At 43.7% G+C, this 72,089-nt stretch overlaps 3 protein-coding genes across 5 annotated transcripts in view; 2 read left to right on the top strand and 1 right to left on the bottom strand.

The window, feature by feature from the left end:
- LOC139383529 (mitogen-activated protein kinase kinase kinase 7-like) overlaps positions 1 to 6,672 on the top strand; it is a 17,187-nt gene extending 10,515 nt beyond the window's left edge. For both annotated transcript variants that reach the window (XM_071128098.1, XM_071128099.1), the window contains 6 exons: positions 1,583 to 1,670; positions 1,861 to 1,988; positions 3,472 to 3,622; positions 3,780 to 3,841; positions 4,073 to 4,188; positions 4,508 to 6,672. In XM_071128098.1, coding sequence (XP_070984199.1) covers positions 1,583 to 1,670; positions 1,861 to 1,988; positions 3,472 to 3,622; positions 3,780 to 3,841; positions 4,073 to 4,188; positions 4,508 to 4,679 — 717 coding nt within the window. In that variant the 3' untranslated portion in view covers positions 4,680 to 6,672. The remainder of the gene's footprint in view (positions 1 to 1,582; positions 1,671 to 1,860; positions 1,989 to 3,471; positions 3,623 to 3,779; positions 3,842 to 4,072; positions 4,189 to 4,507) is intronic.
- A 7,694-nt stretch (positions 6,673 to 14,366) lies between these two features.
- On the top strand, positions 14,367 to 64,603 carry LOC139383902 (transcription regulator protein BACH2-like). 2 transcript variants are annotated; one of them, XM_071128506.1, is made up of 5 exons: positions 14,367 to 14,615; positions 42,680 to 42,961; positions 54,941 to 56,491; positions 60,033 to 60,239; positions 60,478 to 64,603. In XM_071128506.1, exons 2-5 carry the CDS (start codon positions 42,692 to 42,694, stop codon positions 60,970 to 60,972), a joined length of 2,523 nt encoding a protein of 840 aa, XP_070984607.1. In that variant the 5' UTR covers positions 14,367 to 14,615; positions 42,680 to 42,691; the 3' UTR covers positions 60,973 to 64,603. The 2 variants fall into 2 exon arrangements, with proteins under 2 accessions (XP_070984607.1, XP_070984608.1); XM_071128507.1 differs by lacking the exon at positions 14,367 to 14,615 and adding an exon at positions 32,764 to 33,115 and having other exon boundaries at positions 60,478 to 62,029.
- Positions 64,604 to 66,953: 2,350 nt separating this feature from the next.
- Positions 66,954 to 70,159, bottom strand: LOC139383437 (gap junction alpha-4 protein-like). The gene is made up of 3 exons (XM_071127985.1): positions 70,087 to 70,159; positions 67,295 to 68,841; positions 66,954 to 66,992 (listed from the first exon to the last, which is right to left on the bottom strand). Exons 2-3 carry the CDS (start codon positions 68,792 to 68,794, stop codon positions 66,954 to 66,956), a joined length of 1,539 nt encoding a protein of 512 aa, XP_070984086.1. The 5' UTR covers positions 68,795 to 68,841; positions 70,087 to 70,159.
- Positions 70,160 to 72,089: the final 1,930 nt, after the last annotated feature.

Below are 72,089 nucleotides of genomic sequence, written 5' to 3'. Positions count from 1 at the left end.
AAAGCGTGTGCGAGCAAGGAGGCCTACAAACCTGACTCATTTACACCAGCTCTGTCAGGTGGAATGGGCCAAAATTCACCCCACTTATTGTGGGAAGCCTGTGGAAGGCTACCCGAAACATTTGACCCAAGTTAAACAATTTAAAGGCAATGCTACCAAATACTAATTGAGTGTATGTAAACTTCTGACCCACTGGGAATGTGATGAAAGAAATCAAATATGAATAAATCATTCTCTCTACTATTAATCTGACATTTCACATTCTTAAAATAAAGTGGTGATCCTAACTGACCTAAGACAGGGACTTTTTACTAGGATTAAATGTCATGAATTGTGAAACTGAGTTTAAATGTATTTGGCTATGGTGTATGTAAACTTCCGACTTCAATTGTAAATGCAACATTGAAGGAGTTGGTCCCATATTTTATGAGCTGAAATAAAAGATCCCAGAAATATTCCATATGCACCAAAAGCTTCTTTCTCTTAAATTTTGTGCACACATTTGTTTACATCCCTGTTGGTGAGCAGTTCACCTTTGCCAATCCATCCACCTGACAGGTGTGGCATATAAAGAAGCTGATTAAACAGCATGATCATTAAACATGTGCACCTTGTGATGGGGACAATAAAAGGCCTCTAAAATATGCAATTTTGTCACACAACACAATCCAACAGATGTCTCAAGTTTTGAGGGAGTGTGCAATTGGCATGCTAACTGCAGTAATGTACACCAGAGCTTTTGCCAGATAATTGAATGTTCATTTCTCTACAATAAGCCGCCTCCAACATTGTTTTGAATAATTTGGCAGTACATCCAACTGGCCTCACAACCGCAGACCAAGTGTAACCATGCCAGCCCAGGATCTCCACATCCAGCTTATTCACCTGTGGGATTGTCTGGGACCGGCATAAGCTATGGATAATGAACACAATTGCATTTTATCGATGGCAATTTGAATGCACAGAGATACCATGACGAGATCCTGAGGCCCATTGTTGTGCCATATCACCTCATGTCTCAGCATGATAATGCACGGCCCCATGTCGCTAGGATCTGTACACAATTCCTGGAAGATGAAAATGTCCCAGTTCTTCCATGGCCTGCATACTCACCAGACATGTCGCCCATTGAGCATGTTTGGGATGCTCTGGATCGACGTCTATGACAGCGTGTTCCAGTTCCCGTCAATATCCAGCATCTTCGCACAGCCATGGAAGAGGAATGTGACAACATTCCACAGGCCACAATCAACAGCCTGAACAACTCTATGCGAAGGAGACGTGTCGCACTGCATGAGGAAACTGGTGGTCACACCAGATAGACTGGTTTTCTGATCCACACCCCTACTTTATTTATTTTTTATAAAGGTATCTGTGACTAACAGATGCATATCTGTATTCCCAGTCAAGTTAAACCCATAGATTAGGGCCAAATTAATTCATTTAAATTGTCTGATTTCCTTATATGAACTGTAACTTAGTAAAATCTTAGAAATTGTTGCATGTTAAGTTTTTATATTTTGTACAGTATACATTTCCTGTAAGTATTGTTCATTGCACTCTTCCTCCCATGTGTCTGCAGTACTTCCCAGGGTCTGATGAGCCTCTTCAGTACCCCCACCAGTGTCCAAGCAACAGCAGGAGTGGCTCCTCATCAGCCACAAGCACAGGTGAGTTCCATAGATTTAGATAGGCTTTGAAAGTTTATGGATTATATAAACATTTGGAGACAAGTAACACTATATCTTGTATTAAAATTGAGTCAAAACTTTGGAAATGCATATTAATGAAGTTCAGAAGTTGCTGTTATTACAGAAGTTTCTGGAAAAACATTTTAAAAAGCCATCTTCTCTTCTGTAGGTTCCAATGCAGACAACACTATCAACAGCTACAGATCCGAAGGCAACATGGAGCATGGAACAAACTGTCAAGAGAGAGATGACACCCTGAAAAACGAAAAATTTCCACTTCAGTTCAAACCTTTAAAGGTGATGCATTTGTCAACTGCGTTTATTTTCAGCAAACGTAACGTGTAAATATTTGAATGAACATAAGATTCAACAACTGAGACATAAACTGAACAAGTTCCACAGACATGTGACAAACAGAAATGGAATAATGTGTCCCTGAACAAAGGGGGGTCAAAATCAAAAGTAACAGTCAGTATCTGGTGTGGCCACCAGCTGCATTAAGTACTGCAATGTGAGATGTTTCCCCAATCTTTCACCAAGGCACTCGCAAGTTCCCGGACATTTGGCCCTAGCCCTCACCCTCCGATCCAACAGGTCCCAGACGTGCTCAATGGGATTGAGATCTGGGCTCTTCGCTGGCCATGGCAGAACACTGACATTCCTGTCTTGCAGGAAATCACGCACAGAACGAGCAGTATGGCTGGTGGCATTGTCATGCTGGAGGGTCATGTCAGGATGAGCCTGCAGGAAGGGTATCACATGAGGGAGGAGGATGTCTTCCCTGTAACGCATAGCGTTGAGATTGCCTGCAATGACAACAAGCTCAGTCCGATGATGCTGTGACACACCGCCCCAGACCATGATGGACCCTCCACCTCCAAATCAATCCCGCTCCAGAGTACAGGCTTCGGTGTAACACATTTTTTTTTTGACAATAAACGCGAAGCCAACCATCACCCCTGGTGAGACCAAACCGTGACTCGTCAGTGAAGAGCACTTTTTGCCAGTCCTGTCTGGTCCAGCGACGGTGGATTTGTCCCCATGGGCGACGTTGTTGCCGGTGATGTCTGGTGAGGACCTGCCTTACAACAGGCCTACAAGCCCTCAGTCCAGCCTCTCTCAGCCTATTGCGGACAGTCTGAGCACTGATGGAGGGATTGTGCATTCCTGGTGTAACTCGGGCAGTTGTTGTTGCCATCCTGTACCTGTTCCGCAGGTGTGATGTTTGGATGTACTGATCCTGTGCAGGTGTTGTTACACGTAGTCTGCCACTGCGAGGACGATCAGACGTCCGTCCTGTCTCCCTGTAGCATTGTCTTAGACGTCTCACAGTACGGACATTGCAATTTATTGCCCTGGCCACATCTGTAGTCCTCATGACTCTTTGCAGCATGCCTAAGGCACATTCACGCATATGAGCAGGGACCCTGGGCATCTTTCTTTTGGTGTTTTTCAGAGTCAGTAGAAAGGCCTCTTTAGTGTCCTAAGTTTTCATAACTGTGACCTTGATTGCTTACCGTCTGAAAGCTGTTAGTGTCTTAACGACCGTTCCACGGGTGCATGTTCATTAATTGTTTATGGTTCATTGAACAAACATGGGAAACAGTGTTTAAACCCATTACAAGGAAGATCTGTGAAGTTATTTGGATTTTTACAAATTATCTTTAAAAGACAGGCTCCTGAAAAAGGGACGTTTCTTTTTTTGCTGAGTTTAGTTGTTGCAAAAGCTAAAGTAATAACTCATCCCATCCATGTTCATGCTGTTCATGTTCTTTCTCAGGGGGGAACATTACGCCACAGCCTGCCCCTATCCAGAGGGCCTAGTATGGAGAGCCTGCCTGAGCGTACCCAGAGCCCTGCCCCCACTGAGGTCAAAGGGCAATGTGCTGGCCAGTCAGGGCCAGAGCTGAGAGCACCTATCAGTCCCACAGGTATGGGCCCTATTTAGTATTGGTTGAAACAATAGAGCTAGTTTACCAAAGATTGTATATGCATGGAACCTACTGAATATCTGACACTGTCACTACAGTGTTCACCAGGGGGCAGTACCATACAACATTCTCACCATTATGTTTTCTATGTCCTCAGATATTAATGGTTTGGACAGCTCCATCCCCATGGCTTATCTGACACTAGATCACCAGCTGCAGGTACTGTTCTTTCTCCATTCATCCTCAGTCCTGACAGCTACTAAATCCTAATACTGATAACCAACTAGCAATGTTTTACATTCTTACATCTCCATAGCCTACTCACTGCCCTGTTTGGATTTCATGTGTCCTCCACTTGAAATATTACATTTGTTTAAAAACTATTATAAGAATGTGTGTGTAAATTGTAAGTGAATGATGGTGGTGTGTGTATTCCTGGGTTGGGTTTAGCCCCTGGCCCCATTCTCAAACTCCAATGAGTCCATGGCTGTGTTTGAGCAGCACTGCAGAATGGCCCAGGAGTACCTGAAAGTGGAGACTGAAATTGCCCTACTCACCCAGAGAAAGTAAGTCACATATGAGCCCAGTATTCCCTATGCAGAAGATGTTTGTCCAATATGTACAAACTGTACTGAAGATGGCACCGTAATCTGGTGTTATGTCTAATTAATTACTGTCGAAGATGTTTTACTAACTTCTATTTGTTGTGATACCAGTTACTCTTAACGTGAATACATTAATTAGAATTCAATCTAACAACATTGTTTCCTGTACAGAATATTGTAGTATTTTACTGTATGTAGTAATTAGTTGTAGAGTGACAGTGAATGCAGGCTACCTAAATGCTAAACATGTTCTCTCTCCCTTTGTCGTGGGGATGTGTAGGAAGGAGTTAATCTCTGAGCTGGACCAGGATGAAAGGGAGCAGCAAAATACTTCCCGTCTGGTTCAGGAGCACAACAAACTGTTGGACGAGAACAAGAGCCTCTCCACCTACTTCCACATTTGTAAGAACAAGCTGGAGCGGATTCAGAGTCAGCAACAACAGAAGAGTTAGAATACCTTTTGATGTGTGCTTGCTGCCCCAGAACTGTCCTCAGATCATCAGCAGCCAAATAGACTGTCAAGGGGCCATTTTGTGTGGTCTCCTCTGTAGACCCTCAACTGTTTTGGGATTTGCAGCCAAATATACCTGCCATATTTGTGATGACTGCTTCATATTTCTCATCAACTGTTTTCAGATGAGTAGCCCAAGAGACTGGCCATTTAGTGAACTAAACTCTTCCCTGTTGCTCTTAGCTGTTCCTGGATCAGTGGCCAAAGCGGAAGGCCATGTCATTATGAATGCTTTGTAGATCCCCAACTGATCCAGTCAGCAGCGGACTGCACAAAGCATGTCTCCCGTCAGATTCTTGCTCCCCAATGCGCTGTACAGTAACAACATACTCCACCTGTCTCAATCCAGAGCTGCGTTCAGTACAACAATGTTGCAAAATGTTGTGCAAGACCTATTAAGAACAGCTAAGTTAATTTACATGCATGTTTTTGGAAAGACGTCATTCTATTCTGCCAGAGGTACACTGGACTAGTTGAACAAGGAAAGTCTGGAGGCCCTGTAAAGTCATCTCCTACTGTAGCTATTGACATCAAGAGGAAAATGCAGTTGCCCCTAGAGACTGATCTTGGGTCAGTTTAGTACCCCCCCCCCCCCCCCCACCATTGTGCCTAAGGGCAACTTCTGTCCATAGCTCGACATCCAGGAATTATCAGAAAGGCTTTGTAGAAAATGATTGATGATGTGAAGGGGGGTGACTTGCAGTAACACCTCAGTTGACTTGAGGTGTTTCCTGTCTTGTAGCAGATGACTGTCACTATACCCTCCCCAGGACTGTTCTAGAGGTGCTAGTTGTAAAAGAAGTGACTCAGCTTGTTTTCACCGTCTGACTCTGGCCTCTCTGTGACAGCTAGCTTGGTATGGAGATGACAAATAGATGACTAAGTTGTGTTTTTAAAGGTTTATACTCATTCGTATATCTTTATTCCCTTTTTACGTACACAGAGTAAACAAAACTTTAGGAACACCTTCATAATATTGCATTGCACACCCTTTTCCCCTCAGAACAGCCTCAGTTTGTCAGGGCATGGACTCTACAAGGTGTCGAAGGTGTTCCACTGGGATGCTGGCCCATGTTGATTCCAATGTTGGCTGGATGTCCTCTGGGTGGTGGACCATTTTTGATATACACAGGAAACTGTTGAGTGTGAAAAACTCAGCAGCATTGCAGTTCTTGACACACTCAAACCGGTGCACCTGGCATCTATTACCATACCCCGTTCAATGGCACTTAAATATTTTGTCTTGCCCATTCACCCTCTGAGTGGCAAACATACACAATCCATGTCTCAATTGTATTTTATGCTTAAAAATCCTTCTTTAACCTGTCTCCTCCCCTTCATCTACACTGACTGAAGTGGATTTAACAGGTGACAACAATAAGGGATCATAGCTTTCACCTGGATTCACCTGGTCAGTCTACGTCATGGAAAGGGCAGGTGTTCCTAATGTTTTGTACTCTCAATGTATATGCAATGGCTCCTTGAGAAGCAATGACAATATTTCAAAAGGGTCTTTGTTTTTAGTAATTTTATGTAGCCTATATTTTGAGGTCTTTCTCAAGTCTCATCTGCCTTAGATGTTTTCGATATATTTTCTCATAGAATACCACCACCACGTAGTCCACTCAGTATTTGTGTTTATATTTTGTTCATTTTGTCAAATATTTCACTTTTGTATTCACTCCTAAATGTGTATTTGCTGGTTGTGGACTTTGAGTTTGGTCTTGTTCCAGTACTTCCACAAATGTGTTATACACTTGTTTGCTTGATTTGCCCTCTGTGTGCGTGTGTGTTCACAAGTTGCCTTAGGTTGTATCTCACTGTGTATTGTATTTTTCTAAATAGCGCTTTGACTTGCAAAATCGGAAGGGTTGTCAATGCACTTTTGAATGTATATCTCAAGAACTTCAAAAGTACTGAAATAAAAAAAGTGAATGCACACAAGAAAAGGCTGCTTTTACATTCTTGGTATTAAGGCATTCGTGATTGAATATAATATAATCTGTTGCCCTAGCATATCTTTTTGATTTCATCTGCACTTTGTGTGTCACTTGGCAGTTCTGAAACGCCTGTATGCTTGAGTGCATAAAACATTTCCTATTATCTATGTTTTCAATGGTTTGATATATTCTTAGAAAAATATTTATTCAGATAGTGTTTTGGGGAAGTAGAATAATATCAGCATAAATGTCCTTCATTTTAATTGACTTGTTCCCCCCTTTTTGTAAATTGGTAACACCCTTTGAGCACTATTTTGTTGTTGTATATCCTCTATTTAAACATTGTGCTTGGTCATGCGTTTATGCATACCAAATCATTTTGGTAGCCCCTCTTCAAAATAAACTTATGTGCATGTGGCCATTTGCATTCTCATCGAACATAGTGAATAAAGTCATGAACTCCTTTACATCTAAACTAAGTATATTAGTAAGGTATGGAACAAATTTGAAACAATATGTATGTCTCTGAAGTATGTTTTGTCTCGCGGTTGAAACAGTGTGATGACAAAGGACTTGCTCAGTCCTGACAGAAGGGGTTTGCTTTAACTGCAGTGCAGTGGGGATATGACGGCTAAATCACTGGCTAGTGATTAACATGACTGGCTTGTGTTGGCGAAAAAGACTGATGATCTCACTCTCTCTGTCATTCCTGGCATTCCTGTTACAAGCTGCTCAGCTAATGTGAAAATGCTGGTCTTCATACAGTTGTTTTCCCTGCATGTTGAGTATGCTTTGCCTTTGACCCTTACATTGACTTGTTCTGAGTATGAAGTTCTTTCCAAAAATGTAAATGTTATTTTGCGCAGTACAGATGTGGGATCTTAATTTGAGCCAGTTTGCTACAGCAGGAAAATAATCCTGCAGCAACAGGAAAGGTAAATGATTATGTGGATTGTAATTATTTTTTTTTTTTTGTAGGGGTTGATACATTTTTCATAAGAGAAAATCAATTAAAATTTCAAAGTAGAAATTATTTCGGAAGCCTTTTTAAACCTCAAATACACTACAAGTTCTCCTGCAACAGGGTGATCAAATGAAGATCCTTCATCTGTATGTATGATAGATATTGTGTTCATAATGTTTGCGAAACCAATTTACTTGAAAGTGTTTCCATAGTTACCAAAGTAGGCTATTTCAGTAGCTTAATTAGGTCAAAAGGAGTATGATAATCTTGGCTGCAATAAGACTGTGATTCCTGGCAATTTGATAAGGTTGTTCGATTTCATGTTTTGTGTATGAACGCTTCCATACAACCCTCAGTCTTAAACAAAACATTTGGACTGAGTTTGAACCCAGTTACCCACCCACCAACCTGCCCACGCAGTTTCCATCAAGAAAAATAACAAGCTGATCTGTCACTGCTGTGTCATCTTTAATCTCTGCTTTAAAAGAAAGTAGAGGAAATTAGAGAATTGACAGCAGAATTTTGTTCCAATTTCAGGTCATGTTCAAGTGTAGGCCATGGCCTCCTGGGGGACTTGTCAGTTTGGCATTTGAAGCAAGTGTAAAATGTGTGATTCTTCCCATCACTGGCTCATTGCATTACCACTTAGTACACCATGTACAGCTGTTGAACAGATAGATCTGCAGTGAGAATCAGCTTTGGTTATTTATACCACTTGACATTGAAAATGTGGGCCAATCTGAATACCACACATCAGGGGTGGATTGCCCATCTGGCAATTCTGGCAAATTCCAGATGGGCTGGTCTAAATTGACATACACAAAAATATATATATTTTTTAAATATAAAAATAAATAAATGACAAGGTGACATAGCCGGCAGCCCATGGGCCTGTTAAGATGTATTTTTAATTTTGGTGGGCTGGCCCAACTTGGTAGGGTGGCGGCCGTTGTGCTCTGATCAACCAAAGGCTCATTATAGATTAGTATAACAGAGAAATTGTGCAAAAAATCTCAAAACTATCAGCAAAGAGACCTGGTCCGACTCTGTCATCAGCTAGACAGCAAAGACCATGGATCGTAAAAACGGAAAGGGTTCATGGGTTGCATATTTCGTCACAATGTTGTTTTGAACATTAGTTTTGGACTGATGCCCGACAAAGCATTCTACTCAATGCATCGTCAATGAGCAATGACGAAGATTTCATCAAAAATACTTGGAAGTGGCTTGGAAATACAATGGCATTCAAAAGGAGGCAAATAATTAGTAGAAAAACATTTTGATGTCACCAGATTGACTTTAGGTGCAGTATAACATTTGCTAGCTAGCTAGCTAAGATTGATGGGAGGCCACCAGATTTTAGATAGCTAACGTTAACATAGTGTAACGACCCTGGGTTTATAAGTGCGGAAATCGACTCTGCCGCACGAGCATGCTTTTGTGGCACAGTCGATAGCTCGCCGAACCTCGGGCTAGAAGGTCGAGGGTTCGAGCCTGTTTCATTACAATATTTTTTTTACGAACTTTGATAGTTAATGACAACATTGCCATCTGTCTAAAGTAAATTTGGCAACATGATAATGCTGGCAAAGTTGTTTCCTGGTAAATATTTGACTACTTTAGAAATGGCATATTTCCAGACACTATAGTGTAATTTAGACTAAACAGTAGCTAGTTAGCCTCTGTCCGGTATGACTGGGCTTATCATCACTTTAGGGCACCACTATGGCGCCACCGATAGCGGGCGGTTTGAGAATGTTCATAACAATGACATGGCATGACGTGACAGAGGTGCAACCTATGAATACAGAAACAGCACATTCTACATTGTCACCTCACACAAAACATCCTATTTTTGGATGGCTAAAACCATGATTTGGTCCAACAGTAAAGCCTTATTCTCATGATTTCTGTCATGAAAGTGTGTGCCCTGCCCCTGTTCCTGTTTTGTGGGGCTTGCTGCTATAATGAGTGAGCCACTCTCCTCTCCCCCATGCGCTCGAGAGATAAGTGTGTTCTGATCATATAACATTTCAAGCTTCGTTCCCTTGTCCCTAGTGAAGAGAGGAGTGCCTCAGCTTTCTGTAGGTACAATAACTGATTTCTTAATAATCAGCTCAATAGCAACTATTTTACAACCAAGATATTTGATAAGGCATTGAGATATGGAGCAGCACGCACACGAAATGGCCCTCACAGGCCACTGTGAGGGCATAGGCCTATATATAGGTCTCATGGGTAGTAGCCTACAACTGCAATGCTTTTTAAAGACATTACCTTTACTGTTGGATAAATACAAGCCTACTAGCAGTGAGTAGTATATTTAGAGTTAGCGATCTAGTTAATGTGTAACCCCAAATTAATACGCCTATGATATTAGTTAGTGCACTTAAAGATGTATGGAATTAATCTCTGTTGAACAAAAAAATCTGGAAATTGACAGTAAAATATAGCAACTATAGTCTAATTGTCAACCCAAAAGTCATGACAATTTCTGGATTAGGTTGCACAAAATATCTTGAGTCATGCATTCCTGCTTTGACATGTTATATGAAATAACTTGTTTCCTGAATACATCAGTAGTCTATTTATTACACTTCTTAATAAAGAACTGTGAATGACTTTATAAGATGATAACTCGTGATTTGGGTCCAACCAAATCCTGGCCTGGTGCCACCAACTGTAAAAGTTAGTGGCACCAGTGACACCAGGGGAAAATGTTAGTCTGTAGCCGTGTAATAGTAATGAACACTGAGGGTTGGTGATGATTCAGGCACATATGACAGGCAATAATTTGAAATATAGCCTAAGCCGTTTGCTTGGGTTTTATAATGTATAAGGATGAAGCAGACAGACAGACTTGTTTTGTTTATTATTATTTTATTCAACCTTTATTTAACCAGGTAGGCTAGTTGAGAACAAGTTCTCATTTACAACTGCGACCTGTCCAAGATAAAGAAAAGCAGTGCGACAAAAAGAACAACACAGAGTTACACATGGGATAAACAAACGTACAGTCAATAACACAAAAGAAAATAAAAATCTATGTAGTGTGTGAAAATGTACTGTCGAAGAGTAGGGAGGTAGGCAATAAATAGGCCATAGAGGCAAAATAATTACAATTTAGCAATAACACCGGAGTGATAGATGTGCAGATGATGATGTGCAAGTAGAGATACTGGGGTGCAAAAGAGCAAGAGGATAAATAACAATATGGGGATGAGGTAGTTGGGTGTGCTATTTACAGATGGGCTGTGTACAGGTACAGTTGCTAAGCTGCTCTGACATCTGATGTTTAAAGTTAGAGAGGGAGATTTAAGACTCCAGCTTCAGTAATTTTTGCAATTCGTTCCAGTCATAGGCAGCAGAGAACGGGAAGGAAAGGCGGCCAAAGTAAGTGTTGGCTTTGGGGATGACCAGTGAACTATACCTGCTGGAGCGCGTGCTACGGGTGGGTGTTGCTATGGTGACCAGTGAGCTGAGATAAGGCGGGGCTTTACCTAGCAAAGACTTAAAGATGACCTGGAGCCAGTGGGTTTGGCAACGAATATGTAGTGAGGGTCAGTCAACGAGAGCATACAGGTCGCAGTGGTGGGTAGTACTGTATATGGGGCTTTGGTGACAAAACGGATGGCACTGTGATAGACTACATCCAGTTTGCTGAGTAGTGTGTTGGAGGCTATTTTGTAAAGGATATTGCCGAAGTCAAGGATCGGTAGGATAGTCAGTTTTACGAAGGTATGTTTGGCAGCATGAGTGAAGGAGGCTTTGTTGCAAAATAGGTAGCCGACAGACACAGAGAAGAAAATAAGCACAGAGTGACAGACAGACAGCACAACAGGGAGTTGAACAAAATGTCTAGAACAGAGGCCCAGTTATAGTGATGAGTTGTATCTCCAGTGTGTTACAAATTTGCATTGGTTAAACAAGAGGAGGACCATGTCTCGCCAGTCACTGGTACAGGAAAGGTTGAGAAATGCTGTACTGTCCTGCCAATGTTATGGGTCAGCACGACTGCCTGTGTCTAGGTAGGGTGTGTAGGGTCCCTCCAGTCTGCTTTCCGCCCCCTCAAAAGTTGTCAATGACCTCCTCACCTCTGCTGATGCTGGTGCCGTAAACATTCTGATTCTCCTCGACCTGAGTGCCGCGTTTGACACAGTGAGCGATCAGATCCTCCTCATCAGGCTTGAGGGATCTGTACTGTCCTGGCTACAATCATACCTCACAAACCGGACCCACTACATCTCCCTCAATGTCCACACCTCAGATTCAGCTGCAGTTACACAGGGTGTTCCCAAGGGCTCTGTGCTAAGTCCCTTACTCTTCATCATCTACATCAGCCCCCTTGGTCAGATCATCCGTCACTTCAACCTTGACTTCCACTGCTATGCCGATGACACCCAGTTCTACAACAGCACCAAATCCCTCCTCAACCCACCTCTGACCCACACTGAATCCTGCCTCTCTACAGTAAAAACATGGATGCAACAAAACTTACTCAAGGTCTCAGTGATAAAACAGAACTCCTCCTCATAGGCACCAAATCCAACCTCCCCAAAACTGGCAACCTCACCATTGACACCCCTGTCTCTTCCTCTCCCCAAGTCTCTTCCTCTCCCCACACACACAACCCTGGTGTCATCCTGGACTCCACCCTCTCCTTTGACCACCACATAAGACAGACTGTCAAATCCTCATTCTTCTACCTCTGCAACATTGCCAAAGTCAGGTCCTCCCTCTCCCATCCTGTCGCTGAAACCCTCATATATGCACTCATCTCTTCCCGTCTTATTGACCACTGCAACTCAGTACTCTCAGGCAAACAACTCAAGCTCTCTCCATAAGATCCAAATGGTTCAAAACTCTGCAGCCCGACTCCTCACCCACGCTAAGTCCTGGCAGCACATCACCCCTTTCCTTTGTGAACTCCACTGGCTCTCTGTCTACCAACACATTGATTACAAGACCCTCCTTCTGACCTACAAAGCCCTTCACGATCTTGCCCCCCTTTTACCTCTCAGACCTTTTTCTCCCCTACCAACCTACATGTGCACTCTGTTCCACCACAGCAGGCCACCTTGTCATCCCCAGGACGAAGCTCCAGAGCTTCGGCGACATGGCCTTCTCCAGGGTTGCTCCTAGGCTCCGGAACTTCCTCCCTCTGTGATTCTGAGTCCATCCCCAACTTTCAGTCCTTTCTAAAGCCAGCCCAATCTCTTTGACAAGGCCTACCCTTAAGCCCCCCCCCCCCCCCTGCCACACACACACATTCAAGCAAAGAAATACACTACAAAGACACTCCTCTTTCCACCATACTGAGCATATGAGTTGGCAGCGTGCACATTGATGTGGGCTGGTGTGGATAAAATGCCTGGGCCGAATTCTTGTCCTAGCCAGCCCATGCCACACAGGGAAAATAAATGGTCTCCAGGAGCAGCAAGTCTGTGACAACCTGATAAAACGTTATAGCGTGCAAAGCTCCTTGGGGATCCGTTGTCTCTATATTAGAAAACACACTCTCTCTGCCTGACTATTGCTGCCTTGTTCAACCTATATTAGAGTGGCCTCCATACTGAATGTATGTTTCTGCATAATGCAGAGGAGTGGACAGTTGCGTGTCTGCTGTAACCTCTGAATTGTATTTGTCTAATTATGTAACAAATGGCTGTTAATGATTATTGTCTAGAATTGATCATTCAAATGAAATGTAGGTAGGTTTTTTTTGTCCATTGGAGAGATTTGCCATGATATTTCACGCACATTCTGTGTTACAGCCTGAAACAATGATCTTGAAATAGGATTTCTGTGTAGGCGACTAACAAGCATGTATCATGTCAAAGCCCACTGTTTCCTGCCTGTGGCATTCTCACATTTAGCTGCATGCTCAAACAGACACATAGAGGGTCATATGCCTTCCGTAAATATGCTTTGAAACTTGAAACTCATAGGCCATAATATGATTTATTTTAGAAAAATATACTATCAGTAGCATTACCATTATATAGCCTTTGTCATCATCACTTGATGGTGATTGTGTAGGGTTTTAGTAGCATAATGGGGAATGGGGTTGTGAACACGGCTGATGCTGGCTATTGTTCAGCCAGTCAGTCATGGATCTGTAGCAGGATGAGATCATGCTTTCTGTGTCCTGAGGTCTAACAGTGATGTGAATAGAGTCTGACAAGAATCTCTGCTACTCAAGGAGAGACTGGTGATGTGCAATAAGGGGATTGCTTGCTCTGAGTGATGACAATCAGTTAATGGGCGGTTGGTCATAAATGTGTTTAAATGTGTCATCAATGGTCATAAATGTGTTTAAATGTGTCATCAATGAGATACATTATTATTATTATATATTTTGTAAATTGTTATTGTAGCTTTTTTATGGCTTCGGGCTGGTATGACGATAGGATGTTATTTTGTCCTTTATTAATGGTTGATCATCATAGGATTATCGTCATTGTATGCTGTTTTCATTCCTAGCCATCCTCCTGTGCCTCGCTCCGCGCTGAATTAAACACTTCTATAGCCAAACGTGGATTTACGGTGACATGATTGTAAGGCCAATTCACCAACCCCAAGTGCGTCCCGCTATTTTGAGTAAAATGTCAAAGCGACCGGGGCTGTAGCGTAATTTCTGCACAGCGCATTGTTGTGAATGAGGGACAGGGTGACGTCAGCCCTCGAATGTCAACAATGTAGCTACTGGGAGAAGGCGTTTCATAAGCGATACAAACAGCAGAGGAGGCTGCACGCTGTTTTTCAAAGGGACAAAACCCGTAACATTCACTGAATAGCAATTGTAATAGTGTAACCACACGTTTACACGTTATAAAACAAAATATTGATGACTATTGAAAAACACGCGGTTTCAGCAGTTTGGAGGGGGTGCTGCTGAAGTCACCATGTGGAACCATTCTAATTTGTAAGAGACCAACCGAGCGCTGACGTGCAAGAAAACGGGAAAGTTACGGTGAGCTTATTACTGCTTATTACCTATAACTAATTACATTACGGCTTTGGTTTAAAGTGCGTTCCTTTTCCCGATTGCATTGTTCAATTTGCAGTGATTGTTTTATACTGATGTTGCCGCGCATTGCATTACATTTCCCACAAGTTCTTTGTTGACATCCAATCATATGCATACCTAAATGCATAGAGACGCGTGTATTTTTTTGATTTTTTTACTTTGTTAATCAGCATAGCGAACGAATATCCTTCATTTGGCTGTACCTTGAAGTGCTCGTCCCATTGTGCAGAGCGGTGACAGTGCGCTTTGTTGTGGGGGGCATGTTTTCGAACCGTCAAATCGCAGAGGCTGGGTGGTCGCTGCCTGGTCAACATGACTCGAGCTTCCATAACGATGAGGGCACTGTCATTTTGCGGAAAGGGGGGGGGGGCAGAGAGGGACAAAGGATCACATCTCGTAGCTCCTATTCCCGCCCTTGGCCGCGCTAGAAGGATATTTTATTAACGTTTTTCAACGAATTAGTGACTTGCAATCATGCAATATAGATTTTTACTCACAAAAAACGGGAAATAAATTGCACATGGACAATTTTTGTTTCACGGCTAGATGTCACTCTGCTCCCCACGTGTTAGGCTACAAACACCAATAACAGTTGACAATAAATCTTAACATATGTAGATGAATGTCTGAAATTATTATTTTTAAATGATCAATGATTGAATGTCCTAATCTTATTTTTTGGATTAATTGCATTGATTGATTATTTTTGATGTAATATAACGGATTTCGTTTCAGTGCCATGCATGAATCTCGTATACCCCTTCTGGCCATCTAATAATATTGTAATCTTTCAATCTGGAATGTGGTGTCACTCGCACTCCCTGACCTGTTACTTGAGCAGTCTTTGAACAGCTGCCTCTTTGTTTTAATCTAATCATACTAAGGTCATTTGCTTTCCCTTATCTTTCCTTGTTTATGGTCTCACATGACGGGGAAAGGCGGATTTGGGTGCAATAGCAACTCAAGCACTTGAGAGTGGAACATTTTTAGCACAGCATCTGATTCCGAGGAAGCGGATTTGCATCATTGTTTTGAAATGAAAGGATAGAGTGAGGGAGAGGGGGCAAGGAGAAGGTGGGACTTGGACGACCCTGAGTTGTTGTCAGTCTGCCAGAGCCAGTCAATGAACACATTCAACCATGCATGGGGAAGCTAGCTACATGCACACAACCACGCACCAGTATCATGTCCTAAATTGAATAGAACGTGGCATGTGAGAGATGACTTGTGAACAGTGGCGTGTATTCATGGATGCCAAGTGAAGCCAGGTTTCCCCCCAAAATTGACCAATAAAATAATGTATCTTTCGTCTCTCTGTGTTTCATGATGTATAATCAATTTGCAAGCGGCTGAATGTATCTCACCGGAGAAAGCATTCGAGCGAGCGAAACAGCGCCCCTCGGTCTTTGTATGTGTTTCAGCCCATCATTTCGTATTATTCTGTACATAAATCCGAGACACTACATTTAGTATATGTTACGTTTTGTATGGTATGTATTAATTTGTGGATTTTCATGGCCCATTTCGTATGATAAATTACAATTAGTATGATATGTTACAAATTCTAGCTAGGTGGCCCGCTAACGTTAGCTATGGGTCAGGGTTAAGTTTAGGATTTAGGTTAAATGGTTAAGGTTAGCTAAAATACTAAGTAGTTGCAAAGTAGCAAGTAGTTGAAAAGCTGATAATTAGCTAAAGATGTTCGTGATGAGATTCGAACTTGCAACTTTTGGGTTGCAAGATGTTCGCGTTATACACCCACTCGTGGTGCTGTAATAGTGGTGCCAGCTCCTGTTTTCTTTGCGACTTGCAGTAACTCCATGGTTCTAAATCAATAGTTGTTTAGTAGCCCGAAAATGTCGAAAACATTAACTTGCTTGACCATGCTCTAGGTCATTTAACTGTTTGTTACATGCAATATGCTTTGTGGACTTCACCGGACAGCGGTTGCTCTAAACTTTTGTGATGAAATAAAGGTGTGGTTGAATTTATTATGCCATTGAGTCTTGTTATTGTCTCGGCCTGAGGCCGAAAGTCAGCAAAAAGTAAACTGGAGCACTGCCTCTGCTATTCCAGCACCATTTCAACTTAAAAATGTAAGCTTTATTAAATCAACTAGGTCTAATACAGTGAAAACAAACATAAAGATGCCATTAAACGATTTAGTGCACTCAATGTTGCTAAATAACATGTGGCTGTCCATGGTAGCCTAACTCCTCACGTGAGCAACAATGAACAAGTTAAGTTAGCTAGCTAATTAAAGGTGCAATATGCATAAATTGCTCCGCCATTTCCTGGTTGCAAAAATTCAAATTGTTCGCTTAATTTCAGTTTATGTGACAAAACGTGGCTGAATGACGACATTATCAACATACAGCTAGCTGGCTGGTTATACGCTGTATCGGCAGGATAGAACAGCGGAGTCTGATATGCCAAGGGGTGACGGACAATGCATATATGTAAACAACAGTTGTGCACGATATCTAAGGAAGTCTCAAAGTTTTGCTCGCCTGAGGTAGAGTATCACATGATAAGCTGTAGACCACACTATTTAGAGAGTTTTCATCTGTATTTTTTGTAGCTGTCTACATACCACCACAGACCGATGCTGGCACGAAGACCGCACTCAATGAGCTGTATTCTGCCATAAGCAAACAGGAAAATGCTCATCCAGAGGCGGCGCTCCTAGAGGCCGGGGACTTTAATGCAGGGAAACTTAAATCTGTTTTACCACATTTCTATCAGCATGTTAAAAAACTCTAGACCACCTTTATTCCACACACAGAGACGTGTACAAAGCTCTCCCTCGCCCTCCATTTGGTAAATCTGACCATAATTATATCCTCCTGATTCCTGCTTACAAGCAAAAAGTAAAGCAGGAAGCACCAGTGACTCGGTCAATAAAAAAGTAGTCAGATGAAGCAGATGCTAAGCTACAGGACTGTTTTGCTAGCACAGACTGGAATATGTTCCGGGATTCTTCCTACGGCATTGAGGAGTACCCCACATCAGTCATTGGCTTCATCAATAAGTGCATCAATGACGTCGGCCCCACAGTGACCGCACATACATACCCCAACCAGAAGCCATGGATTACAGACAACATCTGCCCTAAGCTAAAGCCTAGAGCTGCCACTTTCAAGGAGCGGGACTCTAACCCGGAAGCTTATAAGAAATCCTGCTATGCCCTCCAACGAACCATCAAACAGGCAAAGTGTCAATACAGCACTGGCTCTGACGTTCATCGGATGTGGCAGGGCTTGCAAACCATTACAGACAACAAAGGGAAGCACAGCAAAAAGCTGCCCAGTGACACAAGCCTACCAGATGAGCTAAACTACTTCTATGCTCTCTTCGAGGCAAATAACACTGAAACATACATGAGAGCACCAACTGTTTGATCACGCTCTCCACTGCAATGTGAGTAAGACATTTAAACAGGTCAACATTCACAAGGCCGTAGGGCCAGATGGATTACCAGGACGTGTACTGTGAGCATGCGCTGACCAACTGGCAAGTGTCTTCACTGGCATTTTCAACCTCTCCCTGTCCGAGTCTGTAATACCAACATGTTTTAAGCAGACCACCATATTCCCTTTGCCCAAGAACACTAAGGTAACCTGCCTAAATGACTACCGATCCGTAGCACTCATGTCTGTAGCCGTGAGGTGATTTGAAAGGCTGGTCATGGCTCACATCAACACCATTATCCCAGAAACCCTAGACCCACTCCAATTTGCATACCACAAGATCCACAGGTGATGCAATCTCTATTGCACTCCACACTGCCCTTTCCTACCTGGACAAAAGGAGAATGCAAAAGTGAGAATGCTATTTATTGCTCAAAGCTCATCAATAAGCTAAGGACCCTTGGGCTAAACACCTCCATTTGCAACTGGATCGTGGACTTCCTGACGGGCTGCCCCCAGGTGGTAAGGGTAGGTAGCAGCACATCCACCACACTGATCCTCAACACAGGGGCCCCTCAGGGGTGTGTGCTCAGTCCCCTCCTGTACTCCCTGTTCACTCATGACTGCACAGCCAGGCATGACTGCAACACCATCATTAAGTTTGCCGATGACACAACAGTGGTTGGCCTGATCACCGACAACGACGAGACAGCCTATAGGGAGGAGGTCAGAGACTTAGCCGTGTGGTGCCAGGACAACAACCTCTCTCTCAACGTGATAAAGACAAAGGAGATGATCGTGGACTACAGGAAAAGGAGGACCGAGCATGCCCCCATTCTCATCAACGGGGCTGTAGTGAAGCAGGTTGAGAGCTTCAAGTTCCTTGGTTTCCACATCACCAACAAACTAACACCGTCCAAGCACACCAAGACAGTCATGAAGAGGGCACGACAAAACCTATTCCCCCTCAGGAGACTGAAAAGATTTGGCATGGGTACTCAGATCCTCAAAAGGTTCTACAGCTGCACCATCAAGCGTGGTTGCATCACTGCCTGGAATGGCAACTGCTCGGCCTCCGACCGCAAGGCACTACAGAAAGTAGTGCGTACAGCCCAGTACATCACTGGGGCCAAGCTTCCTGCTATCCAGGATCTCTATACCAGGCAGTGTCAGAGGAAGGCCCTAAAAATTGTCAAGACTCCAGCCACCCTAGTCATAGACTGTTCTCTCTGCTACCGCACGGCAAGCGGTACTGGAGGGCCAAGTCTAGGTCTAAGAGGCTTCTAAACAGCTTCTACCCCCAAGCCATAAGACTCCTGAACATCTAATCAAATGGCTACCCAGACTATTTGCACCTCCCCCTTTTTACGCCACTGCTACTCTCTGTTATTATCTATGCATAGTCACTTTAATAACACTACCTACATGTACATATTACCTCAATTACCTTGACTAACCGGTGCCCCCGCACATTGACTCTGTACCGGTACCCCCTGTAAATAGTCTTACTTTTATTTATTATTATTTTTCATATTTTTTAAACTGCATTGTTGGTTAGGGGCTTGTTAGTTAGCATTTCACTGTAAGGTCTAAACCTTTTGTATTCAGCGCATGTGACTAATACATTTGATTTGATTTGATTTGAAACAGGCAATGTGTAGAGAATCATTGTAATCTAAACCGCTGTGAAATATATTTTCAATAACCAAAAATATTGTATTTTCAGCTGGTTGAAGCTGGTGTACAAAACCGAAAGTAAAAGACGCAAAAACTAAACTTAAGAACAGGAAGCATAGAAATAGCGCACATAGAAAATATCTATCGCTTCTTAGAATTGCTTTCAATGACAGATCTGTAACTCACATTTCTATGTGAATTTGGTTGGGTTGCCCAAAAATGTACATATATCAGCTTTAAACTGAGCACACTAGGCAACATCTAGGCTAGGGTTAACTTTAGTTGAGCTCAGCTCAACGCTGATTGGCTAATAATTTTATATATTTTTTAATCAAGGGAAATCAAATGCTTGCAAAACATCAATCAATCTAAGGCTATTGTGGCAACATGTCATACTCTTTTTGTCCAGACAGCATCAGATACATCGGCTACACATACTGAAACAGAGGGCCGCTGTTTCCCTCACTCGGATGATTTCTCTGGTGAGATAGATTCAGCGAATTGAAGGAAAATTATTAAAACACAGAGAGATGAAAGATAATACTATTTTTTTTAAAGTATATATGGCATCCATGAATACACAACACTGCAAGTGTGGCTTGTCTTCTACTTCAGTAACTTCGAATGAGTGAGTGTGTGGTGGGCAGGTTCAGGTTGGCGATTTGCATCCTGTGACAGACATACATGTGGTTGGGAGGAGAGTGAAACACACTTCCTGTGCTGTGTATGTACGGAGGCGTATTGTCACTGTCACTCGCTTAAATAACAGGATTTGCTTGTGGTAACTTCTCACTGCCTTGTCATATCAGCAACACATCCAAGATATGTGGACATGCACTGTACAGAAAAGCAAAATCAGTAGCGTTTTGACAGTCACATTTATAGTGGAAATTGTAGATTGTGTCTAAATTCAAATTAAAAATGCACTATGCAGAAATTGCTCCGCCATTTCCTGTTTGCTAAAATTCTAATAGTTCCCCTAATTTCAGTTTATGTGACAAAATAAGCAGGTGCAATGTAGAGAATCATTGTATCATCTAAACTGCTGTGAAATATATTTTCCATCACCAAAAATATTGTATTTTCAGCTGTTTGAAGCTGATGTACCAAACCGAAAGTTAAAGACGAGTCAAAAACGAAACTTAAGAATGGGAAGCATAGAAATAACGCACATAGAACAGATATACCGCTTCTTAGACTTACTTTCAATGAGAATGACAGATCTGTAAATCACATTTCTATATGAATTTGGTTGGGTCGCCCCAAAAATTGCATCTTGCAGATTAAAGATTAAGATCACTTTATTTGTCTAATTGTATCAAGGTCAAACAGAAATTTGACTTCCGCTTTGGGGTGGCAGATAGCCTAGTGGTTAGAGCGTTGGGGCAGTAACTGAAAGGTTACTAGATTGAATCCCCGAGCTGACAAGGTAAAAATCTGTTGTTCTATCCCTGAACAGGGCAGTTACCCATTGTAAATAATGATTTGTTCTTAACTGACTTACCTAGTTAAATAAAGGTTAAAAAAAATCAAATATCCCAGCCTCTCAGAAAGATACACATGGAACAGGGTGCCACTATACTATGGGGCCCATGGAGTAGTTGTTTTCGGGGGTTTAAGTGCCTTGCTCAAGTCCACAACAGCAGGCTATGGTATCTAAGATTTGATACCAGCAACCCTCCGGTTACCAGCTCACTTCCTGCCAGATTTGTCTTGTAAGACCTGGCATTTGAACTGGCAACCCTCCGGTTGCCTCTCAAACCACTATGCTATCTGCCGGCTGCCGACCCGTATTTTGTCACATTGTAATAAGAATAAATAGGACTAGCTGAACTGAATGCGGGTCTATTTTCATCTTAGATTCGTCATGTGAGGACATTGCCAGAGGGTGTTTTGTGTGTGTTTGTCCACCTTTGTGTCTGTATACGCCTGTGTGTCTGTGTCCGCTTGTGTGTGTGTGTGTCTGCTGCGTCTTTGTGTGTGCGTGTGTGTGCCTGTCATATTCCACTCATAGTGTTTCCCTTTTCTTTGATTTATTTCAGCAGCGGTGGCAAATTTAGCGTGGGGAGGGGGATTAATCACTTAATCAGTAAAAACACTATAACTAATTGAGATGTGTTCCATTACTTGTTACTTTTGTGAATTTTCATTATCCTCTCCTCATGAGGGAGAGAAATTAGAAAATATCTTAAAGATATGTGGGTTTTTGGTAACGGAATTTCAAGGCACAAGGCAATGTTTCTTAAACTTATAGAAGGCAGAAACATTTCTCCTAAACTAAATATAAGTGTTGATATTAGTTGGAAGGGGTCTTTACTGGTAGATGTTTTCTAAGACTCTTTTCCTTCTGTTTGACCAGAATCAAAGCCTTTGATTATTTCTAATTTATAGGATGGAAAATTGTTGAAAAATGTATACAGTATATGCCTTAATTAAAAAAAATATTGACTCTTAGCTTGCAGCCAATTGGACATGCTCCTATGTACTTGACATGTTGGCGCTCATTGGCCCTTTTACATGGAACTAGACAATTACATTATGTATGGTGAAGCACTGTGAGGCATTTCTCGGTGCTGTCACACAGAGGGAGAACGTCTGTATGATAGACAGACAGTGGTACCAATGCATTGGATTCAACTCCACTGGAGAAAGACAGTACAGAATCTACCGTTACCCATGCGGAATCTATCCATATGAGACATCAACTCGTATGTTATTCTTCCACACACTGTCTGGCAGGCAGTATTGAAGCACAGCCCCCTAGTATGTACAGAGTACAGGTAGTGCTGTGAGGTACATGTATAATTTACAGTGTAGAGCGCAGTGAAAGTCAAGTGCGGGTATGACTGAGTGTATCAGGATTCCTGTCTCTCTGAGAGGTTTGCTGAGGTGCAGGAAAAGCAGTCGGAGCGACGCCTCGCCACCTCCTCTCCTCTCCCCATTATCACTCCCATCAATCCGTCCAAGGTGATAAGGACAGACTGTCTCTGGGGACGCCTGAGTGCCAGAGCGCTCCAGGGCAGACAGACCAAACCGTGGAGAGAGGCTGTAGATGAATATCCCTCTCTTTCTATCTATCACTTTCATTGTCTTTTTCTTTCTGTATTCTCTATCTTTAGCTTTCCCTCCTTTATGTACCTTTATTATGCGTTTATATCTCTGTCTCTCTCTCTTTCTCTCTCGCTTTCTCCCCCATTAACATATTGTCTGTGAATGCAGTAGAGGGTTTAATGGTGCTCAAGCAGCGGTGTCTGTCATGTGATTGTATTTCACGCCTGGATCCCGTGATTTTTCACCATGACTGTCAGCAAACCTGCATCGAAACCGATATTCCATCACATTCCTATATGAAATAAAATGTTTTTTTTTTAATGCAAGATGTATGGAAGTGCACACATTTATAAAAACGTATTGACCTTTTGTGCTATTTCTTATGAAATGTGAATCGCCCATAAGTTTGAAAAAAAAAACGAGATATGATTTGTAGGCCATATCCCCCAGCCCTGCTAGCACAGCAGAAATGTGTATTTTTGATCAGTGTGAAAGGATGTGTACATCCTACGTCCTGATGCATGCAGTTCCCTCCCACTGGGCACAGACTGGGTGAATCAACGTTGTTTCAATGTAATTTGTCAACGTATTGGGATGTGGAATTTGTGTGGAAAATACATTGGATTTGAAAAAAGTCATCAATGTGTCAATTATTAATTTGTATACAAACTGGCATTAAAGCCAGACTAAGTCAGCGGGACAGATGGAACTATCTAAAACAGAAGATACATCAAGTGTTGACATTTGGTTGCGTTGACAACCAAACAATTCAATATCACTTTTGAAATGCAATAAATAGTCTAATAAATTGCCAACTAGTTAACAAATTATATGTTCGATTCACGTCTCCAACTCAACCACAAATAAAAGTTAAGGAATGGGATTAAGCCAGTGGCTCAGATGGAATTAACCAAGCAGTAGATACATCTTTTTTTAAATGTTTATAGTTTGTTGCCTTGTCAACCAAACACAATTACATATTACTTTTGTAATACAGCAAATAACCTAAGTTAAGGTTATCTTACAAACAAATGTAACATTGGGTCAGTAACAGAAAGGTTGCTGGCTGGAGTCCCCGAGCTGACAAGGTAAAAATCAGTTGTTCTACCCCTGAGCAAGGCGTACCCCACTGTTCCCTGGGCACCGAAGACGTGGATGTTGATTAAGGCAGCCCTCCTCACCTCTCTGATTCAAAGGGGTTGGGTTAAACGTGTATGAAACATTTCAGTTGTACAACTGACTAGGTATCCCCCTTTCCCTAACACATCCATGGCCACATTTTGAGGTTACTGTAACTATACATTTCTTCTTATGTAATCATATAAGGCGTGCATGTTCAACATAGCATGCATAGGTCTTCGCAGGTCTGTGGAGATCTTCACAATTTCTGTAATAATCTACGCAGAAACTGAAATGGCACTGATCATTTGCACCATGTACAGTACTTTTAATGTAATCACATCTCCAGTCCAGACCATTTGTTTCTGCTATTAGATTAAGCACATTGATAACCCATTAATCTGTTATATAAATAAACAAAATATCTGACATTGTATTCCCATTTGAACTTTGTTGTGCTTTTAAATGGTTGAATGTGCAATGATAGACATTTGGGTGGCGACTAAACCGAAAATGAGACATTGTTTTTCCATTGGAATTTGGTTGTGCTTTTAGACAGGGATGAGAGGTTCAGCTCTTTTAACCGACTCTGATCTTTTCAACTCGTTCAGTCAAAAGAACAAATCTTTCGACTCATTTTCTTCATTTGAGTCAGTCATGCCCAGAGCACGAACGAACGATGAACTGAAAATTCGAAAGAGTCATGATTCGACAAGCCTCTCGTTCACGTCGTTCGCAATAGGTGTCTTATTGGAGCTATCATTTGGGACTGAGACTTGCAAACGTGTGCTTTTAACAATGTACATTTGTTGATCGCTAGCCATACAAATGTGTTGATACATTTGAAATGAGGTCTAGTTGGGGCCGCAACCGGACTAGATTGTGAACGACTCTTGACAGAGTGCATTGCTTGACTGCCGTGAGGGTGATAAGAGCAATGTCGTTCGGCAAACTGCAGACCCCCAACGATTCTTTCCTCGAGTTCGAGTTTGTTGAGGTTCTAGAAAGCTCTGTCCGTCATAATATTCAATCATCATTTAATTGCATTCACTCTTGCACCATGCACTATCAATTATCAATTCTTAACATGTCTTTTTCCTCTATGCTCATGATCTATTGTCCTGCGCACATATGACAGACAGTTGGTGGTCGGAGCACATCTCTGGAGCCGCTGAGCAGGAGTAGTACGTATTAGTCCTGCTGTAAGACTCATTGCGGCCAGCACTAGCAGGTCAAACGAATGACTAAAATGAACAAGTCGCCCATAAAAAACAAGTCATAACTCACGAGTCAGTAAAAGGAGTCATTCAAAAAGCACAAATTGTTTGCAAACTGCACATCACTAGAAACCACCATAGTGATAACACATTGGAAATTCAACAAACTTTTGGCTGTCTTTTTGAGTGGGTGAATATAGTTTGTAATCTCATTGATCAACATCTCAATCAACTATTACCCAATTATCCATGTTGATATGATGTGGTGTGCCCAGTGGGCTGTGGTCGTATCTGTGCCACCAGTACATCACGTTTAATAGGCATGGAATTGACCATTCATGTTCACAGCATGACAGTTGCTTTCACATTGTGGTTGAATTTTGGCGTTTCTTGACAGATTCCACATTCATGTATTCATCCGGACCAACCGCTGGTAAGAATTGTGCTCGCCGGAATGTAGGATTTTGACAGCATATTAGGGGATGCTTATACATTTTGGCCCACATAGTTTGACACAGACCACCATTGTCATATATTTCATACAGTCCAAAGGCTGTATATGCTCTAATGTGTATGCATTGATTTAACAGAAAAGCCCTCTTGATTGCCCAATACCAAGCTAGTCTGCTTTATAGAAACTAGAATGTCCCCAGTCCGGGCATTCTGGCCCAGTATTGGCACAGCTGATGGCTGGCTGGGTTGGGGTTGGATAACCTTGCCATATATCTGGCAGCCCATCTGGCATGGCAGGGCATGATTAGTGGAGCATGGGCAGATGGTGACAAGATCATACCCTGGGTCTTTGTTGTTTAGGGGGGTGCATTAATCCATGGATTCCATGGATGTGCCCTCCAGATAAGCCAAAGCCCATGTTGTTTATTCCCATTCTCTCTTGCTTGTTTATAGGCCTCCAGATACATATAGGTCATATTTGATTTGAGTCATGGCACCACTGGGCAAAACAATGGCAAAGGCCTTGCAGTCGAAGAGCCAGTGTGAAGCCAGTGAACAAGTCAGTAGGAAAAAGGCCTGTAGAACTCATCAAGCTCGGTGTGAGTGTGTGAGCAAGAGAAAGAGAGAGAGAGAGAAACCCTTGAGAAGCTTCATGCAGAGAGAGGAGTTAGACAGGTAGGCAGGCATGGAATCCTCACGAACCACAGGAAGTAACATAGGCAGGGCGAGAGAGAATGAGCTGGATTCTTGGAATGCACTTTAGCTGGGACTACATTCTACAGGCTGTCAGTCATTAACCAGCTGAACCCAGTGAACCTGAGTGGGGCTCTAAGGTTCTTCCTGGGAGCTAAGTTACACCGGCCAGCCGGCCAGTCAGACTCTATGACAGAGTCATGTGCTCCACGAGGAACGAGGGGTCATTGAGGGGGAAAACCACTCCAATCAAGGGAACAAAAACAAACACAGGTCATTGCTCTGGTCTGTTTGTTATGTTTGATCACTTAGTCAGCGGTTCGACCTCTTTCATTTTAATGTGGAAAGAACAGGGTTGTGCATTTCTCCTCACGCATTCTTATTCTAAAAATAATGTTATTGCAGCAGCTGTGGTAAATGTTGATAAGTTATTGAGTATTATAAACTGGGTGGTTCGAGCCCTGAATGCTGATTGGCTGAAAGCCGTGGTATATAAGACCGTATGTCACGTTCTGACCTTAGTTTGTTTTAGTATGGTCAGGGCGTGAGTTGGTGTGAGCAGTCTATGTTTGTTTTTCTATGTTGGGTTTTGAGTTCGGCTTAGTATGGTTCTCAATCAGAGGCAGCTGTCAATTGTTGTCCCTGATTGAGAATCATACTTAGGTAGCCTGGGTTTCACTTTTGGATTGTGGGTGTTTGTTTTCCGTTCCTTCATTCACTTTATTGTTTTGTATTTCAGTGTTCAGTTCGTTTCATTAAATATGTCATCATGAACACTTACCACGCCACGCTTTGGTCCGATCCTTCTTCCACCTCAGAATGCCGTTACAGAAACACCCACCACAAAAGGACCAAGCAGCGTGGTAACGGGCAGCAGCAGCAGCAGCGATGTCAGGACTCCTGGACATGGGAGGACGTTTTGGATGGCAAGGGTTGCTACACATGGGAGGAGATCCTGGCTGGAAGGGATCGCCTCCCGTGGGAACAAGTGGAGGCAGCTAGGAGAGCAGAGGCAGCCGGAGAGAGGAGCCAGCGATTTGAGGGAACACGGCTGGCAAGGAGGCACGAGAGGCAGCCCCAAAAATGTATTGGGGGGGGGTACACGGGGAGTATGGCTAAGGCAGGTAGGAGACCTGTGCCAACTCCCCGTGCTTAAAGTGGAGAGAGAGGGCGTCGTACTGGTCAGGCACCGTGTTATGCGGTGGAGCGCACGGTGTCCCCAGTACGCGTGCTTAGCCCGGTGCGCTACATTCCAGCTCCTCGTATCGGCCGGGCTAGAGTGGGCATCGAGCCAGGTGCCATGAAGCCAGCTCTGCGCATCTGGTCTCCAGTGCATCTCCTTGGGCCGGCGTACATGGCACCATCCTTACGCATGGTGTCCCCGGTTCGCCAGCACAGCCCAGTGCGGGCTATTCAACCTCGCCGCACTGGCCTGGCTACGGGAAGCATTCAACCAGGTAAGGTTGGGCAGGCTCGGTTCTCAAGAGCTCCAGTGCGCCTGCACGGACCGGTCTATCTGGTGCCACCTCCACCCACCAGCCCTCCGGTGGCAGCCCCCCGCACCAGGCTGTATCTCCGTCCCCGCCCTACAGGTGCTCCCGCCTGTCCAGCGCCGCCAGAGCCTTCCTCCTGCCTAGCACCGCCAGAGTCTCCCGTCAGTCCTGAGCCGCCAGAGTCTCCCGTCAGTCCTGAGCCGCCAGAGTCTCCCGTCAGTCCTGAGCCACCAGAGTCTCCCGTCTGTCCTGAGCCGCTAGAGTCTCCCGTCTGTCCTGAGCCGCCAGAGCCGCCAGTCTGTCCTGAGCCGCCAGAGCCGCCAGTCTGTCCTGAGCCGCCAGAGCCGCCAGTCTGTCCTGAGCCGCCATTCTGTCCTGAGCCGCCAGAGCCGCCAGTCTGTCCTGAGCCGCCAGTCTGTCCTGAGCCGCCAGAGCCGCCAGTCTGTCCTGAGCTGCCAGAGCCTCCAGTCTGTCCTGAGCCGCCAGAGCCGCCAGTCTGTCCTAAGCCGCCAGAGGCGCCAGTCTGTCCTGAGCCGCCAGTCAGCCAGGAGCCGCCAGCCAGCCAGGAGCCGCCTGTCAGCCAGGAGCCGCCAGTCAACCAGGAGCCTCCAGAGCCGTCAGTCAGCCAGGCGATGCCAGAATCACCCTTCAATCCGGAGCTGCCGGAGTCTCCCACCTGTCCGGCGCTGCCGGAGTCGTCCTTCATTCCGGCGCTGCCGGAATCCCCCGTCCATTCGGGACCCGTGGCTGGGGTCCCCAGTCCAAGGTCGGCGGCGAGGGTCGCCGCTCTAAAGAGGCCACGGAGGCGGGCTAAGAGGCAGACAAAAACTATGGTGAAGTGGGGTCCACGTCCCGCGCCAGAGCCGCCACTGGACAGACGCCCACCCAGACCCTCCCCTATAGGTTTAGGTTTTGCGGCCGGAATCCGCACCTTTTGGGGGGTGGGTACTGTCACGTTCTTTGTTTTTGTCTTTGTTTTAGTATGGTCAGGGCGTAAGTTGGGGTGGGCAGTTTATGTTTGTTTTTCTATGTTGGATTTTGAGTTCGGTCTAGTATGGTTCTCAATCAGAGGCAGCTGTCAATTGTTGTCCCTGATTGAGAATCATACTTAGGTAGCCCGGGTTTCACTTTTGGATTGTGGGTGTTTGTTTTCCGTGTGAGTGTTTGGTCCACACGGTACTCTTTCGGTTTTCGTTCGTTCACTTGATTGTTTTGTATTTCAGTGTTCAGTTCGTTTCATTAAATATGTCATCATGAACACTTACCACGCTGCGCTTTGGTCCGATCCTTCTTCCACCTCTGAATGCCGTTACAACATATACCACGGGTATGGCAAAACGTTTATTTTACTGCTCTAATTAGGTTGGTAACCAGTTTCTAATAGCAATAAGGCACCTCTGGGGTTTGTGATATTTGGCCAATATAAAATGGCTAAGGGCTGTGTCCGAGCACTCCGCGTTTGCGTCATTGCGTCATGCACCCCTTAGCCGGTTACACTGGCCATATACCACACCCCCCCCCCCCCCCCCCCAGACCTTATTGCTTAAATAACCTCATGTTAATACAGTGCAATGCAATACAACATTGGATGTGAGATTGTGCCCTATGTGGTGGATATTACCCCTGTCTTTTTACATGATAATGCTTCCACATTCATTTCCATGTTTGTGGCTGAAAGAAGACATAGTTTGGTCTTTGATGTGAGGGGATTAGTGTTTGTGAGCCCCGATGGTTCCGGGACAGATTATATAGTACAGTAGGAGGTAAATAAACAACCGCTTGGTCATACTCGTAGGAAGTGACGCACCACCTTGCTTTTACCCTCCAATACAAAAACAAGCCTAGGTTCAAAACGCTACATCCTTCTACAACATGACTGAAATAGACATTTCAAGAATTATTTTTAATCCTTTACTTGGAATGTTCACTGCAACAGACCCCATTGTCTTTTTTTGAGTTTATTTGTCAGGTTAGAACTCTCACAAGCCCCTGCAGTACTGTCATACACATCCGATATGACAGATAATCCAATTTGAGAGGCCCAATAGAGATTGCCGTTACACATGCCTCTCTATGAATGTCTGACACATCTTAGGCAGCTGTGAATGTATTACAGATAATGATGAAGAAATGGCTGCTGTGTCACGTTAATTGGCTGCTGTGTCGTGTTAATTGCGATGTGAGAGGGGCACAATCTGCTCATTTTGCGATGGCATGAGACAGTGGTCTTTTGGGCTTGTATTAATATTCCCCATCATGTACCATTAACACTGATGGAGCTGTGGAGGCCCTGAGATCAGCTTCTTTTGGCGTAGTCTGATGACTTTGGTAGAGACAGCAATCATAGGGACCGTACCATATTTTAACGCGTAGGGTAGATGGATGCGAGATGTTGAAGATAGAGTTGTTAGTTTGATTGATGTCGGACATTGTTGGGGAAGTACATTGGTCCACAACCTTTCTTTCTTACTTGTTTATATCGCCCATATCTAATTTTGGGTGGATTCCCAGCCTCTAACATTTGTGTTGGCACTAGATGCTCTACCATTGCATGACTCTACAGATGTGAGACATCCAATCATTTTTTGGGTGGTAACACCTGAGTTGATCAGAAACCCTAGAGTGTGCAAGATATGGAGACTGAAGCAAAAGACCCCAGGTCATAAATGATGTCAGCCACAGAGCAGAAAGAAGAGGAGAGTGGATGACTTCAATCAGGAAATGGACTTACATACAATCAAATGTACCCACAAATGGAAACTCCCTTGCTTGAGTGAGGACAGGTGTAATGTATACACACACCATGTCACAGAAGGGCCAGTTGTTATCATCACTGTTCCTGTGAGAAGGGAGGATGAGAATACGGGTGGGGGGAATATTCGCTGCTTCTGCTAAAGCTAATGGGGATCCCAATAAACGAATAAACCAAGATGCCACTGAATATCTTTTCTTAATAATATCTCTTCCCAGCTGCATCCTGACATCCAGTAACCAGGCCACATTGACTCAGTTTCTGGATAAAATTACAGCAATGGATTACGCTCGGATTTCATCAATACATTTTCTCTTTTGCAGGGCTAAAGTGTATCTTGAGTTCACATGTGTAACCTGAATGTTCTGTTGACCTCAATGCATGATTTGACACAAATATCTGAGTTAGGATTTGGTCCTTACAGAATACATTTCCAGAATCTGACAGAATATCTGCTGCGCTGTAAATAACAAACTTTCTGAGTAACAATTCAGATCATGTCATTGTGTACTGTATTATCTTGCTTTTTAAACAGGTAGATTTTCCTTTATGGAAACACTGTAGGTGTGGAACGACCCACACATGTGCTTTCGTTTTTCAGCTGCAGAGGATGTTAGTGTTAGCCAGTGAATGAAATATCCCACATGAAAGTGGTTGTCACAATTTTCCTCTCTTTGTGACTCATTTGTCAACAGAGAGGTTTCACACCCTCGTGGTTATCAGTCAATCTCTTTTTACATGCATGTGGATTTTGTCCCCATACATCAATATCAGTTATCATAAATTGCATATAAGCAAAATTATTAAATACCCAGAGATATTTTGCCACGACTAGTCTTCAAGGATACAATTTTGGGATGTATTGATTATTGATTAATGCTGGTTGTTTGAGTGATGTTGTGTTGTCCATGTATGTTTTAGAGGAAGTGGAAACGGTGGCTGTTGGCCATCTCCATCCTTGTCTGACCTCTCAGAGGTGCCGGAGAGTCAAGTTCCATGTTTTTCATCTTCCTCTATGAAAGTACCTCAAAACCAGAATGTATTTAACAGAAAGTCACCCTGTGGTCTTGTCTCACACCTTCTCTCACTTCCGTCACAATTTTGGCCATTCATATCCTCCTGACTTTCACTGCTGTGATATTTCGCTAGGTCCTCCCTCACATTGACATTAAGGTATCGTTCCGTGTCATGGCTCCAAACCACATTTCCTCCCCCAGACTATTTCCACTTGATCTGAAAACGAATGCTATACTATGGAGGCGTGATAAACTGTGAAAGCATGTCACTGTTGTTCCTGACCTGTACTGTTTTGAGCTTGTTAATCACAGGACGTTGCAGATATGAGTGGACCCCTGATGGCATTTCAAAAAAAATTTGGGGGGGAAATGACAAATATTTGGTGTTTGACGTTTTCATATTTGTAAGTTACATTCCCCCACTTCCTCACCCCCCCCCCCCCCCCCCCTCTTTCGCTCATCTTTCTCTCCCACACACACACACACACCGGCTGTTGTGAGGTCGTCACCCAGCTCTGGGGTGAAACGTGATCAGCCACAGTTCTCCTGGTTTGCCGCCCGCACCAGCTTTCTCGCTCTGTTTTTACTAATCAGGCCTCTGTGTCTGAGGATCCAGCCAGTCGTTAATGGTCAGAGGCGGTATGGCGGGCGCTGAGGCTGCTGCCAAATTACCACCAGGGGGTATCACATGGCAGGGGGTCAGCCTTGATACAGACCCAGAGGAGACATGTAGTTCTTAGGGTTCACACAAAGCCTTTACAATCACTCCTGGATGACTTTGGTCATTTAAGCCACTCTGATGTTCTAGGAACCGTTGAATCTGAGATGTTTTTCATGTTTTCTCTGTTTGCGGAATTTTTCAACTGAAATCCTTGTGTGGTTACTGATACATTCTGAGAATGGTCTGTTTGTACTGACATGGCTATTGTCAAGCATTAAGCAGCCATGCAGACCCCCACACACACACACACAGACACACACACAGACACACACACGAACACACACATATATACACACACTCATCCATTCAACAGCCTGTCCATGTTTGACCATGAATGAATGCTGGGCAGCTGTGTTAGTTCTCTACACACACTGACTGACTGCTGGGGGTTATTCCTGGCCAGAGCAACAGTGTACGTTTCTGTCACATGGACGCTCGGCTAGCTCTAAGCTGTGTGTTACCATTCTAAACTGGGCTGTGGTGGTGACTCACCCTGGGCTGGCTGGGCTCCGACCAACAAAGCGCTGAGCTGTGGGAAGTCATGATTCACTCCTCCTGCTCCCTCCGCTTATTTCACTTTAGTTTAGTTACCACCACACGCCCAAAATACTCTCCAGGCTACTACGACGTGACCGCGCTCCCCACTGACTGGCTGGCTAGCATGGACATACTGCTTTTCTCCAGCACCACCATGCATTTCTGCTGTTACCTATGGGGAATATCTGCTCTGGCCCACTGAGAGAAAGGGTTTACTAGGCCTAGGGTGCATTTAACTGGAGTCACTGACCCTGACATGGACTAGAGAGAGACATTACGCCATTGCTCTGTAAAGGTTTCTGAGGTATGCACTGCATGACTCATGGTTGTGGTGGATGATAACTCTTTAGTGAGTGTGTTGTTGTCCTTTCATGGAGTGTCCACCATTACAAAGAAGTTGTTTTTGGGGAGAAAGAATGTGTGCAACCTTAAGTCGAATACAGCTGTGGAGTGGAGACCCAGCTATCTTGGGCTGACTAAGTTTGTGACCCACATTGTGGGTCCATTGTTTGTGCATGACTTTCCCTCAGAAAATGTATGCGTGTGCATGTCTGTGCGCTGAGGTAGCGAGCAAGGTGAAAGTGACTATTGATAGTCAATGGCCAGAGATGGGAGCCAACGTTCAATGTATCATGTCAGCGTCTAGAGGGGAGTAGATTCTAAGTTACACCACTACTACTACTGCACACACACACACACACACACACACACACACACACACACACACACACACACACACACACACACACACACACTCAGTCTCCCTCTTTTTCCTTTCTCTCGCTGGTTCTTTCTCTCTATTCTGTAGTTAAATCATGAACTACTCATAATGAAGGATCTCTCCTCTCCGTGATGAATGAATTTCAGATGCCGTGTGCTCTAACCTAGTTCATCTGAAATGAAACAGGCCCTTTATTAAACAGGCTGTCTGTGCACAGGTCGACTCGCCCTTCAGTTGCGTCTCGAGTAACCCTTGAATATGCCATTTTCCTGTCTGGAGGGCCAGTGGGGAGCTCGTTTGCAGTAAATCTAATTTCACTTCACAATGCCTGGGTGACTTAGCCGTAAAGAAGATTGAGACTCGCACAAACAGTGTTAGGTATGACCTCAGATGACATACTGTATGTCATGGGTTTCACTGACCTTCTGAAAGTGAGATCTCCTAACCCTGATTCTAGAACAAAGAGGTTTTGTTAAACGCAGATGATGATGTGACTGGTGCATTTCCGTCCCAGCAGCCCTCAGGGGAAGGCCCCTGGTAATGGACCCTGTTGCCCAATTACTTTTGCTTTGGTCTTATGATGTTTCACCTAATGCCCCGTTTGATGACTAATTATAAAAACAAATGTGTTATATTTTCTTCCCCAATATGTGTTGGAACGAAAGAAGTCTGACATTGTTTTATTGATTTCACACATTGCCGTCGAGCTTGGCTTTGTGTGTTTTGGTCGAGGTAAACCTCACGCAAAACCCACTTTCATCACCTTCCTTTTCTTATTCTCTCTCACACACACTCCCAACGCACACACACCACACACATACACGCACACATTGTCGTGAGTTGAAAATAAGACATAATCAGGGCAGGAAGAACACAGGGTGGAGGGAAGTAGGGCATAGCAGTTGTCAGTGGTGTATAGTGTACTGTACATCACCACCAACATCGGCCTTCAAGTGGGAAGCCCTGAATTATTACTGTTTGTTAATTAATATTTCTCTGCCAGCCCAGAGGAAGACTGGGGCCCCACTCTCTGTGCTCTGTGCTAAATAATTCACAGCTAGTTGCTGATAATCCTGCTGGTTTACTTTCGATCACAAGGTTGTTTTCTTCCTCCTTCTCACTCAGGGGGCAGCCTTAGATGTGTTTTGATAGATGCAGATGGATTGAATATAGGCTAGCCTCACTTTAAACTACAAATGCCATGTTATAATATTGCACTAAATTACTCAAAAGTTTATGTGCATTCCCTGTGGAAACTCCAGGTCGAAACAGGGATAATATATAATCAAATTTTATCCTAGAAAAATAAATGCACTGTAAAAACTGTGTTTTATTTCTTCTTTTGATTTGGTACTATGGGTAGGGTTGCAAAGCCACCGGTAATTTACTAAAATTACTGGAATCTTCACTAATTTAGCTAATTAGCAGAAAATCTATGGCAATCTATCGTAACTTTGGTAATTTATACTTGAATAACTTTTTAAATATATATTCATATATAGTATTCATTTTTTATATCAGTGTCTATATTGTCCACAAGTTTCTAGTAGATAGACCACGTGGTTCAAGAGAAAATAGCCTAATTAATGAAAAAAACATCAACAATGGCATTATTTTGCAACTCTTTCAACTATTGACTTTTTTCACAACTCCCACCATTTTGATGCCAAAACATTGACAACAAATACATATTGACATAGTAAAATAAATAAAAGTGTGTAAAACATTTTTTAACGGATATTTCATGCTGAAACCCTCATATTGTGAAATTGTTAGATTACTTGTTAGAAATTACTGCATGGTCGGAACTAGAAGCACAAGCATTTCGCTACACTTGCATTAACATCTGATAATTAATTTGTATATGACAAATAAAATTTGATTTGATTAAATACCAATGGTATTTACTAAGTTTATGGTTCATATTTAGGATAATGTTTAACAGCTTTGTCATTAAATTTGTGATATTTCTTTTAATTATTTAATAATTTAATGTGATAAGGCCACACAGAGGGCCAGAGATAATTACAGACACCTGTGATAATCTGAAGGACCCAAAAGGGCCACTAAATGTCTTGTGATAGATTACATCAGCTGGGGTAGACAATCTGGACCCTCTCTTTCTAAAATTATCCGTCGCCATTGTTGCAGCCCCTATTACTCTCTTTTGTATCGTCTGAGATTCCTAAAGATTGGAAAGCTGCCGCGGTCATCCCCCTCTTCAAAGGGGGTGACACTCTAGACCGAAACTGTTACATACCTATATCTATCCTACCCTACATTTCTAAAGTCTTCGAAAGCTAAGTTAACAAACAGATCACTGACCATTTCGAATCCTACCGTACCTTCTTCGCTGTGCACATCAGAAACGCTCAAGGTACTAAATTATATCATAACCTCCATCGATAAAAAACAGTACTGTGCAGCCGTCTTCATCGACCTGGCCAAGGCTTTCGACTCTGTCAATCACCGTATTCTTATCGGCAGACTCAAATCAAATTAAATCAAATTAATTTACATAGCCCTTCGTACATCAGCTGATATCTCAAAGTGCTGTACAGAAACCCAGCCTAAAACCCCAAACAGCAAGCAATGCAGGTGTAGAAGCACGGTGGCTAGGAAAAACTCCCTAGAAAGGCCAAAACCTAGGAAGAAATCTAGAGAGGAACCAGGCTATGTGGGGTGGCCAGTCCTCTTCTGGCTGTGCCAGGTGGAGATTATAACAGAACATGGCCAAGATGTTCAAATGTTCATAAATGACCAGCATGGTCGAATAATAATAAGGCAGAACAGTTGAAACTGGAGCAGCAGCACGGCCAGGTGGACTGGGGACAGCAAGGAGTCATCATGTCAGGTAGTCCTGGGGCATGGTCCTAGGGCTCAGGTCCTCAGAGAGAGAGAAAGAAAGAGAGAAAGAGAGAATTAGAGAGAGCACACTTAAATTCACACAGGACACCGAATAGGACAGGAGAAGTACTCCAGATATAACAAACTGACCCTAGCCCCCCGACACATAAACTACTGCAGCATAAATACTGGAGGCTGAGACAGGAGGGGTCAGGAGACACTGTGGCCCCATCCGAGGACACCCCTGGACTGGGCCAAACAGGAAGGATATAACCCCACCCACTTTGCCAAAGCACTGCCCCCACACCACTAGAGGGATATCTTCAACCACCAACTTACCATCCAGAGACAAGGCTGAGTATAGCCCACAAAGATCTCCGCCACGGCACAACCCAAGGGGGGGCGCCAACCCAGACAGGATGACCACATCAGTGAATCAACCCACTCAGGTGACGCACCCCTTCCAGGGACGGTATGAGAGAGCCCCAGTAAGCCAGTGACTCAGCCTCTGTAATAGGGTTAGAAGCAGAGAATCCCAGTGGAAAGAGGGGAACCGGCCAGGCAGAGACAGCAAGGGCGGTTCGTTGCTCCAGAGCCTTTCCGTTCACCTTCTCACTCCTGGGCCAGACTACACTCAATCATATGACCCACTGAAGAGATGAGACTTCAGTAAAGACTTAAATGTTGAGACCGAGTTTGCGTCTCTGACATGGGTAGGCAGACCGTTCCATAAAAATGGAGCTCTATACGAGAAAGCCCTGCCTCCAGCTGTTTGCTTAGAAATTCTAGGGACAATTAGGAGGCCTGCGTCTTGTGACCGTAGCGTACGTGTAGGTATGTACGGCAAGACCAAATCAGAGAGATAGGTAGGAGCAAGCCCATGTAATGCTTTGTAGGTTAGCAGTAAAATCTTGAAATCAGCCCTTGCTTTGACAGGAAGCCAGTGTAGGGAGGCTAGCACTGGAGTAATATGATCAAATATTTTGGTTCTAGTCAGGATTCTAGCAGCCGTATTTAGCACTAACTGAAGTTTATTTAGTGCTTTATCAGGGTAGCCGGAAAGTAGAGCATTGCAGTAGTCTAACCTAGAAGTGACAAAAGCATGGATTAATTTTTCTGCATCATTTTTGGACAGAACGTTTCTGATTTTTGCAATGTTACGTAGATGGAAAAAAGCTGTCCTTGAAATGGTCTTGATATGTTCTTCAAAAGAGAGATCAGGGTCCAGAGGAACGCCGAGGTCCTTCACAGTTTTATTTGAGACGACTGTACAACCATTAAGATTAATTGTCAGATTCAACAGAAGATCTCTTTGTTTCTTGGGACCTAGAACAAGCATCTCTGTTTTGTCCGAGTTTAAAAGTAGAAAGTTTGCAGCCATCCACTTCCTTATGTCTGAAACACATGCTTCTAGCGAGGGCAATTTTGGGGCTTCACCATGTTTCATTGAAATGTACAGCTGTGTGTCATCCGCATAGCAGTGAAAGTTAACATTATGTTTTCGAATGACATCCCCAAGAGGTAAAATATATAGTGAAAACAATAGTGGTCCTAAAACGGAACCTTGAGGACAAACCATTCACAGAGACAAACTGATATCTTTCCGACAGATAAGATCTAAACCAGGCCAGAACTTGTCCGTGTAGACCAATTTGGGTTTCCAATCTCTCCAAAATAATGTGGTGATCGATGGTATCAAAAGCAGCACTAAGGTCTAGGAGCACGAGGACAGATGCAGAGCCTCGGTGTGATGCCATTAAAAGGTCATTTACCACCTTCACAAGTGCAGTCTCAGTGCTATGATGGGGTCTAAAACCAGACTGAAGCACTTCGTATACATTGCTTGTCTTCAGGAAGGCAGTGAGTTGCTGCGCAACTCAACAGCCTTTCTCAAATGACTGCCTCGCCTGGTTCACCAACTACTTCTCAGCTACTTCTCACTTCTCAGTCTGTTGTATGGACCTCTATCAGTCTCTATGGGGGTACCATAGGGTTCAATTCTCTGGCCGACTCTTTTCTCTGTATACATCAATGATGTCACTCTTGCTGCTGGTGATTCCTTGATCCACCTCTATTCAGACGACACCATTATGTATACATCTGGCCCTTCTTTGGATACTGTGTTAACAAACCTCCAAACAAGCTTTAATGCCATACAACACTCCTTCCGTGGCCTCCAACTGCTCGATCGCTGCCCGCACATGCCCGCCCAACTAGCATCACCACTCTGGACAGTTCTGACTTAGAATATGTGGACAACCTCAAATATCTAGGTATCTGGTTAGACTGTAAACTCTCCTTCCAGGCTCATATTAAGCATCTCCAATCCAAAATTAAATCTAGAATCAACGTCCTATTTCATAACAAAGCCTCCACCACTCACGCTGCCAAACATACCCTCGTAAAACGGACTATCCTACCAATCCTCGACTTCGGCGATGTCATTTACAAAATAGTCTCCAACACTCTACTCAGCAAACTGGATGCAGTCTATCACAGTGCCATCCGTTTTGACACCAACGCCCCATATACTCCCCACCACTGCGACCTGTGTGCTCTCGTTGACTGGCCCTCGCTACATATTCGTCTCCAGACCCACTGACTCCAGGTCATCTCTAAGTCTTTGCTAGGTAAAGCTCCGCCTTATCTCAGATCACGGGTCACCATAACAACATAACACCATAGCACACGCTCCAGCAGGTATATCTCCTTGGTCGTCCCCAAAGCCAACACCCCCTCTGGCCGCTTTTCCTTCCAGTTCTCTGCTGCCAATGACTGGAATGAATTGCAAAAATCGCTGAAGTTGGAGACTTATATCTCCCTCACTAACTTTAAGCATCAGCTATCTGAGCAGCTTACCGATCTCTGCAGCTGTACTGGACATAGCCCATCTGCAAATAGCCCATCCAACTACCTACCTCATCCCCATATTGTTTTTATTTACCTTTTTGCTCTTTTGCACACCAGTATTTCTACTTGCACATCCTCATCCGCACATCTTTCACTCCAGTGTTAATTTGCTAAATTGTAAGTACTTCGCTACTATGACCTATTTATTGCCTTACCTCCTTACTCCATTTGCACACACTGTATATCGATTTTTCTAATGTGTTATTGACTGTACTTTTGTTTATCCTATGTGTAACTCTGTGTTGTTGTTTTTTGTCGCACTGCTTTGCTTTATCTTGGCCAGGCCGCAGTTGTAAATGAGAACTTGTTCTCAACTGGCCTACCTGGTTAAATAAAGATAAATATCTTTATTTAATAAATAAATAAAAAACATTAAATCATTGAAAGTTACCAAAATTCTAGTAGTTTACTGGTAAACATAAAAAGTTCGAGGTAATATAACCCTCCCTTTGCAACCCTAACTATGGAAGATGATGTGGATCGATGTGGCATTCCTTTGAGTTGAGCTTCTGAGGCTAACCCATTGAGATCCGAGTCTCATTCACAACGGTGCCCTGATCACAGTAACGTAAACATCCTAAATACGATATGAAACAAAACAGCGATCAATACAATGAACAATTTTATAAGAAAAACAATGACATTTCTCAGCTACTAGGACCTCAATCACTACTTTAGTTTGCCGTAGTGGCACCAGAACATCCAATTGTAATGAGTTTTGTAAATCGTTCCAGCAGTGAGGTGCCTTAAAACTAATAGAGGATTTACCTAATTCGGTGGACACCCGAGGAAGCTCAGGAGTTAACCAACACTGTGAACGGGTTTGGTAGCTAATGTTTTTATACTTCAACAATGAAGTTAGGTAAGTGCCTATCACAGCTGTGCTATCTAGTGCTGAGCTTGTTCATTTGAACAGAAGGCAGAGACAGTGAGACCCAGAGGAGCTGTTCAATATTTAATTGTTAATTGTTGTCACTGATACTGTACAGCTTCATAAAGTCATCTACAAAGGAGACTTAGGGAGACCCTCCCACAGTGCCCTTTGTTAATGTGTTTGTTCATTGCCTTTATAATGTCACACACACGCACGCACATTCGCATACACACACACAGTTCCTCACTGCGTCGTTGCTCATAATAATAGTGTTGTATCACCAGCTGATTATTTCATTCTGAAAGACGAATTCTCTTCCTCTTTGTTAGTCTGTTGTACTCTAAAATGACAACTGATATTTATCTCTGAGTTGATGTCTGATTTTGCCTACGCAACCTCTGTGTACACTGTAGCCTATCACAATGTAGTCACCTACGGGCACATCAAGGCAAAACAGTCCTACAGCACTTTCTATCCTGTGTATACCCCGCCAACCTCAATTCACGTCCTGTTTATTTCACCCAACTAGCTCTACCCTCAGTCTGAACCAGTCAAAGCTCAATTATTTCCAATATGATCCCAGAACTGTGACATGCTGAGAGTGGAACGAGAAGGGATGAGAAGGAGGGGTGAGCAGGGGGATATGCTCTCCTCCCCTGGCTCTCGTCAAGCATTAACAGTTGGACTCCCAGAAGCCTGGAGTAATGATTATACAGTTAGCTGCTTGTCTGTCTAGAAGCTGTCTGTCTGGCAGACAAATATGATGTCGAAATATGTCATCCACACACAACAGACAACATGATGAAACGACCTGCAACGGCTTGTTTACAGAAACAGACTGTTTTTTTTTATATTCATCTGTTGTTATTGGTGAGTTAATGAATTGGACTTTGAAGATCAAGTGTCAAACATAAGAACGATAGCTCGTCTAATTTACAAAGGTATGTCATGTGGTTGCTAGTCTAATTCGCAAGGTATTGTAAGGGTATTGACAATGGTTTGAAGTTATGGCTCATTTCCATAGACATATCGGTGTATTAAAGATAACGAGGGAAGGTTGTGGTTGCCCTGTAGATGAGCAGAGAGATATGGAAGGTGTGGAAGATTAGGCCATGGAAAGGGAACAAGCTCTTTGTCTGTTTTTGTCCTCCTTGTTTTTGTCCTTGTTGTTTTGTCCTCTACATTATTCAAACCGTTAAAAAGAGAAGATGGTTCTGTTCTACTGCTGGCCTGCTTAGCTCACAGAGACTACGAATGAAATAATCTATGGACTAGGGCAATCAATCTGTTCAATCAAGACCAATTAATGGCATCACGCGTATTACTGTAATAGTACTAGTCAACACTGCTCTGAAAAATACAGTATTTTGACATGGGGGAAAATATCAATGTCGAAATGTATATTCTGTAATAACTAAAATATTATGAGGAGAGGGACACCAAAGTGTCTTATTAACAGTGTTTGCAAGCATCGCCGTTTATTTATCGAGCTACAAAGAAAGGGAATATTATGATGCTACTGTGAGCCTTTTCTCCCCTAGTCATAAAGGTAACCTGAGGGCAAATAGTAGACGATTTAGAATTCTGAGAAGATTCCCCCCCTGGAGTCTGTTCCTCTGCAGCAGGCCCCTGGCTCCAGGCTCTGCACATTAAAACACCGTGACTCAGCAGAAAGAAACCCCTCCAAGCATGATGAGTCCACACACACCACACACTCCTGGGCTCAAATAGACAGACTGCAGCCTCAGCTGTCTGTAGGGCTGCAGGAGCTTTAAGTGCTCCAGTGTTGAGATGAGCACAATGAAAAATGCCTCCGCATTGAACCACTTTGAATCAATGTGGAACCATACTGAGTGACGCTACCTTAGACTTCCTGCACATAACGTATTTATTTTCGATGCTTTTATTGTCACATCATATGATTTCCAATGTGCTTTACATTTTCTTATTTTTAAATTTTTTACAATTAACGCTCAATCATTGTTGTCTGTAGCGCGCTAGAGCCCTTAACTAATGTCATCGTTGTCCTTTCCTAGGTATCAGCACAACAAGATAATGCTGTTTGTGCTGTAGGCTAGTAATCTCAAATCGCCATGACCGTCTGAGCTATGAATGTGGGTCAAGAGAGACTAGTCCAGAGACTACATGTGTATCCTATTAGGAAAATCACGGGATGTTTGTCAGGTTTGTCTTGCAGAGGTGTTGAATCCAGGATTCTCTGTTGAAGCTAGTGGCGAAGAGGTGATAAAAACACATTTGAGGTATGTCATTACTGTGGTATGTCCCCCGTCTAACTGAACACCTGAACAGAATGAAAGTTTGTGCGCTTGTGCGTGCATGCACGTGGGCACGTTTGTACGTGTATGGAGGAGAGAGACAGCATTTTCTGTTCTCCATATTTGTAGAAGAAAGAAGAAAAAAAAATAAACCTCAGAGAAATTAGGTCCTTTGCATCCTTTGGGTCCATTGACTGTGTATCCAACAAACATCTTGTCTGTGTGTTGTGTTCTCTGCAGGACGTGAGCAGGATGTCTGCGGATGAGGGGGCTCGTGCCCACGTCAGGTCGGGGGATGCTCCCATGTACGTGTATGAGTCGACGGTGCACTGTGCCAACGTGCTGCTGAGTCTGGAGGACCAGCGGCGGCAGGACATCCTGTGTGATGTGACGGTGGTGGTGGAGGGGACGGAGATCAGGGCCCACAGGGCAGTCCTGGCAGCCAGCAGCAGATACTTCCTACAGGTGCTGCTGGGACACACACACCCCGAGCAGGAGCCAATCATCAGCCTGTCTGACAAGGTGGGTAATGACCAATCATGTACATGTATATGTATGTCTAACAGCCCTTAGAAAGCGCTAATAACTTGACTTGAAAGACTTTATGCACCCCTGGGCGTGGCCGTTTTATACTGTTACAATGTATTATTACACAGCCCTTCCATTACATTCAGATACCTGCAATAGAGTGGTAAAAAATAAGTGTCAGTCAAAGAGAGAGACAAGAGAGAGAGAGAGAGAATCTAGACTTATTGAGTACTCAAAATTCATGATCTTTTGTGTCTGTGTGAGTCAGAGAGAGAGAGAGTCAGATAGAGACAGGGAGGCGGCCGAGTAGCTTGCTCAGGTGTCACACTGAAGCATTCCAATAGCTTGTTTACCTAGTGTTGGAAGGATTCCTGAAAACCCGGTGTGAATTTTCAGAATCAGTGATACGTTATCTTTCCGCCGTTTCCGCCACTATATCTAATTGCGGGCGGAACAGCCCCGGCCCACATCACAGTGGCTGCCATTAGCATATAATGTCCTAGATCTGTCAATGTGATTATCTATTTGACTCTACCTCATATAGTAATCACTATCAACGACTGAACCACTTCTTCACATGTCAAAATCCATCCTCTAATGACTAGAAAGCATGGCTTATTTCAGTTTTGGTTTGTTTAAAAAATGTATATCTTAAATTCAAGTTTTCAAACATTTTGCAATCATAAATAATTCACATGAATACAAATCAACTTTCACATCAATACATTTAAGATCATAATTACATAGCATGGTTTACAGATGTAATAGTTTCCACAGAGATGTTTTCTTTTTCTTGTTTTTAGTTTCATTTTGGTTTGTAAAATAAATAAATAGTGTTTGAACAATAATGTTGTTTTATAGTCTTATAGACATCTTGTCTTCCACATGTTACTGTTCCTAATGCATATTATTGTCCACAATATTTGTTAAGTAATGTCAATGCATAATATTCTCCACCAAACTTCTTTAGTAAAGTAATCCACGTAAATATCGAAGACACCTTGACTTGGGAATTATACATACATCAAACACGATCATTCTCATCAGGTCCGCTATTTCTTTACTACTGTAGTATTTCACTTAAAGGTTTTCTCAATTCTCTTCATCATGACAATTAGGCATAGGACACAATTCACTTTTGACAAAACAACTCCACTTTACTGCAGCACGCACTGGTCATGGTTTTCAAAGGAAAAAGGTGCAAATAAAGTCATACAATTAAAATGTTGACACACAGGTCCATATATGCACACATGCAAATGAACATGTGCACACACGCAACACACAAACACACAGCACACACAATTCCTAACTCTGGCACTCATTGTTCTAAACTGACCTGCCTAATTGGCCTCCCATCCTATTCTAACCACCTCTCGCCGTCTTTGTAAACATGGTACCTGATGAAATTGCTGTACAATATGATCTTGTTGCCATCTGAGGCACATTCAGATGTCATAAATCAGCACTGCAGATCTATCCCTGTCCTCTGCCGTGCCTTGATTGTATTACTGTTGATGATATCTGGAAATGTGCATGTACATCTACTGTTGCTAGCCCCAATTCTGACTTGTGCTCTGATATCTGCTTCACTGATTTCTGCTCTCATAAAAGCCTGGGTTTTCTGCACGTTACCTAAAATGGATCAATTGAAAGTGTGGATTCACAGCTCCAATCCAGATGTGTTGGTCATTACTGAGACATGGTTAAGGAAGAGTGTTTTGAAAACTGATGTTAACTTTTCTGGTTATAACCTTTTTCGGGCAAGACAGATCTTCCAAAGGTGGGGGAGTGGCAATATTTACCAAGGATCACCTTCAGTCCCCAAACAATTTGATTTGCTGGTTTTAAGCATTAAACTTTCAAATAGCCCTTTGTTGACTGTTGCTGGGTGCCATCGTCCTCCATCAGCACCGGCCTGTACCCTACCTGCCCTAACCTCTCTCCTGACCCCTTACACTAAGTCTGAATTTGTCTTGCTTGGTGACCTAAATTGGGACATGCTTAAACCACCTGACCAAGTCCTGAAGCAATGGGACTCCCTAAATCTTTCTTAAATTATTACCAATCCCGCAAGGTATGACACCAAACACCCAGAAAAGGCTACTCTCCCCGAAGTTATCCTCACAAATAATCCTGATAGGTATCAGTCTGGTGTTTTCTGTAATGACCTTCGTGATCACTGTTTTACAGCCTGTGTTCGTAATGGCTGCTCAGTGAAACGACCTGTCCTGATTTGTCATAGACGATTGCTAAAAAAAATGAATGAGCAAGCCTTCCTTCATGAACTGGCCTATGTTAAATGGTATAGAATCAGCTTGACCCCCCCTCCGTCGAAGACGCTTGAACCTTCTTTTTTTATATTTTCAGTGGTATTGTTCACAGACACGCCCCCATAAAGAAAATTTGAATTAAAAACAGGTTCATCCCCTGGTTCGACCATGATCTTGCAGATGTCACGTATACTCCCTCTCTAGCCTCTTGGTCATCAGGCTACTGATTATCCCGCACACCTATCACCATCGTCTCGCCCGCCTGCGCCTCATGACTCACCTGGACTCCATCACCTCCTTGATTATATTCCCTATATTTGTCACTCCCCTTGGTTCTTTCCTCAGGTGTTATTGACTCTGTTTTCATGTCAGTGCGTTGTTCGCGTTTCGTGTTTATTTGATTTATTTAAACACTCCCTGAACTTGCTTCCTGACTCTCAGCGCATTCGTTACAGCAGAGTTACTCCACCTCAATAATTGCATTTGTTGAAAGACCCAGCACACGCATACTCAGGCTGACTGACTATCGTTCAGGCAAATGAGAAATAAGTGCACTCAGGCTATCCGGAAGGCCAAAGTTAGCTTAAGGAGCAGGTCTAACCCCAAGAAGTTCTGGAAAATGATTAAAAACCTGTAGAATAAACCCTCCTCCTCACAGCTGCCCATGTCTCTTAATGTTGATGATGTGGTTGTTACTGACAATAAGCACATGGCTAACCTCTTTAATCACCACTTCATGTCAGGATTCCTATTTGATTCAGCCATGACTCCTTGCCCATCCAACTTTTCCTAATTTCCCACCCCTTCTAATGCGACTATCCCTGATGGTTCTCCCTCTTTTTCCCCTGCCCCGCTACAAAGTTTCTCCCTGCAGGCAGTCACTGAGTCCAAGGTGCTATAGGAGCTCCTTAAACTTGACCCCAAAAAACCATCTTGGTCAGATGGTTTAGACCCTTTCTTCTTTAAGGTTGCTGCTCCTCTCATCGCCAAGCCTATCTCTGACCTTTTTAACCTGTCTCTCCTTTCTGGGGAAGTTCCCATTGCTTGGAAGGTAGCCACGGGTGGTCCTTTATCTAAAGGGGGAGATCAAGCTGATCATAACTGTTATAGGCCTATTTCTATTTTACCCTGTTTATCAAAAGTGTTGGAAAAACTTGTCAATAATCAACTGACTGGCTTTCTTGATGTCTCTAGTATTCTCTCAGGTATGCAATCTTGTTTCCGCTCAGGTTATGGATGTGTCACTGCAACCTTAAAGGTCCTCAATGATGTCACCATTGCACTTGATTCTAAGCAATATTGTGCTGCTATTTTTATAGACTTGGCCAAGGATTTTGATACGGTAGACCATTCCATTCTTGTGGGCCGGCTAAGGAGTATTGGTGTCTCTGAGGGGCCTTTGGCCTTGTTTGCTAACTAGTGGAGTGTAGAAAGTCAGAAATTCTGCTGTCTCAGCCACTGCCTGTCACCAAGGGAGTGCCCCAAGGCTCAATCCTAGGCCGCAGGCTCTTCTAAATTTACGTCAACAACATAGTTCAGGCAGTAGGAAGCTCTCCAATCCATTTATATGCAGGTGATACGGTTTTATACTCAGCTGGCCCCTCCCCAGATTTTGTGTTAAATGCTCTACCACAAAGCATTCTTAGTGTCCAACAAGCTTTCTCTACCCTTAACCTTGTTCTGAACACCTCCAAAACAATGGTCATGTGGTTTGGTAAGAAGAATGCCCCTCTTGCCACAGGTGTGATTACTACCTCTGAGGGTTTAGAGCTTGAGGTAGTCACCTCATACAAGTACTTGGGAGTATGGCTAGACGATGCACTGTCCTTCTCTCAGCACATAACAAAGCTGCAGGCTAAAGTTAAATCTAGACTTGGTTTCCTCTATCGTAATTGCTCCTCTTTCGCCCCAGCTGCCCAACTAACCCTAATTCAGATGTCCATCCTACCTATGCTAGATTACGGAGACGTAATTTATAGATCGACAGGTAAGGGTGCTCTCGAGCAGCTAGATGTTCTTTAACATTCGGCCGTCAGATTTGCCACCAATGCTCCTTATATAACACAACACTGCACCTATACTCCTCTGTAAACTGGTCATCTCTCTATATCTGTCGCAATGCCCACTGGCTGATGCTTATTTATAAAACCCTCTTAGGCCTCACTCCCCTCTATCTGAGATATCTACTGCAGCCCTCATCATCCACATACAACACCCGTTCTGCCAGTCACATTCTGTGAAAGGTTCCCAAAGCACACACATTCCTGGGTCGCTCCTCTTTTCAGTTTGCTGCAGCTAGCTACTGGAACGAGCTGGAGCAAACACTCAAACTGGACAGTTTTATCTCAATCTCTTCATTCAAAGACTCAATCATGGACACACTTACTGACAGGTGTGGCTGCTTTTTGTGATGTATTGTTGTCTCTACCTTCTTGCCCTTTGTGCTGTTGTCTGTGCCCAATAAAGTTTGTACCGTGTTTTGTGCTGCTACCATGTTGTTGTTGTGGTGCAACCCATGCTGTGTTGTCATGTGTTGCTGCCTTGCTATGTTGTTGTCTTAGCTCTCTCTTTATGTAGCGTTGTGTTGTCTCTCTTTTGTGATGTGTGTTTTGTCCTATATTTATATTGTATTTAATACATTTTTTAAATCCCAGGCACCCGTCCCTGCAGGAGGCCTTTTGCCTTTTGGTAGCCCGTCATTGTAAATAAGAATTTGTTATTAACTGGCTAGCCTAGTTAAATAAAGGTTAAATAAAATAAATAAATAAAGGTTAAATAAAACCATTTAGCAGCCCTCACAATAAATAACTAATATTGATAACTATCTGTCGTACTGAAATCACCCAGGCAGTATCTCTGAAATGTTTTGACAGTAGTGCACAGAGTAGAATTGTTAATGAATGATTTTGTTTTTGCAGGGGTCAGGTTGCGGTATGCCACTTCACCACTATATAATTAATCAGAAATCACTGTATTGATCGTTTTGTTCAAAAGACTGTTCCAGTTAATATTTAAATGTCTGAAATTGTCTGAGATACCCAATCATTAGGTTCCGTCAGAGTATTAAAATCCCTACATATAATTACTGAATATCTCACACATAAATAGCTCCTAGTTTCGTAAATAATACTGTTTCTTATTTGCATCAGATGTTGTGTATACATTTATCGCTCTTATTTTCATTCCTCTAAAGTAGCAGTCCAATATTAAATAATCAATGTTTGCAAAGTCTGGTATTCTTTTAGATTATTTTCTTACCTTCTACTGGGGACTTGGTTTCTCATCTTTATTTTTAACTTTGCTTTGGATTGGATAGTGTGAATAGGGTTTCCACCTGCTTGAGTGGTGGGGGGAACTAACTCTGGCGGGGAAGGGAGCAGAGAGAATGTGGGCAGGGGGGGACGGGATTCATTGTCATCTCTCTCTCTCTTTCGGGGGTCGTGGAATTAATACTAAAGTCTGACTCGCTCATCTCCTCAAAGGACTCTTCTTCCTCACTCTCACTGCAGCTGGACTTGGGGATTGGATACTCTCGTTTACACTTTCAGCTCCCTCTACACCTACACCTCTGAGATCTGGCCGCCCTAACTTTTGGATTCAGCTCCATCTGCTTCTCTCTCATTCACTAGCATCTGCCTCTAAGCTGCGCTTGAACCTGTAGTGGTGACCTCGCGCTCTGTCGTGGTGTGGGGGATGGAACTCACTGTTGGGGTCGGTGGCCCTGTCTCTCGCTCTCTCTCCTCTCCCGGCTCTTCCCCTGGGCTGTATTGGGGACAATAGCAAGATGGCGCCGACAGAGAGGGTCGCCTCGCTTCTAGGCCTTAGGAAACAATGCAGTATTTTGTCTTTTTAATATATTATTTCTTACATTGTTAGCCCAGAAAATCTTAAGTGTTATTACATACAGCCGGGAAGAACTATTGGATATGAGAGCGAAGTCAACTTACCAGCACTACGACCAGGAATATGACTTTCCCGAAGCGGACCCTTTGCTCGAACAACCTAAGGCATTCAAACTGATTCCAGAGGCTGACCCGAAACAATGTTGCCACAGAAGAGGTAGATGGAGTAGCCTTCTGGTCAGACTTCGGAGGCGCACCCCCCCCCACCCCCCCACCCCCCCCCCCCCCCCCACCCCCCACCACCACCACATCTGAGTATATTACTCGCCTATGTCCAGTCTCTAGATAACAAGGCAGATTAAATTAGGGCAAGGGTTACTTTCCAGAGAGACATCCGGGATTGTAACATACTCTGTTTCACGGAAACATTGCTCTCTGGGGACATGCTGTCAGAGTCGGTACAGCCACCGGGATTCTTTGTGCATTGCGCCGACTGGAATAAACATCTCTCTGGGAAGAACAAGGGCGTGTATGTTTCATGATTAACGACTCATGGTGTAATTGTAACAACATAAAGGAACTCAAGTCCTTCTGTTCACCTCACCTAGAATTCCTTACAATCAAATGCAGACCGTATTATCTCCCAAGAGAATTCTTGTCGGTTATCGTCACAACCCTGTATATCCCCCTCAAGCCAATACCACGATGGACCTCAAGGAACACCGCTGGACTCTATGCAAACTGGAAACCATATATCCCGAGGCTGCATTTATTGTAGCTGGGGATTTTAACCTGTTGCGACGACCAAACCCGGATCCGGGATTCTATTTATAGACCTAAGCTCATTACCATAACGCAACGTTAACTATTCATGAAAATCGCAAATGAAATGAAATAAATATGCTAGCTCTCAAGCTTAGCCTTTTGTTAACAACACTGTCATCTCAGATTTTCAAAATATGCTTTTCAACCATAGGAAAACAATCATTTGTGTAACAGTAGCTAGCTAGCGTAGCATTTAGCGTTAGCATTAGCGTTAGCATTAGCGTTAGCATTTAGCAGGCAACTATCACAAAAACAAGTAAAGCCTTCAAATAAAATAACTTACCTTTGAAGAACTTCTGATGTTTTCAATGAGGAGACTCTCAGTTAGATAGCAGATGCTCCGTTTTTCCAAAAAGATTCTTTGTGTATTAGAAATAGCTCCGTTTTGTACATCACATTTGGCTACCAAAAAAAAAAAAAAAAAAAAAAAAAAAAAACGAAAATTCAGCCCTCAAAACGCGAACTTTTTTCAAAATTAACTCCATAATATCGACTGAAACATGGCAAACGTGGTTTAGAATCAATCCTCAAGGTGTTTTTCCACATATCTCTTCAATGATATATCCTTCGTGGAAGCCTGGTTTCTCCTTGCTCTCAAATGGAAAAATAATTGCACCTGGCTTTACGCTCCAATTTCGACGCAGGGACACCAGGAGGACACTTGGAAAATGTAGTCTCTTATGGTCAATCTTCCAATGATATGCCTACAAATACGTCACAATGCTGCTAACACTTTGGGGGAACGACAGAAAGTGTAGGCTCATTCCTTGCGCAATCACAGCCATATAAGGAGACAATGGAAAACAGAGCTTCAGAAATTCTGCTCATTTCCTGGTTGATGCATCATCTTGGTTTCGCCTGTAGAATGAGTTCTGGGGCACTTACAGACAATATCTTTGCAGATTCTGAAACTTCAGAGTGTTTTCTTTCAAAAACTGTCAAGAATATGCATAGTTGAGCATCTTTTCGTGACAAAATATCGCGCTTAAAACGGGAACGTTTTTTATCCAAAAATGAAATAGCGCCCCTAGAGATCAAAGAGGTTAACAAAGCAAATTTGAGAACACCGCTACCTAAATTCTTTCAGCATATTGATTGTAGTACCTGGGCTGGCAAAACACTGGATCACTGTTTCTCTAACTGCCGCGATGCATACAAGGTCCTCCTCCGCCCTCTGTTAAGGCAAATCTGACCACGACTCCTTTATGCTTCTCCCCTCCTATAGGCAGAAACTCAAACAGGATGTACCCGTGACAAGGACCATTCAATGCTGGTCTGACCAATCGGAATCCACGCTTCGAGATTGTTTTAATCACGCGGACTGGGATATGTAATATAGATTTATACACTGATTCGGTGAGTGAGTTTATAAGGAAGTGCATAGCAGATGTTGTACCCACTGTGACTATTAAAACCTACCCTAACCAGAAACTGTGGATAAATGGTGGAATTCATGCAAAACTGAAAGCGCGAACTACCGCATTTACCAATGGAAAGATGACTGGGAATATGGCCGGATACAAACAGAGTAGTTATTCCCTCCGCAAGGCAATCAAACAAGCGAAATGTCAGTATAAGGACAAAGTGGAGTCGCAATTAGATGGCTTAGACACGAGACGTATTTGGCAGGGTCTACAGACAATCATGGACTACAAAAAGAAAACCAGCCACGTCACGGACACCAGCGTCTTGCTTCCAGATAAACTAAACACCTTCTTTGCCCGCTTTGAGGATAACAGAGTGCCACTGACGCGGCACGCTACCAAGGACTGTGGGCTATCCTTCTCCATGGCCGACGTGAGTAAGACAACATGTTAACCTTCACAAGGCTGCCGGCCCAGACGGCATCCCTAGCCGCGTACTTAGAGGATGAGCTGGCTGGTGTGTTTACGGACATATTTAATCGCTCCCTATCCCAGTCTGCTGTCCCCAAGTGCTTGAAGATGGCCACCATTGTTCCAAAGGTAACTGAACTGAATGACTATCGCCCCATAGCACTCACTTCTGTCATAAAGTGCTTAGAGACTAGTCAAGGATCATATCACCTCCACCTTACCTGTCACCTTAGACCCACTGCAATATGCATATTGCCCCAATAGGTCCACAGACGATGCCATCGTCATCACACTGCACACTGCCCTATCCCATCTGGATAGGAATACCTATGTAAGAATGCTGTTAATTGACTACAGCTCAGCATTTAACACCATAGTACCCTCCAAGCTCATCATTAAGCTTGAGGCCCTGGGTCTCAACCCTGCCCTGTGCGATTGGGTCCTGGACTTCCTGACGGGCCGCCACCAGGTGGTGAAGGTAGGAAACAACATCTCCACTTCGCTGATCCTCAATACTGGGGCCCCACAAGGGTGCTTGCTCAGCCCCCTCCTGTACTCCCTGTTCACCCATGACTGCATGGCCATGCACACCTCCAACTCGATCATCAAGTTTGCAGACAACACAACAGTAGTAGGCTTGATCACCAACAACGACGAGACAGCCAATAGGGAGGAGGTGAGGGAACTCGGAGTGTGGTGTCAGGAAAACAACCTCTCACACAAAGTCAACAAAACAAAGGAGATGATCGTGGACTTCAGGAAACAGCAGAAGAAGCACCCCGCTATCCACATCGACGGGACAGCAGTGGAGAAGATGGAAAGTTTTAGATTCCTCAGCGTACACATCACGGACAAACTGAAATGGTCCACCCACACATGCAGTGTGGTGAAGAAGGCACAACAGCGGCTCTTTTACCTCAGGAGGTTGAAGAAATTTGTCTCGTCACCTAAAACCCTCACAAACTTTTACAGATGCACAATCGAGAGCATCCTGTCAGGCTGTATCACCGCCTGGTACGGCAACTGCACCGCCTACAACCGCACGGCTCTCCAGAGGGTGGTGCAGTCTGCACAACGCATCACCGGGGGCAAACTACCTGCCCTCCAGAACAACTACAGCACCCGATGTCACAGGAAGGCCAAAAACAATCACCTGAGCCACTGCCTGTTCACCCGCTACCATCCAGAAGGCCAGGTCAGTACAGGTGCGTCAAAGCTGGGACCGAGAGACGGAAAAACAGCTTCTATCTCAAGGCCATCAGACTGTTAAACAGACATCACTAACACATAGAGGCTGCTGCCTACATACAGACTTGAAATCATTGGCCACTCTTAACAAATGGATCACTAGTCACTTTATTAATGGCACTTTAATAATGATGTTTACATATCTTGCATTACTCATCCCATATGTATATACTGTATTTTATACCATCTATTGCGTCTTGCCTATGCCACTCTGTCATAGCTCATCCATACATTTATATGTACATTTTCTTATTCCATCCCTTTACTCAGATTTGTATGTATTAGGTAGTTGTTGTGGAATTGTTAGATTGATGATTTTTACTGCACTGTCGGAACTAGAAGCACAAGCATTTCGCTACACTCGCAATAACATTTGCTTTGTGTATGTCACCAATACCATTTGATTTGATTTGATTTGTAGACATAAGACTGGGGGACACATGAAGAAGTCGTGGGCCTCGATTGCACACAGGGTGCACATGCTTGGAGTCTCCAACACTTCTGGGCACTGACCTGATGGTCCAGCCTCTGGGAGATGTAACATCGAGGGGTCTGTCTAGGGTAGGGGATCTTCCCGTTGTACGGGCCCAGGAAGATTGAGTTAGGGATTGTTATCAACTGCCCACTTGTGGTTTTGCGCATGCACACTTTGTACTTGCATACCCCATACCATATCCGAACTTCTGCACAGGTTTCACTGCAGGTTTTTAAAATAGTGCAATTATTGGACCATTATTATTGAAGATAATTGATATATACTTTGGTTCGTCATGTACAACCGCGAGGTCGGCCAGACAGCGTTTGCTCAAGCGACCGAATGGCTTATTTTCCACATCTCTCTCTTCTCTTTCTCACCAGACGTCCTCTCTCTCCCTCTCTCGCCTCCTTTATCCTTTGTAGTGTGAATTTTCTATTTTTCTCACTCACACTAATTTTCTCTCTATCCATCCTTTCGCTTGCATCTTTTTTGCTTTGTAGTGTCTCTCTCTATCTCTTCCTCTCACTCGCTCTCTCCGTTGTCTCTCATTTAGTTTCCCCTCTTTCTTTCCCTGCCTTTATTAGGAAGGATGGTAGTAACATTAAAGGTAACTCGCCTGGCTTCTGTGTGTTCATGAAGACATGCTTCTGTGTGTTCATGAAGACATGTTTCTGTGTGTTCATAAAGACATGCTTATGCAGGCATAGGAGGCAGCTGCTGACGCTAGCTGAAAACAGAGCCTCAGAACACTCAGCACTCTACCCCCCTCCCCCCCCCCCCCACACACACACACACACACACATAAACAGGCACAGACACACACACACAGGCACACTCAGACACACACACATATTCAGGTACGCACACGCTGCACGCACACACACACACCAGGCCTGCTGGCTATCAGCTACTATGAGAGAGAACAAGAGATGATGAGGGGCAGGAGAAGATAGGGGGAGCTAGGAGGGGGAAAAGAAAGGTGCTAGGAGGTGCTAAAGTGGAGGGGAGAGATAGCGAGCTGAAGGGGGAGAAGACGACAAGCGAGGGAGAGACATATTTTAAGGTTGGGTGACGTTCACCTTCAGACACGGACGAGCCCCCAGGAATTTTTTGGGATGATGGTGGAGTAGTGGGGAGGTGTGGAGGTAAAGACATGCTGGTGATGTGCTCCAGTTAGTTCTCTCTCTCTAGTCAACAAAAGTGAAACATTACACTCACAGAAGTTCCAAAATAATCAAGACATTTAAAATGTCATATTATGTCTATATACAGTGTTGTAACGATGTTCTCTCTCTCTATCTCTTTCTCTCTCTCGTAAAAATGTCTAAATAAAAACATGAATGGGTAGTCCACACTGCAGGGTTTGTTTGCCTGTGTGTAAGCAGCAGCTTTCTCCCCACACAAAATTCCCAGGACCAATAACAACACAATAGATGTTAACACTGCGTTTCCTCCTTTCCTCCCCTAACCAGGTCACAGCCAGGGGGTTTGCCCCGCTGCTACAGTTTGCCTACACAGCCAAGCTGGTTCTGAGCAAAGAGAACATCCATGAGGTGATCCGCTGTGCTGACTTCCTGGGCGTTCACAACCTAGAGGACTCCTGCTTCCGCTTTCTGCAGGCCCAGCTGCACAGCGACACCGCTGATCACAACAATGGCCTTCTCTGCCGCAAGGAGCACACCGATGACCTCATCACAGAGATGGACGGTAGTGGTGGTTCCGCATCGTCGGAGAAGCTCAGGGTGACGTCATCCTCAGCGACGAGGCGGCGGCCCAATCACTCAACCCTCACATCCCTCACCAGCAGCCTGACCTCTGACCTCCCACGATGCCCGAAATACAGGAAGTACCAGCAGGCCTGCGCCAAGCACAGCGGAGAGAATGACGACGATGACAGCGTCACCTCAGCCGCCTCGTCACACTGCCATACCTCAACCTCCCCAGGCCCTCTCTCAGAGACCAGCAGCACCCGTCAAGGGGGACAACCTCACCCCCTCTCCCCCTCCAGAATCAAAGAGGAACCCCGCTCCTGGGGCGAGGGAGAGGGGAGTCCCCCAGGACTGTCAGAGGATAGCCAGGATGTCCTGGAGATGGAGATGTGGCCGGAGCCCTCAGAGCGTCCCCCCAGCAGAGGCTCACCATCCTGCCTGAGCTCCTACCTCCAGAGGGGCCTCCTGGATCTCAGTAACCCAGACAGCACTCTACCTACCACTCCTCTCACCCAGCAGCTACTGAACAACGAACTCTCATTAGCCCATAACAGGGATAGGGACAGGAACAGGGGGGCATTTCAAGGTGAGGGTGGAAGGGACCTCAGGGCGGGGTCTGCAGGGACAGTGCATTTGTCTGTGGATGGTGTGACTATGCAACCTCTGCCCTCAGACGGTCTCAGCAAGCAGGAAGTAGAGTTGGATCGCCGTAGCAGCGTCATCTTCTCCTCTGGAGTGTGCGACCGCCTGGGAACACCGTCTCAATCCTACTGCGACCGGAAGTCTCTGGAAAAAGATCTGTTGGAGATCACATCAAAATCCCTGTGGACAGGTGTTAGTCAGTCCTTCCCCTGCCGCCAGCCTTACTCTCCCCTATCCTCCTCCACCACCCTCACCACGATCCTCCAGGACCCCCTGCCGACAGTGGCCTGCCGAGCGCAACCCACGACCAGCTGTCCTCTGCCCATAAAGATTTCCCCCCGCTCCCCTCCATGCGAGCCCCGCACACGCACCTCCAGCTCCTGCTCATCTTTCTCCTACCTGGAGGACGTGGGCAGCGGGGACTCGCCCTCCAACATGCCCCAGTTTGAGTTCTCCTCCTCCCCATGCTCTGTGTCGGGCTCTGGCCTGGCTCGCTGTCTGGTGGGGGAGCAGAGGGAGCACGGTGGGATGGTGGTGGGGGAAGCCATCTTCTCTCAGGGCCGTGCCAAGATCAAGTGTGAACGTTCGTACGGGGCCAACTCCAGTGATGAATCTGGGTCCTTCTCAGAGGGAGACAGTGAGTCCGGCCCTGCCAGAGAGCCAGGCCCTGAGGTCAGAATACTTAATCTACACTCTATATTACAATTGCAATCTGTGCGATGGGTTTCGAAGTTGGTTTGCTCTGTCAAGATATTACTAGTGTTATGGCTAAAATGATGAACTACACCCTTCCAAAAGGGTTCTTCGGCTGTCCCCATAGGAGAAACCCTTTTGGTTCCAGGTAGAACCATTTTTGGTTCCAGGTAGAACCGTTTTGGGTTCCATGTAGAACCCTCTGTTTTTACATTTAGAAATGGCACAAGACCGTCAGCAGGCTAAAGTCAAAGCTCACACTGTTGAAAAGGGTTCTACCTGCAACCAAAAAGGGTTCTTCAAAGGGTTCTCATATGGGGACAGCCGAAGAACCCTTTAAGGTTCTAGATAGCACCTTTTTACTAAGAGTGTAGGTTGTGGTAAATATGTTCTGATGGTTGGAAATATACTTTTTTAAACCAAAAGGGCAACATTTCTGAACAAGTTGCTACGATCACTCCACTTTATGAACTGCTATGAAAGCAGTGGTGGAGACAAAAGACGCAGAAAGAGACAGAGAGACAGTGGTAAATGAATGGACTGGTTATTGGTATGACAACCATTGTTCTGCGGAAGAAGAGCCTGGAGAGTTTAGAACAGTACTAGTCATCTGTGATGCTATTCATCTCTAAAGCTATAGTCATGGCCCATCCATACACACACACACCGTCCATACTGGTACACACCATCCATCCACACAGCCTAGCCTCTTGAGGATAAGACCTTGACTGCCTTGACTTCACACTGCCTTGATATCAAGAGAACCGCAGGGGTTGCCATGGCAATGTTTAAGCTCACACTCAGTCTCTCATGTTACTGTGTGGAGAGAAATTTGATGATTCCTCCTGTGCTGCACTGTGGGCTGAAGCCTGTCATTCAGCTTCTCTCTGAGAGACACACACACAGCAGCTTCTTCTATTAACTCATCTGTATCAGCGTCCTCGTTTGATTCAAGTCCCTATTTCAGGACCAGTGATGAGTCAGTCAGTCAGAGGCTGTTGGAACGGGTGTGCGTGGGAAAGAGATTTATGTAATACAATGAATGTCTGCTGAAAATACACAAACAGGGATAGAATTATTCAACTTTTTAGGCACTGTTTTTTTTAGATGAACGGAAGGAAATTGAAGTAACTCTTAGTCACATAGCTCCGTAGAGGTGTCGTTTTTTAATTAGTGCAATAAAATGATATTCTGTTCATAGTGAGGGTTGATGCTTTAGCGATTTTTCTCACTCAAGTCTGAAAGGGAGGTGATCAGTGTGTGTGTGTGTCCATATGCTCATACCAGTTCTCAGCGCTGACACACTTAGCTCAGACAGAACAGACACACACACACCCCAGGATCCACAGTGGCCAGGTACAAGGTGTTGTGTCCCTGTACCCTCTACCATCTGGCACCCTCCCCCAGTTTAGACTCTCCTAACTAGGACAGTCCACTATGCAAGCCCCCTGCCTGGAGACAGAGCACCAGGCCCAGAACCTGGCCCATATAATACAGACACACACCAGTTGAAACAGATGAGGCCTACTTCTTAGCGCTGACCCACTCACAGAGCGGTGTAATGAACTGAATAGAGGGAGGCAGAGTTAAAAATGGAAACCAGAACAAGAGAGAGAGAAGGACAGGATTTACGGCTGTGTCTGAAGCTCACTCTGTCATCCTAACCTTGTTATGGGACTGGTGTGAGTGGATGGGCTATATATAGATGTCTATCCAGCTCTGAGAGATAGAGAGAGCCCCCCTCCCCCAAGGTCACAGCTGAAACCGAGCACTCCCTAAGTCCCCTGCCTCTACCCAGCTCACTCTGAGACATGACAAAACGTCACACAGCATATACTGACCCATTAAACACTGAATACTAGGACTTTCAATTGGGAACATCATGCAGACAACTATTTACATTGGAGGAGTTCCTTATGACGTTAACAGAGAGAACTTTATTGTATCTTAAACATCAGTTTGAGAACATCCGTTAATCTGTATTTTTCAAAGTACTTTCTGTCAATTGGAAGTAAATTAATATCTTCGTCCCACTGTTTTTGACTAATATAAACTATTGATTTATATCTGCGCTTCAAATACACTATATAAGTATGCGGACACCCCTTCAAATTAGTGGATTCGGCTATTTCAGCTACACCCGTTGCTGGCAGGTGTATAAAATCGAGCACACAGCCATGCAATCTAAATAGACAAACATTGGCAGTAGAATGGCCTTGCTGAAGTGTTCAGTGACTTTAAACGTGGCATCGTCATAGGATTCCACCTTTACAACAAGTAAATTCGTCAAATTTCTGCCCTGCTAGAGCTGCCCCGTTCAACTGTAAATGCTGTTATTGTGAAGTGGAAAAGTCTAAGAGCAACGACGGCTCATCCACGAAGTGGTAGGCCCCACAAGCTCACAGAACGGGACCGCCTAGTACTGAAGTGCTTTTCATGTAAAATCGTCTGTCGGTTGCAACACTCACTACCGAGTTCCAAACTGTCTCTGGAAGCAACGTCAGCACAATAACTGTTCATCGGGAGCTTCATGAAATGGGTTTCCATGGCAGAGCAGCCGCACAAGGTCACCATGCGCAATGCCAAAGCTCGCCACTATTGGACTCTGGAGCAGTGAAACGCGATCTCTGGAGTGATGAATCATGCTTCACCATTTAGCAGTCCGATGGACGAATCTGGGTTTGGCAGGTGCCGGAAGAACACTTCCTGCCCGAATGGATAGTGTCAACTGTAAAGTTTGGTGGAGGAGGAATAATGGCCCGGGCTGTTTTTCATGGTTCGGGCTAGGACCATTAGTTCCAGTGAAGGGAAATATTTACGCTACAACATACAATGACATTCTAGACGATTCTGTGCTTACAACTTTGTGGCAACAGTTTGGGGAAGGCCCTTTCCTGTGTCAGCATGAACATGCCCCCGTGCACAAAGCGAGGTCCATGCAGAAATGGTTTGTTGAGATCGTTGTGTAAGAACTTGACTGGCCTGCACAGATCCCTGACCTCAACCCCATCAAACACCTTTGGGATGAATTGGAATGCTGACTGCAAGCCTAATTTCCCAACATCAGTGCCCGACCTCACTAATGCTTTTGTGGCTGAATGGAAGCAAGTCCTTGCAGGAAGGTTCCTGCATCTAGTGGAAAGCCTTCCCAGAAGAATGTAATGCCCATGATTTTGGAATAAGATGTTCGACAAGCAGGTGTCCATATACTTTTGGTCATGTAGTGTATGTAGTGGAACATTATGTATAGGCTACGACCATCTACGATAGGTAGAATGACAGTGTCACCTAGTGGACTGAGTGGGTACACCCTGGGCTTCTTTCAACTGTGTGTGTGTGTGTGTGTGTGTGTGTGTGTGTGTGTGTGTGTGTGTTATCTGGGGGAGTTGAGTAATTAGAGCAGAGGACACATTTCAGTTGTTCACTGTAACATGCACAATAAAGTTGTGTTGTATTGTACACCAGATGCATTGTATATCCCCAATGCTTTCTTCTTTGTATTTTGTTATTTGTTTGCCAGGTCAAACTTCCATTCCCGGTGGATCAGATCACCAACCTTCCCCGTAATGACTTCCAGATCATGATAAAGATGCACAAACTGACCTCAGAGCAGCTGGAGTTCATTCACGACATCCGGCGGCGCAGTAAGAACCGCATCGCCGCCCAGCGCTGCCGCAAGAGAAAGCTAGACTGCATCCAGAACCTGGAGGTGGAGATACGCAAATTGGTACATACATTGTTTTAACATGAAGGTCTATGTATCATAAAAAGGTGCATCTTTACGCTTAGCATTTGTAGGACTGTCAGTTTTTTTAATATTTTGAGAGCAGGTTTTGGTAAACTGGTTATGCACTGTATACGTATGGATTTTCTATATGTTTGTATTCCATGAGAGTAAGCTGTGTGTCTGTTATCTATGTACTCATAACATACATGTACTGTACTGTATGTGTGTTTCCTTGCAGGTGCATGAGAAGGAGAAGCTACTGAGTGAGAGGAACCAGCTGAAGGTGTGTATGGGTGAGCTGTGGCAGAACCTCTCCTACCTGTCCCAGGCTGTGTCCCAGGAGGTATGCAGGGAGGTGCAGGGGAACCCCGAGAAGACCAAAGCCCTGCTCCCTACACACAGGCCCAGCGATCCCACCGCTGCTACCAACAGCATCTCCATCATGGCCAGCATCGACCTCACTTCCAACCCAAGCTCCCCAACCTCAGAGGGCAGCCTGGCCAAGTCACCCTGCTCCTATGAAAGCCCTGTGGAGAGAGATGTTGGCTCTGGGCAGAGGCTTAGGAGGGGGCAGGGCGGTGTGGAGACAGAGGTGTCTGTCCTGGGGCAGGAGTCTTCCCTAGAGCCTGGAGCATCTCCGGGTGTGTGTAGCCCCACTGTTTCGGTGGATTTCTGTCAAGAGATGACTGAGAAATGCACGACAGAAGAACAGCCCGGACAGGCCTGTACCTAGCTAGCAACGACTGAATAGCTAGCAATCATTAGTGTTTTTATTGTTATTATGACACACATCTCTACCTTGATATGTCTAAAATTTGAAATACATTTGTTATGTGTGTTTTTTAAAGGATGACACTACAGTTGTCTTATCAGCAATACTGTTAAAACAGGTATTTGGAGTTATCAAACTCCTTAAGACATAGCACTGGCAGCTTCCCCCTCTCTCTTTATCTCTCCACCCAGCTAGCACATTTAATTCCTTGGAAGTTGTGGCAATGTATGTATTTGGTTTCACATTCATTGTGGGAACGAAGCCATACGTTTCCTGACCGGTAAAACGTTTTTTAAATGAGAATAGAAGGGAACATTTCGCCTGTTCTGGGAATGTTTATTTTTAGGTTGCAGTTATGATAACGTCTTACTATGGTTCCTAGAACGTTTTCCTGGGAGATTTTATTAACGCTCTGAGAGCAGAAATTATAGGTTATTTTGAGGTTTTTGAATGACTTCCTTAAAACTTTCATTAAGATGTTTAATAACACTGCTAGCTTATTTTGTGTTAACTTTTTTGAACTCCAAGCACAGATAAGAGACATGGAAATGTATTTCCTTAGGCATTAATCATGCAAACGCAATTATATTTTATTGTGACACGGCATCAGTGAGATTCAAACCTTTAGGCTTCTGTTCTCTATCCATGGATTTAGTCCACTGCACCACCAGGATGGAGCAAGCATGCCATGTTTTTTACGCATTCAAAACTGTTCATTTTTGTCTATTCAAACAGACCCCATTTCAAGGAAAACAAGCACTCATTAAGATCAGGTGTGGCCGATAAGTGGGTGCGGTTAACACACCTGAACACGCTTAACAAGATAGAGGATAGAGAGAGTTTTGTTGTTGCTGAGAACGGAATGTATATGTTAACATGTATATGTTACTAAAGTTTTCTTGTGATTTTTATGGAAAGTTTTTTCACCTTCTGAGAATGGAATGTATGTTTTTAAATAACATTCTTAGAACGTTCTCTGAACGTTACCAAAGTTTTCTTGTGTTTTTTTTTTACGGAAAGTTTTCTTAAAGTTTTCTGAACAATTTGAGAACATTACTTTAAATGGAACCATGAGGAAACCTGTAGGAAACGTTATACTGAAGTACCGGAATTCCCACAGAAGAACATTGTTTCTTAACGTTCTCTGAACAATTTGAGAACATTCCCAATGTCAAACCAGTTAGAGAATGTTCCTAGAACATTACCAAAATTGAAATTAAATGTAACCACGTTGAACTTTTAGGAAACGTTCTCTTAAAAGTAATGAAATACCAATAAAATAACTTATTGTCAAGTTCCTTAAATGTGCTGAGAATGTTCCAAAGCCAAGCAACTATTATGCACCATAATAGTACAAAGTACATAATAGTTACAACCTTTGGAAAGGTTGTAAGCAAAATAACCATAGGACAACCACACTCTCACCAAGCTCTAAGAAACATATGGTTCTCAGAACATTATGTGCTAGCTGGGTATATATGTCTCTCTCTCTCTCTCTCTCTCTCTCTCTCTCTCTCCCTTACTCACTCCCTGGCTCTCATCATGGGAGGTTAAACTCAGGAATTCCTCTGAATGTTCAATAATGTCTCTGTAAAAAGCTATTTCATTACAAATTGTACATCTGAAGAGTTCTTCTGTACAGCTGAGAGTAGAATTAACTCTCATATGCAAAGTTTCCTTCAGTTCTTATGTCTCACTTTCTTTTCCCTGCATACATGTTTTTTTATGAACATTCCTCTTTTGCCTGTGACACACAGTAGCATCTGTTGTGAAAGAAAGAATGAAAGAAAGAAATAAATGCAGGAATCAACATACCGTAGCTAAAGATGGAAATGGAAATAAATATAAATATTCTGCACCATTCAGCACCTCAAAGAGGTAACATATCCCTACCAAATGCATTGAAATTGGCACTTAGAAATTAAAACTCCCAAGCCAAGTACTTACTTAACTTATATTCAACAAATATTAATGGTGTCAAAGACTATCATACTTATCTGAAACATATTGCGCTTTTAGGGGTAGAAATGTACCTTCCCACATGTAGTGAAAATGTAGTATTTCGTCCTGAGGTATTTCCACGTACATTTAGTGTAAATCAGATGTATTAAAGTATTGGGACATAAGTGGAAGGCACCACATATTCCTTGTTTGATAATCCATATAAATTCTTAGATATAAGAGTGCAATGTATCCTCTAAACTTGTCCAGTATTCCTAATGGTGTATTATCAAGTGAAATGTTAAAAAACAAATTCAAAGAGATGCTTAGATAGTTGTTGATCCATGGTAATGCCAAATGATTCCATTGTGGAAGATAGTTCTGTAGCATGTGTCAGGGTTAGCTTAGTGGTTTCTTTGTTGTTTTCTCTAGGAATTTTCAAATGTCACATTCGGGGAATCTCATTGACATCCGTTAGTTTTCCTCACAGTACAAAGTACCAATGACAGAGCTCCACAGAATGTACTGTTACTCTAACTACATTGAATATACAGTACTTAGCACCCCATTTTGATATTTTTGAATTTAGAAAAGAAATATGAACATGTTGTTAAATTAATTCATTTGAACAATGTTTCTAATGAGGATTATTTGTTGGTACAAATGTAAACTTCCTAATATTGATTCTAGTGATTTTTAATGGTTGTTGTTTTTACTGACAATTTGGATGAAAGAGAAGTCTTTTGTTTGTTGTATAATTCACAATGTCCTTATTTAGTACAAATTAAGCGATGGTTTAAAAGAGGTGAAAGTGTTTACAAATGTCTTTGTTACATGTTTTAGTTTTTTAAGGATTTTTCCATGACAAGAGACTTTGTGTAATTGGTTCGATAAGTTTGATTTTTTTTAAAACTGTTTTTAAAATGGAACATAAAATTGTACGTGGATGATGTGTTCACACAACATTTTAAAAGTACATGTTTGACAAATGCAGCTCCAAGTCTTGCCTTAGAGGTTTCAGAGGCCAAACTCATGTGAAAGGGCACAGAAAGGTGTCAATTTAAAACCATACTGTGGGAAAATAACATTCTGCCCGTACCATGAAAAATGATTGATTTGAGTGCAAACAAATTGTTTACTTGTTGGGGAAAAACATAATTGCATTTTTCTTGTAATGTGCATTAACAATGTTATTTTTTCCACAGTAAAGGTTTGATTGAATCCCAACACTGGGAATCCCATCCCAGTGTATGCGGAGGTCATGCCTCGTTGGAACATTAATGGACTCTCACACTTATCTACCTGTAAAATTCGGCATACCTCTCGTTTTGGGTCTAGGACTGTATTGTAGGAGTAAGTTGTATGTGGTGTTGTTTCTATTTTTACACACACAGTGGTTATTATTGTATTTGTAGATTTCTGGTGATCCATTTTTTATGTGTAATTTGAGTAAACTGCAAAACTGCAGATTCAGCTGTTTCGCTTTTCCCATTTTCTCTTTGAATGTTCAAATTGCCTGAGTTTGCTATATTGTAAATAGGGTGTAACTGTGTTTTTTGTTAATTTGATATCCAAGTGTTTTGGAAGAAGAAACAATGTTTTGTAAAGACAACATTTCTGTTTATGGATTAAAACAAATAGCATGTGTCAATTCTTTGTTTGTTTTTTCTTCTGTGAAATGATACATCTAAAATATTACTTTTAACCCATCAAAGAGGATGACAAAAAAGTGATTTTCAGTTTTAGTAAATAAGCATTTAATGTCATGAATTAAGATTGTATATCAAACAACTAAAGACACATTCCTCAGCATAACAGTCTCTTGATGAATGTTTGAGGCCTGTATTCAATGTGGGCTGTGAAAGATCCGCTTTATAGCGCCATTAACACTTAATTTTTGATTGAGCCGACATATCAAGCATTTATCATGAATGCAGTCTTCACTAACGTGGGAAAATTGCTTTTAATATAGTGTATTCGGAAAGTGTTCAGACCTCTTGACTTTTTCCACATTTTGTTTACGTTACAGCATTATTCTAAATTTTTGATTTTTTTTCAGACAATAACTCGTAATGACAAAGCAAAAACAGTTTTTTAGAAATGTTTGTAAATTTTTATATAAAAAAAGAAGGAAATATCACATTTACATAAGTGTTCAGGCCCTTTACTCGGTACTTTGTTGAAGAACCTTTGGCAGCGATTACAGCCTCAAGGGTTCTTGGATATGACACTACGAGCTTGGCACACCTGTATTTGGGGAGTTTCTCCAATTCTTCTCTGTAGATCATCTCAAGTTCTGTCAGGTTGGATGGGGAGCATCGCTGCACAGCTATTTTCATGTCCCTCCAGAGATGTTAGATCGGGTTCAAGCCCGGGCTCTAGTTGGGCCACTCAAGGACATGAAGAGACCTGTCCCGAAGCCACTCCTGCGTTGTCTTGGCTGTGTGCTTAGGGTCGTTGTCCTGTTGAAAGGTGAACCTTCGCCCCCAGAATGAGGTCCCGAGTGCTCTGGAGCAGGTTTTCATCATGGATCTCTCTGTACTTTGCTCCCTTCATCTATTCCTCAATCCTGACTAGTCTCCCAGTCCCTGCCGCTGAAAAACATCCCCACAGCATGATGCTGTCACCCCCATGCTTTACCATAGGGATGGTGCCAGGTTTCCTCCAGACGTAACGATTGGCATTCAGGCCAAAGAGTTCAATCTTGGTTTCATCAGATCAGAGAATCTTGTTTCTCATGGTCTGAGAGTCCTTTAGGTGCCTTTTGGAAAACTCCAAGCGGGCCTTTTACTGAGGAGTGGCCGTCTGGCCACTACCACAAAGGCCTGATTGGTGGAGTGCTGCAGAGATGTTTGTCCTTCTGGAAGGTTGTCCCATCTCCAAACTTTGGAGCTCTGTCAGAGTGACCAAGGCCACCTCCCTGACCAAGGCCCTTCTACCCCGATTAATCAGTTTGGCCGGGCGGCCAGCTCTAAGAAGAGTCTTGGTGGTTCTAACTTCTTCCATTTGAGAATGATGGCGGCCACTGTGTTCTTGGGAACTTTCAATGCTGCAGAAATTTTTGGTACCCTTCCCCAGATCTGTGCCCTCGACACAATCCTGTCTCGGAGCTCTACGGACAATTCCTTCAACCTCATTGCTCTGACATGCACTGTCAACTGTGGGAACTTATGTGTGTGCCTTTCCAAAGCCTTTCCAAATCCTGTCCAATCAATTGAATGTACCACAGGTGGACGTCAATCTAGTTGTAGAAACATCTCAAGGATGATCAATGGAAACAGGATGCACCTGAGCTCAATTTCGAGTCTCATAGCAAAAGGTCTGAATACTTATGTTGTTGTTTATTTTATCCATTTGCAAAGATTTCTAAAAACCTTTTTTCGCTTTGTTATTATGGGGTATTGTGTGTAGATTGATAAGGAAAATAATGTATTTAATCAATTTGAGAATAAAACGGGGGCGCAGCGGTCTAAGGCACTGCATTTCAGTACTAGAGGCATCACTACAGACCCTGATTCGATTCCAGGCTGTTTCACAACCTGCCGTGATTGGGAGTCCCATAGGGCAGCGCACAATTGGCCCAGCGTTGACTTTGTTAGGGTTTAAAAAAGTTCAAGCAAAATAATACTTTTATAAAAGTGAATGCTCTATATAAGCATATAAAAGTTTTTCAAGGGACATCATTACATTTTCCATGCTTTTGCATGCTCACCAACATTCTTTTATCACAATAATTTGAAGTTCTCACAATCAACCACATAAAAAGTAACTCATTTCGAGATACTGAGCATTTTTAGGTGCTTTGAATTGAAACACATTGGGGAACAGCACTGCGTATGGCTCATGCCCACACATGGCACTACATACGCCCACGCACGGCCTGGCATGGGATGGTGGCTGTTTTTGGCTCAATCAATGATGAGTGCAGTGTTATTGATATCTTCTGTGTGTTGCTTCACTCGTAGGCAACTCCTGGGTCCTATTTTTGCTCTCTTCCCTCTTCACTTTTTCATGATAGAGGAGATGTCCAAGAATACACTCTGAAAGAGAGAGAACATTTAGGATTGATAGAGGCTAGATAACACATTGACACTTGTCATCATGACTTACTTCCTGGAAGATTTCAACATTACATTTACAACATGACAAATCTATTGCAGCTTTAACAGTCAAATCTAGACATCTCTCTCTCTCTCTCTCTCTCTCTTTGTGTCCCACTACCTTCCTGTCTTATGCTTTGCGTCATGTTCTCATGCTCTGTTGTAATAAGCTCACATTACAGAGTGTTTATGGCTCTCTAAACCACTAGGTCAGAGGCTGCCTGTCTCTTGGCTCTACTTGCCATTGACATTCTCCTTCCAGGGGGTGGCATCATGGGCATGTCCCCCATGTCGCCCAGTTCAGAGTCAGATGTCCGTAGAGAGTTGCTGCTGCAGTCACTGATGGTGGACATGCTCTCAGAGGGCATACGTGTCATGAAGCTTTGCTTCCTTCCTGCGTTAGGCAAGAGGAAGTCGCTGCCCATTGATTTCCTCCTATCTTCCTCCAGGTCTATGTCCCTTGGAGCCAAGCTTGGTCTGTGTGTTGTCATGATGCTGGGTCTGTGTGTTGCAATAGGCACAGGTACTACTTCCATGTGGCTGGGCTGGTATTGGTCTTGAGGGTGTAAATTGGGGTCCTTATGGTTCGGCTGACCCTGCAGGTTCCTGGGCCCACTGTCTCCATTCAAGAAAACTCCTCCGTAGGCTGGAGGGTGCTGGTCAACCATGGTGGTGGTGTGGTTCTCTGGGGCTCCCTGGAGGTGCAGGGTCTGGATCATCCCTTGGCTGGGCTGACGTTGCTGGAGCTGCTGCTGCTGCTGCTGGTAGTGCTGATGGGGCTGGAGGCCAGTGCAGTTGGCCAGGTACTGGTGCCTGGGCACCTCGTGGTTAGGTATGTAGTGGGGAGGTGGGTCCATTGGGTTCAGATCCTCCTCAGGAATGACTTTGAAGATGGTCTGAGTCAGCGGCCCGTTGTGAGAAGACAGTTTCCTCATCACACACAGTTGCTGTATCATCGCTTTCTTCTTCGGCTTATAAATCAAACTGTCGTTGTCTGCTGGGTACTTGTCTCCCTTCAGAGTCTGTTTGATTTTCTTGATGCCCAGGTGGGATATCTCCAGGAGGTTCAGGAAGAGAGACACCCCGGCAATGACGATCATGAACACCATGAACACTGTTTTCTCCGTGGGCCTGGACACGTAACAGTCCACGCTGTTGGGGCAAGGCATCCTCTCGCATTTATAAAGAGGTTCCAGTCCAATGCCATACAGGATATACTGGCCCATGATGAAGCCCACCTCCACCACGGAGCGTGTTAGGATATGGATGACGTACGTACGCAGCAGGGACCCTCTCAGTGGAGCCTTCTTCACCTTCCTCTGCTCCTCCAGCCTCTTCAACTCCTTCTCAATGCGCTTGTGCTCCTCCACCAGCGCCTCCGTCTCCCCCAGCTCTGCCTTCAGCTGGACCCTCCTTCGGTGCCTCTCCTTCTCCAGGGCGCGCAGGCGGTAGAGCGCGTGGCCCATGTAGACGAGGGAGGGCGAGGACACGAAGATGACCTGCAGGACCCAGAAGCGGATGAGGGAGATGGGGAAGGCCTGGTCGTAACAGACGGTCTTGCAGCCCGGCTGGTCCGTGTTGCAGATGAACTCGCTCTGTTCATCGTCCCACACGTCCTCGGCCGCCACTCCCAGCACCAGCATGCGGAAGATAAAGAGGATGGTGAGCCAGATCTTTCCTACGATGGTAGAGTGGACATGTACTTCCTCCAAGATGCTGCCCAGCAGGTTCCAGTCCCCCATAGTCTCTCCTCAAGGCTCACTGGTCTCTACTGCCACATGTCCTCACACTGGAGAGAAAGAGACCAGAGGGATATCCCATCTATTTTCTTTTAACAGTTTGATTGTAGCTCTAGTTTAAAACATGCAATGTTTATGATTATCATGCAATGAATGGACTTAATAATCGAGACAAGCGCGGTGGAAGGAAGCCACCTCAATGGAAGATAATCCATGAAAGAAAACAAGTAGGGGGCCAGTAGGATGCAGAACAGTTTAGTGAACTAATGATACATATAGTAGGAACAGATCGATCTATAGTTTACATCAGGACACACAACTGCAAAAAGTCTTGTTCAGGCAGCATTGAAGAAGACTTTTGCAGTCGAAACGCAGTGAAGAATTTCACCTAAGAATTTCACATAGTTGTTGTCATTTCAGAAAGGCATTCCTTGTTTTCCTCTCTTTAACTTTTATGTTGATGAGACAACTGCATTACAAATCAGCATCATGATGCAGACAGTAAGAGCAGTAGGGGAGAGTGGGGTAAGTTGAGCCATTTTAACATTTAGCATTCCTCGTCAAGGGAAATATGGTATTCTTTCTAACAAAGATATCTACATATATTTCAGGATGTTGTGTATCCCTGTCAAAAATCAAAAACATTGCTTTTCCAAAAAAAAGTGGTCTCTTCCCCCAGGTATTGGGTAAGTTGAGCCGCGGACAGGGTAATTTAAGCCGCCTTCAAATTTCTGTCCTGAATGAAACGTTACCACTAACTTTTTAAAATCATGTCTATCTAACACTTTTAACATAGGCCCGGTTGTTAGCTCATATCCCAGCAATAATTCCTTGCATTACGCCTGGGAAGACAACACTTCAATTTGTTCAACTTGCCATTGGCTCAACTTACCCCAAGGCAAACATTTTGACTATATTAGCCCACAAGGCTACAATGACGCACTTTCATGCTAGGTTTAGGACCTCATATTGAAGCTTATAGAGACCCCAGCTGATGTATAGAATCATCTTAAAATGATCTTCTTTGGTATAGATACAAGTATCATGAGACCTCTAAAACAATACATTCATCTGATTTGGTGAAAATCAGTTTTCTGAACCTAACTTCCTTACCACTCTTTCCATGTGGTTTCTTCCATCACAGACTCCATGAAATTGTAACTTCTTCCTAAATATTGAGTCGAATGGTTTCCTAGAGTGTTGATCAACTTACCCCTTTACACCTACTCTCCCCTACATGTTGTTTTTACAGAATTCAATACATAATTTCAATGCAAAGATTAACAAGCACTTACATATCAATGGTATGGGTACAATCTTTGCCTCTCGATGCAAAACATGTTTCCCACTCGCCAAAATCACATGCTTAGTATGGTTACCCCATGGAGAAGTTGGTTTCCTTTGCAAAAGCACATATATCCCTCAGTCAGTCACACAGAGTGACTGTTCTGTGTTCTACTGTGCTGCTGTTGCACACAGGGTTCACAGGATGTGAGGATTGATCTGAAACCAACGGGAGGGACAATGCCCCATGGCACATCTTGCCAGGCAATTGTTGAATCCTGCTTGCAACGGCCTGCTCTCACACCAACCAACAGTGCCAACCTAGCTAGTGCCCGCTAACCCCCATTAATACCCCGCTCGCTGGAAGAGAGGGTATATTTGTGTATTGTTTTACATTGGCACAATGCTCCCATTTCGGCCCTTTAGTTAGAATAGGAACCCTCCTAAGTAGAAGCTTCAGATATTGACATTTTGAGGCAAAGGTATGTAATCCCTCATATCGGATTAATGTAATGCATAAATCTATAATGCCAGACACACTGGTTCAATGAGTCATGTCCAGTTTCATAGTCAGCTGCATGGGGAGTTGTTGTTTTTTGGAGTGTGTGTGTGTTCTAACCCCTTGATGGTTTGTCTGCCGAAAGAGAACACCATAGTGCAAAATATACTCAATCTATCCAATCCAACGACTGAGTACTGTAGGGATAGGTCATATAGTGAGTTAGTCAAATTTGGTGTGAGTCGGTTGGTGTGATCTCTATTTTGCTTTGCATTTCAAAGTATTGGTTATGTCCTGATGAGTATTGTCTATCAAAAACAACACACCATGCAAACTGAATTGTATGCTCACTTTGATTTGCAGTGCAATATTCCTGAACTGGTTTTATCCACTGAAAATGAATATTGAACTCCCCTTCTATCTGTGGGACTAAAGGCATACCGCACTGCATAGCCATGAAGATTAGCAGAGAAATCACATAACCTTGTCGAGAAGTGGAATTGTGTGGTTCTGAAGTTATTCTACACAACACAAACCCCCCCATACCCCATGCTAAGTAATAGTACACAATAGTAGTTGAGCTCCTGCTGTATAAAAAGACCAGCCAAGCCTCAGGGCTTTAATTAGCTTTCCATTGCACGCTGACAGAGTCAATGGAGGATTGATTTGATTTTCCCTTGCAGAAGCTTCAACAGCAAATGCCAGATGTCACATCGGGACGTTGCATTACATAACGAGTTCATCTAGTACTTAGCTAGCGATCCATAGGGGCTGGGGCCTGGATTTTTTTGTTGTCTATCTGTGTTGCTGATGCCCAGACCTGCACCCATATGTTTTCATCTGATTAGCTTCTCCTTTCTCTGTTCTGACTGAACAACATGCATTTAGTCATTTGTTCTATTGCTCACTGTTAATGTTATTGATTCAATAGAGATGTCAATAACATGCGTTCATCAAAAAGTTACAAGACAAGGGTATTTGGCCATTGAGTATATTGTTGCAGTTCGCAGGTACAGGTTGACCTTTAAACTTTAACAATGTCATACATTTGGATGGTGACATATAATATTTTATATCAGTAGTTGCTACATTCATTTTTGGACATACAGTACATGAATGAAATGTACCCATTGATTATTGAAGAATGTAACTTATAAATGCCTCATGAGCTCAGTTCAAATGTACTACCCCATCAGAACCCAAAATATAAGCTTGGTTTACTCCAATGTTTGTAAACAACTACTGTACTACTGGCTGCACACGACTCTAACACCACGTCGTTAAGTTTGCTGACGAGACAATGGATTTAGGCCTGATCACCAACGACAATGAGACAGCCTATAGGGAGGAGGTCCGAGACCTGGCAGTGTGGTGCCAGGACAACAACCTCTCCCTCAATGTCAGCAAGACAAAGGATCTGATTGTGGACTACAGGAAACGGAGGGACGGGATCGCCCCCATTCACATTGACGGGGCTGTAGTGTCCACATCACTAAGGACCTATCATGGTCCAAA

Source organism: Oncorhynchus clarkii, chromosome 25 (assembly GCF_045791955.1).
Source record: "Oncorhynchus clarkii lewisi isolate Uvic-CL-2024 chromosome 25, UVic_Ocla_1.0, whole genome shotgun sequence".
Classification (NCBI taxonomy): domain Eukaryota; kingdom Metazoa; phylum Chordata; class Actinopteri; order Salmoniformes; family Salmonidae; genus Oncorhynchus; species Oncorhynchus clarkii.
This window is presented reverse-complemented; position numbering and strand designations above follow the sequence as displayed.

Coding starts and splice junctions, on each gene's coding strand:
- LOC139383437 (XM_071127985.1), bottom strand. CDS start 68,794: ATGGGGGACTGGAACCTGCTGGGCAGCATCTTGGAGGAAGTACATGTC. Junction 66,993..67,294: donor CTGGAAGGAGAATGTCAATG/GCAAGTAGAGCC, acceptor TCTCTCTTTCAG/AGTGTATTCTTGGACATCTC.
- LOC139383902 (XM_071128506.1), top strand. CDS start 42,692: ATGTCTGCGGATGAGGGGGCTCGTGCCCACGTCAGGTCGGGGGATGCT. Junction 42,962..54,940: donor TCATCAGCCTGTCTGACAAG/GTGGGTAATGAC, acceptor TCCCCTAACCAG/GTCACAGCCAGGGGGTTTGC. Junction 60,240..60,477: donor AGGTGGAGATACGCAAATTG/GTACATACATTG, acceptor GTTTCCTTGCAG/GTGCATGAGAAGGAGAAGCT.